At 31.8% G+C, this 71,306-nt stretch overlaps 8 protein-coding genes across 19 annotated transcripts; 5 read left to right on the forward strand and 3 right to left on the reverse strand.

The window, feature by feature from the left end:
- Positions 1-9,653: 9,653 nt before the first annotated feature.
- Positions 9,654-12,770, forward strand: LOC117205488. The gene is made up of 5 exons (XM_033443936.1): positions 9,654-9,808; positions 10,795-10,878; positions 11,001-11,355; positions 11,822-12,012; positions 12,408-12,770. The coding sequence occupies exons 2-5, from the start codon at positions 10,807-10,809 to the stop codon at positions 12,477-12,479; spliced, it is 690 nt and encodes a 229-aa protein (XP_033299827.1). The 5' UTR covers positions 9,654-9,808; positions 10,795-10,806; the 3' UTR covers positions 12,480-12,770.
- A 330-nt stretch (positions 12,771-13,100) lies between these two features.
- LOC117205487 (TATA-box-binding protein) lies at positions 13,101-14,691 on the reverse strand. Its single transcript, XM_033443935.1, has 5 exons — positions 14,495-14,691; positions 14,313-14,419; positions 13,885-14,128; positions 13,602-13,800; positions 13,101-13,516 (listed from the first exon to the last, which is right to left on the reverse strand). The coding sequence occupies exons 1-5, from the start codon at positions 14,591-14,593 to the stop codon at positions 13,440-13,442; spliced, it is 726 nt and encodes a 241-aa protein (XP_033299826.1). The 5' UTR covers positions 14,594-14,691; the 3' UTR covers positions 13,101-13,439.
- Positions 14,692-15,156: 465 nt separating this feature from the next.
- On the forward strand, positions 15,157-17,116 carry LOC117205485 (intraflagellar transport protein 52 homolog). The gene is made up of 6 exons (XM_033443932.1): positions 15,157-15,490; positions 15,576-15,793; positions 15,874-15,982; positions 16,089-16,371; positions 16,450-16,698; positions 16,772-17,116. Exons 1-6 carry the CDS (start codon positions 15,351-15,353, stop codon positions 17,039-17,041), a joined length of 1,269 nt encoding a protein of 422 aa, XP_033299823.1. The 5' UTR covers positions 15,157-15,350; the 3' UTR covers positions 17,042-17,116.
- A 1,787-nt stretch (positions 17,117-18,903) lies between these two features.
- On the forward strand, positions 18,904-20,491 carry LOC117205486 (nuclear transcription factor Y subunit gamma-like). Its single transcript, XM_033443934.1, has 5 exons — positions 18,904-19,019; positions 19,186-19,318; positions 19,395-19,862; positions 19,938-20,111; positions 20,194-20,491. The coding sequence occupies exons 1-5, from the start codon at positions 18,997-18,999 to the stop codon at positions 20,365-20,367; spliced, it is 972 nt and encodes a 323-aa protein (XP_033299825.1). The 5' UTR covers positions 18,904-18,996; the 3' UTR covers positions 20,368-20,491.
- Positions 20,492-26,840: 6,349 nt separating this feature from the next.
- LOC117205482 (eyes absent homolog 4) lies at positions 26,841-40,207 on the forward strand. 7 transcript variants are annotated; one of them, XM_033443917.1, is made up of 10 exons: positions 26,841-27,476; positions 33,112-33,203; positions 33,886-34,007; positions 35,807-35,972; positions 36,161-36,344; positions 36,421-36,556; positions 37,392-37,487; positions 38,151-38,416; positions 38,612-39,068; positions 39,249-40,207. In XM_033443917.1, exons 2-10 carry the CDS (start codon positions 33,187-33,189, stop codon positions 39,428-39,430), a joined length of 1,626 nt encoding a protein of 541 aa, XP_033299808.1. In that variant the 5' UTR covers positions 26,841-27,476; positions 33,112-33,186; the 3' UTR covers positions 39,431-40,207. The 7 variants fall into 7 exon arrangements, with proteins under 7 accessions (XP_033299808.1, XP_033299817.1, XP_033299810.1 ...); XM_033443918.1 differs by having other exon boundaries at positions 26,842-27,476; positions 37,392-37,475; XM_033443926.1 differs by lacking the exon at positions 37,392-37,487.
- Positions 40,208-41,887: 1,680 nt separating this feature from the next.
- On the reverse strand, positions 41,888-45,388 carry LOC117205481 (digestive cysteine proteinase 1). The gene is made up of 12 exons (XM_033443916.1): positions 45,174-45,388; positions 44,446-44,495; positions 44,219-44,371; positions 43,957-44,129; positions 43,779-43,883; positions 43,544-43,703; positions 43,273-43,465; positions 42,979-43,196; positions 42,788-42,888; positions 42,581-42,712; positions 42,233-42,422; positions 41,888-42,164 (listed from the first exon to the last, which is right to left on the reverse strand). The coding sequence occupies exons 2-12, from the start codon at positions 44,483-44,485 to the stop codon at positions 41,980-41,982; spliced, it is 1,650 nt and encodes a 549-aa protein (XP_033299807.1). The 5' UTR covers positions 44,486-44,495; positions 45,174-45,388; the 3' UTR covers positions 41,888-41,979.
- Positions 45,389-55,598: 10,210 nt separating this feature from the next.
- Positions 55,599-67,976, reverse strand: LOC117205516 (uncharacterized protein DDB_G0287625-like). Of its 5 annotated transcripts, none has more exons than XM_033443984.1 (10): positions 65,814-67,976; positions 61,953-62,066; positions 61,523-61,885; positions 61,035-61,304; positions 60,551-60,944; positions 59,952-60,386; positions 59,765-59,863; positions 59,488-59,689; positions 57,633-59,323; positions 55,599-57,303 (listed from the first exon to the last, which is right to left on the reverse strand). In XM_033443984.1, the coding sequence occupies exons 1-10, from the start codon at positions 66,081-66,083 to the stop codon at positions 57,239-57,241; spliced, it is 3,903 nt and encodes a 1,300-aa protein (XP_033299875.1). In that variant the 5' UTR covers positions 66,084-67,976; the 3' UTR covers positions 55,599-57,238. The 5 variants fall into 5 exon arrangements, with proteins under 5 accessions (XP_033299875.1, XP_033299876.1, XP_033299874.1 ...); XM_033443985.1 differs by lacking the exon at positions 65,814-67,976 and adding exons at positions 63,306-63,354; positions 63,900-64,098 and having other exon boundaries at positions 59,488-59,863; XM_033443983.1 differs by having other exon boundaries at positions 59,488-59,863; positions 61,035-61,301.
- Positions 67,977-68,379: 403 nt separating this feature from the next.
- LOC117205518 (CDP-diacylglycerol--inositol 3-phosphatidyltransferase) lies at positions 68,380-70,434 on the forward strand. Of its 2 annotated transcripts, none has more exons than XM_033443986.1 (5): positions 68,380-68,501; positions 68,585-68,686; positions 69,444-69,732; positions 69,804-69,967; positions 70,047-70,434. In XM_033443986.1, the coding sequence occupies exons 2-5, from the start codon at positions 68,641-68,643 to the stop codon at positions 70,199-70,201; spliced, it is 654 nt and encodes a 217-aa protein (XP_033299877.1). In that variant the 5' UTR covers positions 68,380-68,501; positions 68,585-68,640; the 3' UTR covers positions 70,202-70,434. The 2 variants fall into 2 exon arrangements, with proteins under 2 accessions (XP_033299877.1, XP_033299878.1); XM_033443987.1 differs by having other exon boundaries at positions 68,450-68,472.
- Positions 70,435-71,306: the final 872 nt, after the last annotated feature.

The raw sequence follows: 71,306 nt of genomic DNA on the forward strand, positions 1-71,306 counted from the left end.
CCAAGGAAATTCCAAATTTCGCGTATCTCAAGACAATTTCGAGCCTCAAATTTCAGAAAGGAGCCAATTTAAAAAATCCAAATTTCAGGGAAATCCCAAATTCTGACGTCAATTCCACGCATTTCAGAGGAAATTTCGAATTTTGAAGGCCGAACGAATTCGAGGACCAGCAATTTGACGCCGAACAAAGCGAAAAAAAAAACAATAAAAAAAGATTGAAAGAGCGAGTAAATCAATGTTGATCTTACGCAGTCTGCAGCCGGCATCTCTTCAGCACGTCTCCGTTACGTACAGGTCCTTTTTTAAGATGGTTTTGTTGATACCCTGCGGCCTGTGGCTGACCACCATAGCCCTGCACCATGGTACCATAACTTTGGGGCTGATTGTAGCCGGCGTGAGTGTATACTCTCACGTTCGACGTGGAATTGTATGGGCCGTGTGCGTAGTTCTGGTTCTGAACGTACGACTGGCCCGTGATGTAGGACGTCGTCAGGGAGGGTTGACTGCCTGACGAGTATATGCCGTGCATGCCGCTCCCGTGCACCTGGTTCACGTTTGCCGCATGCTGCGATGGCCTCTCCATCTTCTGCGGGAAACTGTAACAGAAGTTCGATGGTTTAGTTACAGATGAGCGAGTATTGCGGGATCTTTTGATTTTGGTAGGTCGAGTATGGCGAATATAGTTGGATGCAAATTTGTGAGCTGTAGAAATCTGTAACTTTGAATTCTACAATTACAGAACTCCAAAATTATACAACTTGTTCAGAACTCAGGAACCTCAGAACTCAGGAACCTCAGAACTCAGGAACCTCAGAACTCAGGAACCTCAGAACTCAGGAACCTCAGAACTCAGGAACCTCAGAACTCAGGAACCTCAGAACTCAGGAACCTCAGAACTCAGGAACCTCAGAACTCAGAAACCTCAGAACTCCGGAACTTCAGAACCCTGGAACTTCAGAATGGTAAACTGTAAGATTCCAGAAATTTAAGGCTCTAGAGCTCTGGAATTCTAGAACTTTAGAGAACTTAGAGATTTTAGAACCTTAGGACTCCAGAACCCTGGAACACCGGAACACTGGGAACTGTAAAACTTCAGGACCTAAAGGCTGAGTAATTTTGAAAGCGATTCTGGAAATCTGAAAGTTTAGACTCTTAGAACCCTAGAATTCTAGAACTTTAGGGCCCTGGATCTGTAGAAGCCCGGAGGTTGCGAATTTTAGGAACTTTAGAACTTCACAAGTTGACAATTTTAGAATTTTACAATTATGCAATGTAAATGAACTTTGGGCAATATTCTGATTGCGGATGATTGGTGGACCATTCAGATGGGTCGAGAGAATCGTAATAAATGTATAACAGCTCTAGCTGTTTCATTTAAATGCGAATCTTTCGATTGAAATGAATGCGTAAAATTTTTAATCGGAGAAATAAAAGTGGCGTATTCGCGAAAGCGGAACGCTTTCATCGCCGGATTCATTGTCCCACGAAAAAGAAGGAAACCGACGTAACTGTGAAATGTCGAACGGAAAGGTGATCATCCAGAAGCGACAACGTTAAACTTTGACTTTCTTTTTCACCAAAGACTCGTTTTCGTAATTATCGTATCTCGTTAATGCGAAGCTCGCATCCCTCGAACAGACGAATCCATGGAACGTGGATGTATAGCTGTCATCGTGTAACATATAATCGAGAGAAATTGATACGAGTCGTGTTTGGTGGAATTTGGCTCGATTCGCAGGTGTTATGGGCAAATTGGATGCAGGTAGAACAGTGTACGATTAGGTGCAACCAGTCGTTACGAGGATTCCAGTGATTTATCGTGCCAGTAAGACGTTTATGGTTGTGTATATCCGTATTTCTACGTGTCAGATGGTTCTATAATGCTATTATAATGCCAAATGTACTACTATCTGGCGCAATATACATTAACAAAATTTAATCGTGCAAAAGTGTATTTCGAATTTAACGTCACATCGTGTAAATTGTAAAAATGTACATAGCGTGAAATTCTCGGCGGAAATTTTCAGTTTAGTAATACACAATTAATTAAGACACCTTTTAATATTCGTATTGATGGAACACGTTCACAAAGAGACAACCTTGCGTTATAATGCGTTAAACAACATTATATTGTTTCATCCACAATGAAAATAATTATCGACGATTCATTATGACGATTCAGATTGATAGTGATCGAAAGTCTCAGAGTACAAACGACATGTAATTTTATCCGAGAAGTCTGTGACTAGTCATTAGTTGTAATAGAAAAATCTACGTAAAAATACACGTAATGGAATAATAAAATTCTCGTTACGCACGTATAATAAAATTCTCTAGATAAACGTGAATCTTAACGCTTTTCAGCATAAAAAACACGTATATAATATTTGAGATTTACGGGGAATTCTCCCTGGATCAACGACAATACCGATAAGAATGTATAATTCGTCATATTTTGATATTACGCAAATTGATAAGCGTGTTAAACTTTGAGTTTCAGAAATATCGTAACAATAAGTAGAAATCGCGAAAGGAAAACACGTGGTCGATGACGATGGAACACCAAGTCGTAACGAGGTTATCGCCAGCAATTTGCAAGTTAATCTAGCAGACTCATCTTGTTCTTAATCGCGTATATGTCAATGTGCGAGCATTGGTTTATTCAATATCCGCTCGCCATGTGATTGCCAAACGTGATTTCCGGAGTTCCCGGTCGTCCGGACAGACAGACCTACGATTTCCACTGAAATGCGTTTCTAACGTTCATGCAGCAATCGTTTATTGCAATATTCGTATAATCCTTTTTAATAAACGGAACTCCTTACGATTCTACTTTTCGTTAGAAAGTTTTTCCTAATTTATCATTTGATTTCTACGAACGATAACTGTTAAGTTGCATCTGACGATTAACACGCACGACTGCCACGCCGAAATCGCATGTTTCACTCAGGACACACCACGGCGGTATTTGTATTATTCGAAGCAGATGATGGCAAAATAATAATAAATTGACGATGTAAGACGACATTTTCCTCCAATGGATCGTTTATCTTATCGGTGGTCACCGGTGACCACCGTGGCGCTTTGCTAACAGTTGATAGCGACATATTATAACAAGGGTTCGTTTATTTCGACAAACCATTCGCATTCGTTGTTTCGTCGTAAGCAAAACGTGCAGAATATATCGTTGAAACGTGTACAAGATATTAGTAAACGGTATTTGCTCATTGTATATATATTAGGTTAAGTAAAAAGTTCTGAGCGTTTTTCGCTAGATGTCTTTAGTGAGCCATATCTCACGATGTGCACATCGCATCGAGTCATAGTATACACCGATTTCAAGGTGATATTACGCATCAAAAAGGTTCTTTGTCAGTTTTGTGTTCGGTGAAGCCAGTTGTGTGTTACAGCGTTCGAAAATGGAGATAAAAAAAGAGAAAATTCGATACATTCTTCAGTACCACTACGACCAAGGTGAAAAGGCGGAGCAGGCGGCCAAAAAAATTTGTGCTGTTTATGGACCCAGTACAGTATCGAATGCAACAGCAAAGCGGTGGTTCCAACGATTCCGTTCTGGTAATATGGACGTCGAAGATGAGGCACGCTCTGGTAGGCCAATCGTCGAAAATGTGGATAAAATCATGGAAATCGTCGAGTCGGACCGGCATGTGAGCACTTATTCCATTGCCCAGGAACTGAAGATTAGCCAGAAAACCGTTTGGAACCATTTGCATAAGGCTGGTCTCAAGAAGAAGCTCGACGTATGGGTGCCACATGAATTGACGCAAAAGAACCTTTTGGACCGAATTGATGCCTGCGATTCTTTGTTGAGACGTAACGAAATCGACCCATTTTTGAAGCGGATGGTGACTGGCGATGAAAAATGGGTCACATACGAGAACAACAGCCGAAAAAGATCGTGGTCCAATCGCGGTGGGCCGGCCCAAACGATCGCCAAGCGTGGATTAACGGCCAAGAAGGTTTTATTGTGTGTTTGGTGGGATTGGAAGGGAATCATCCATTATGAGCTGCTCCCATCGGGGCAAACACTTAATTCGGACCTCTATTGTCAACAACTGACCAGACTGAAGCAGGCGATCGACCAGAAGCGGCCAGAATTGGCCAATAGGAAAGGTGTTGTGTTCCATCAAGACAACGCCAGGCCGCACACATCTTTAACGACGCGTCAGAAGCTCCGAGAGCTTGGCTGGGAGGTTCTATCGCATCCGCCGTACAGTCCAGACCTGGCACCAAGCGATTATCACCTTTTTAAGTTTTTGCAAAATTTTCTTGATGGTACAAAACTGGCCTCAAGAGAGGCTTGTGAAAATGAGCTGGTCAAGTTTTTTACCAATAGGGACGAGGACTTCTTCAACCGCGGAATTATGAAATTGCCTTCAAAATGGACAAAAGTAATCGAACAAAACGGCGCATATTTAATCTAAATCGAATAATCTTGACTATGTTAATTTCATCGTCGAAATAAAGCGAAAAAGCGCTCAGAACTTTTTACTTCACCTAATAATATAATAGAAAAGCCTGTGGAAAAATCTTGTTCGGTAATTAGGATGGGAGAATATAATATTTAACAATCTTGCATAAAAAAATAAACAAATAAAAATAAAAATAAAGTATGAGATATGTCCACGGGTTTCTTAGTCGTCCCAAAAGCCCGAAAATTGATCAATTACAGATTCTTCAAAAGAAGGTTTATGGATAAACTAATTTCGGTCGTACGAGTTAACTTTGTTAATTTGAAACAGAGGGTCAGCTAGGAAAATCGAAGACCGAGCAAATATGCTAATGTGCTTTGGCTTAAGTGCAGCTCCGCGAGGGTCCTTTCAAACCAGGGACAGAGATGAAAGAAAGGAGGGATGCTGTTGCGGGAAAGGGCCGTGCGAACGAGCGAAAAAAACCCGGCAGCGTTTCTACTGACCTCGCTTCGAATGACAGATGCAATTACCGACAAACAGATATTGCGGGTGGAAATGCGGAGTACGTTAAATCGAAGAAGAAAACAAAGAAACGAGAGGGATAGCTTCTGAAGAAGCGCGAAGCTTTAAAAAACTTTAAAAATGAAAAACTCGAAGGAAGAGAAAAATAGAGTGGGGCGAATGTTTTGTTGATGAAAATAAAAATTAAGTGAGGAAAAGAACAGCAATGGAACGAAATTATTAATAGAAGGGAATATAAATTAGCTAAAATTAGTTAAAATTTAGTGTTTCGATAATTCAAGATTTATGAAAAGCTCGGACGAGTTACAGGCAATTTTTAGTTAAATGTCTCAATCGAGTTATGATAAAACAGATCGTTCGGATTGCGGAGAAGTAGGGCATCGAATTTCTACTAGAAAGGCATTAATTCATTTCTACTTGAATGTGGAATATGCAGAAGCAAAGATAGGAATTCCTCATGACTTTCCTTCCCTCCCCTCAATTCCTTCGTTTGTCATTCCCCTTCATTCGCGTACATTCCTTTCCTTTTCTCCTTTCTTTCCTTCATTCACAAAAAAATAAGATAAACGAACTGGTGATCCCAGGAAAGGTGAAATGTAGGCGAAACATGTGACTACGTCATCATCGTCAAAAATAAACCAACGTCATACGATATTAGACAGAACCCCTTAGAACTAAAGCTATCTTTAAACTCGCCACCTAAAACTAGAACTAAAAATCGAAGAAACTAAAAAACAGGTCAGGCTCGAAACAGAAAGTGAAATAGAACCTTCCCACGTTCCTTAGGAATAAGCACACGCAAGCACGTAGTCCGAAACGAAGAAACAACCCACATAAAACGGAGCCGAGTGCAAACCGAAAGGGAAGGAAGGAGCAAGAGTGTGAAGAAGAGGACAGGGATGGAGATTCGCGCTTCCAGGATTCAGGGTGAGATGGTTATAGCCCATTCACACAGTGGCTCCGTGGAGATCAATACTCGTGACGGCGAGACACAGCGTAACAACCCCACGCCGCCCACTCTTCGAGAATGCTACCCTCCACGCACCCGCTAGAAAAGGTTCTGGCCTATTACGACACGACTGATCAGCGTGAAATCTAAAACGACTAAATATACAGCGATCGTAAACACTCGATTGAAATGTTAAGCTGTAATTCGTTGAGAAGTATAGAAGATGACCTTTTACTACTGAAACGTCATTCCTGGACATACAGAGAAAGATTGATAAAGATATTGTGATAAATCCTAAAATTGTAGGTCTCTCGACTCGTTGTTACTCACTCTGCGTACTGAGACGTTAGCTTCGGTGCTAATGATTAGGAAATTAATGTAGGAAATAAATTAAAAGATGCAATGGTCGTTTTTTATAAAGAGTATTTCTTTATTTTGTCCAGATCGAAGGAAGGCACGTCTTATGTTTCAGATCGAACTGTTAAAGATTGACCGTTAGTAAGAAAACGTAAGGAAAGAATATCGGCGTTTACTCATTCTAAACAAATTGTTGTTATCTCATTCTCCTATTTATATTGCAACCTATGTTTACGGTAATTTATTTTCAATATGTTGAATACTTTTTGCTGTTGCATACTACACACCCGCACTCATATCTCGTAATAATCTAACACCGATTTATATAGTTTTATACGAAATTGATATGAAAAAATATTGTATGAAATATTCTAAGTATAATTAAGGTATAGGCTTTCTAGATTTATTAAAAATTGATTAATGATTATTATTACTATTATTAATAATTATTAATGAAATAGATTTATTAAAAAAGAATTAGATAAAATAATTTTCTATCGAGATTCTACTTTCTTAATTATATTCTCAAAAATATGACTATAAAAATTAGTAGGCTATTGATAACAAAGGTGTCTCAAAGTATCACGATCACTGTCTGAATAACGACACCTTCCTAGCAACGTTAGAGTGCTATGGGCCTCTAGCAAAAATAAGAATTATACATATGCGTTGTTCTAACAAGAACAGTGGTCGCTAATAACCTTGATAGTTGATGACTTTAAATAATAAAAGCAGAAGGAAACAACCAGAAACCACGCTCGTTTGAGAAAACTGGATTATTCACAGTGAACAAATCGTGAAACGATGTGTTAACACGTTACACTACCACGAAGACCGCCGATAACATGAAATAAGCAGCACGTACAGAGTTGATAATATTGTCTATACTAGCAAATATAGAAAATATTCATCGCGTCTACTTTTTACCGTTTCACAAATATTTGCAACATGAAGTATTCCACGTCATAAATGTCCAATATCATAACGCACACTTCCATTTTATTTATCAAATAAAATCTGTAACACATGTTCAAAAGTAACATGGATGGAAGCGCAACTTGTGCACGAAAGAAGACATAAAACTACCCTTTCGTGACGAAGAAATCTATATCATAGATATATATCGAGCATAATATTCGTGACGGGGAAATGGATGGAAATAAAAAGTCATCCCTTGAATTAACGCGCATCCCTCGTACGTTTTGGTCATTTAACTGCCGATAACATTTCTATTGACGTACGTGACGAGCCCCATGCGTTTTGACGCACCAGCAGGGAGACATTTGCAGAGTTATCGAACCATTCGATATCGAATCTCACGTTGAAAACACTTATTTGCGCTTTTTTATCGTTAATGTCATCGTAAAAATTGATTTTCATAAAATTTTACCTTCATAATTTAACGATGATTTAATCTATGAAATAATAAGCAAACTGCCATTCTAATTTTAACAATTCGTGATATAAAATTTTAACAATATACAATTTTGTGTAAAGAATAAGAAACGAATTTAAACTTATATTTCTTAATTTTTAAACGAGGTTACATTTTTTTGTATAATTAACTTGGATAATTTTGTTTTTGTTTAATATAAACAACGAGTGAAATAAATTTGTCAACTAGAAAGAACTGAGCGTAGGGATGACTAAAGATATAAGAAGTTGTATCTGATAATAAGATAATTCTTCGTTCATCTCCTTTATCTTCTTAGAGACAGGTAATCTTCTGTTCCTACACCTTTCCCTCCTCTGTGTAATATTTCCGACATTTTTTCCAGAACATATAATACAAAACATAATAAGTGGATTATAAGATTATTAGTAGATCGGATGACTATAAGATAAATAAAATAAAATTATATAAAGATCTTTCAATAGATAGTAAGAGTAAGATTTATGTTTTCGAAAATTATTAATATAAATTACTGTTAATTATTATTTAAAAAGAAATTTTCTTAGAGAAAAATATAGATAGAAATACATGATCATATAACATGGATAAAAGAAGTCGTTTATCAAAACCTACTTTCGAGGTATTAGTTTCCTAAATTATTGATCCAATTACTGGAGCGTGCCGCGTTTATTAAATCAAATAAGCATTAAAATATGTTATCAACTAGAAAATAAAATTTCCTCAACGTATAAAAACCAATTGACAAAGACACTTATCCAGTGATTAAAAATACATAAGAAATAGTTTTAAAATTTAGTTTTTAAAATGGAAAAATACATCAGATTCCAAATGTTCGTACGTGTAAACCTACACTAAATAATATAAGATAGAGAATAATTATAATTGTGTTTTTACAAATTTTTAATTATTTTATACTATTCTTAACTATAATTAAATTCTTCGTTCTTAATCAAATTCGACTACACGATAAAATTATACATATTGCGTTACAAGTACGCAACTATTCGCAAATTTCGTATGAACGCAAATAATTTGCGATTTATTCGTTCGCTATAACAGAATGATTTGTAGACAAGACGAGATGTTCCTCTTGCGCGAGAACATGATTCAATAGAGAAGGTAATTTTCGTTGGTGGACGCGGAAACACGGTCGCAATTCGATTTCAGAAATTGAATTGGAAGTATGCAAAGCGAGACAATTACTAATGGACGTTTATATACGACCATAATGAATGCTTGGGGTCTTTTGATCTCTGAGCCCTTGTTGATGTCGTCGTTTCCATTTTGCATTTTAGTCCTTCCATCAACTGTGTTCTATGAAAGCGTTAGCATCTGTGCAACATGGATTTCGTCTTCTCAACGTTTCTCAAAAAATTTTTCACAAACTTTCTTGTCACAGCAACGTTCTTTATTTATTTTTTCACTCGTTACTCTTCTTCCGAAAATCTTACAGAAACTTAACTAAAACATTCTCTTCGGAATAATTTTCAAAAAAAAGTTTAAAGACTAACCGAAAGGATAATAATAAAAATAAGAAGTTTTCTTTTTACAAGCCCTATACAAATTACAGCAATAGTAGAGAAAGAGTAAAAGTAGTAACGAGTCAATAAATAAAATGCAAATATCGAAGAGAATACGACAAGGCCACGACCTATAAAAATCTTCTGAACACCCACACCAAAAAGAAAATATCAAAACCCGGAGAAAAATTCCAAAAGGCTGCCAAAAATTTGCGCATTCCAGAGTCTGAAATTCCATGCGTAGCCACTTCATTCATCGAACGGCGAGAATACCTCGGTCTGGTCCAGGAATTAACATGGAGCCGGTGAGCCACAGACTCTCATCCTTAATAGCAGAAACCACGTCACGAGGCTCGGTTGTGGGCCGACCTTTGCTCGTAACACGGTTTTACGAATGTGGGTTGCAAAAGAGGATCGTAGGTGGTACAGTGGCCGATGAAACCGGGGGGAAAACGGCGTGGAAAGCGTGGATCAATACCTCGATTCCGCACGAGCACAGCGCCGCTTCCGGTTGGCAAAGATACCTGTACTCCCGAATCCGAACTCTAACACTCGCGAAATCTACTCGAGAATCTCTTCGTCGTCCCATCTTGTGATTCTTCCACGATTATTGGTAAGTTTTGTTATTCGTTACTTTGCTCAAGGAGCTTTTTTATTTATGCATTTTGAGACAACTTGGAATATTTGGACGAAAAAGCTAAGTTGAAAATCGTAATGATGGAAATTATGAGAAAGGTGGCTTATTTTCTCGAGATTGGGTGGATGTGAGTTGATGATCGATAGTGTTGTTACTTTTTATTGGATGTATTACATGTAAATGTTTTGTTGATTTTTAGAGATGAAATTATTAGGTGTGAATGAAGATTGAGGGAAAATTATTTTGTTCTTACGTAATGATATGTATAATGATTTTGGTAGGTACGTTATTGCTTTGTAATTTCTGTATTTAATTATTGTAAGAACGTACTTTGTGACAGATTCAAATCGAATAATTGTCCAACTAAACATGGTATAAAATACAAGATCAGATTTTAAAATTATTTCTTATATAACACTACTTATATGTATATACTATTAATTACATTAGAGTGATTCAGAAGTCAGGAACTAAAGTTGAAGACGTATCCTACTTATTTTTAGAAATGAAAAATGTCAGATCATTCGAATTTACTTTCTTATATTGTAATTATATACAAAATATATATATATAACTATATCTTTTTAATTATCAATACGATAAAATTTTCATCCTACCAATAAATTATTGAAAATTTCTTTTTAACAGTGTATAATTTTTTATAGATAGATCATTTTGTTTTCTAGAAAATATCAACACATCATCTATGTTTGGATACCTTTAAAACTCTTCATAAAATATTGTATGAAGGAAAGATTTTATTAGTTGCAAAAGCATATTATAAATAAACGTAAATTAAAATAAATGATTCATTAAAACTTAATTACCTATCTCCACTCAATCATTCTAAACAATTAACTACAAACTAATCTAAATATTTATTAGTATTACCTTACTTATTAATATTAACCCAAACATTTCATTCATATAGGACATTAATTGCCACTTTTTATCTATTCCAGCTATCACACAAAATGTATTGGGTCCTGTGTCTTTCCGTGGCTGTTACTGTTCAAGCATCGGTATATTTGTCTCCACCACTTAAGGTAACATCTTGCCTATAATTCTACTTATTTTTAATATACTTCCTATATCAAAGTCTTTTTACTTGATACTCCATATCTTACGCCTTTAATTTACTAATTTACTATTTATACATTAATTTTAGGAAGAGCAATTGTTAACCGATACTCTTCTCCGAGAACTGATCAATCAAATGGGAAGCGAGCTGGTGGATACAGCAGATTCTTATCTGGAGTATCAAGACAAACCGAAAGAAATTCCTATGGAATTACCTGCTGACTATGATGGTATAGACACTTTGAACCCCAATCCTAGCATTCGCGATCAGGAGTACTTGCAACATAGCACGTTATGGAGTCACCAACGTGTCAATAATAACGATAAGGTGGATGATAGACAGAGAATTAAACCTGGAAGCATAAAGAATATCAAGGATGAGAAAGAAAATGCTTTGCCTGCATATTGCACACCACCGAATCCTTGTCCGGTTGGATATACGAGTAAGTGATTGGTTTCTTCTCCAGATTGCGATAGTATAAATAATTCGTAAAAAAATGTATAACGTTTCCGAAAGTAACCGATATAATTTATTTAACATATTTGTGATTAAGCCAACTACGTCCTCTGAATCATTATCAACTCAATCGAGTTTCTTTTATATTAAAAGATCTCTTGAATTTGAGGAAATTATGAAAAATACATTATAGATAGTACATAATTTCCTGCTTTAATTTTGTACTAAAATTTTACTTAAAATATTAAAAATCTTTTTGTTTGTCAAAATAATGAGAATTGGAACATAAATATTCGAGGAGCATAGCAGTGTTAGTGAAAGTCAACGAGATTCATACTTATATTAATAGAGCTATGATTAAAAGTATTATATATTATATTTATTATAATATAATGTATATGATGTATTTTATATTAGTTAGAAAATCTAATCGGATTATGCTTATTGTTCAGGTGAAAATAATTGTATCGTGAATTTCGAAAATACAGCGGCATTCAGCCGGGATTATCAAAGCGCGCAAGATTGTATGTGTGACACGGAACACATGTTGGATTGTCCAGTTGACTCCGCAAACAGCAACAGTATGCCAAGCATGCATATCCCAAACTCTAATTTCAACCAAATCGTCGATCAGTTCCAAGCTGTAAGAGATATGTTTAATTTTTTTAAATTGAATTATCTGATCAAAGCGATAAAAGGATAATGAAAAACCCCTTAAATAGTCGCTAAACTTTTATCTCTAAGTTTTTCTTTAATCGTTAACCTTGTTTTCTCTATCTTGAATGCACCTAGAAATAATAAACTCTCGTCACAAAATTGTAAAAAGAGTGAATTTTATGTGACGTTCGGAACAGAGAAAGTAATAAATTGTAAATATATTTAAAACAAAGAATAAACAACGTTTTCTTTTTCAAATTAAACTTTTAATCTTTTAATTTGAGTTATTTTATTTAAAGTTTCATTCTTATTTTAATTTTCGGTTAATTACACACTAATGTAGGTAATAGATTTTATATAACGTTTAATATATTATTTCAGGAAGAAAATCCGTTTTTCCGAGGTGAAAAGTTGCCGATCGCGGCGAAGAAAGGTTTAAATGTCGTCTATTAAAATACCGGGTATATTCCACTGGAGACTATTAAGATGCAAGGATTGCGAAACTTAACAGTATTTTAACATATATCAAAAAACATCCTCAATCGAAAGTGTGATTCAGTAAAAGGAAAAACACAGAGAAGCATAAATGAATCTGCAGCTAGAACAGATTTTACATAATCTGGAAACCTGGTGCTAAATAAAATTACATAAATATTTTAATATTATATTACTAATTTTAATGCAGAGTAATGACTTCAAATCAGTGTATATATATTAAACAAGAGATATATTAAATATTCTAAATGTGTTATGTTTTTAAGAAATATATATATTCTGCTGCTAAAAATTAATTACTAAATTTCTATTAATCCACAAATTCTCTAGAATCTAGAATATTATTGCTGTTTCTCAAGATAATAAGTATTGGCAATTATGTTTATAAATGTTAGATAATTGATCTATCTGTAAAATATGTTTGTAATATCTTTTTTTCGATAACATACTTAACGTTTGAGCTACATCTGGTAAGGTAAGAATTTTAGAAATGTATTATGTACTTATGAGTTGTACTTTATTTTCATGGTAATGTAAAATCAGGTATTATTCCTATTATTTACAATATTCAAAAATATATACGTATTTTAAAGTGATGTATTGCATTTATTTCTACACATACAAAATATGTAAACTATGTCAAGAGCGTTAATTTAGCATATTATATATTTATATCCTATATCATTTATAGAGTTTTTATATAAATTATAAAATTAATTTACTGCACAAGATCCATTAAAATTTCTTCAATAATTGCAAACATGAAGCATCACTGCAATAAAAGTCACTACTAATATATAAGTTAAGAAGTTGATCAATTTGAATTAAATTAAATCAGTTAATGTATAGTAAATTTGAATTGTCCTCATACAAATCGTATATTAACGTAAAAAGCAGCTTAAAATATTGAAAATTCTGTTATTGCTTCCTAAAACTTTTCAGTATTGGATATATATTGTTTAGTGCATCCTGTAGTTCAACTCGATTCTTTGCTCCTAAAATGTTATTATGTGTATTTAGAATAATCTTAATAATAAAAAAAAAGAATGATTAAAAAGCAACATTTTAATTCATTCTCACCTGTTAATACAATTTTACCATTTACAAATATAAGCAATACTACTCTTGGTGATACCATTCTATATATAAGACCTGGATAAAGCTCAGGTTCATAACTAGAAAATTGACCATGTATATGATTTAAATTTTCTAGTTTAATCGGAAATTTTAAATCACATGTAGCAACTATATTTTGTATTTTAAAATTATAAAACTTGACCTGCAACAACATATAATGAAAATGAAACATTATTAATTTATCACTTTCTCGTCTATTCAGCGTACACTATATAATACTTCTTACCGTAAAACCTAGCTTTTGAATTATTCTTGCGAACTTCCTTGTGGCTAGAAAAGAGTCCTCCTCACATCTGGCTCCTGTACACACTAATTTCCCTGAATGAAAAATCAATGCAGTAGCTCTAGGATTTCTAATTCTCATGACCAAACCCGTAAATCTTGCTGGATTATATTCAGAATTTCTCGTCCTTGTATTTATATACATAAGTGGTAATTCTATGCCTAAATTGACTGTAGAAACTACATTTCTAAAAGAAAAAGAAGAAAGTTTCGCTATATATCATACATCTATTTTTAAATTTTAAATAAAATAATAATCATTTTTATTTAAGGGGCATTAAATTTATTTATCCCTTATAAAATTTATTCACACATATAAAAGATAATTTTTATGAAAATAGGAAAGATTTGTAATTCTAATAATTATATTACTGTAAGCATGGTTCTATCACTTCTTTTGTACTATTAGCTGGAGTCATTGGATTTATCAGTGATTGGGGGTTCAAATTTTGTGATGTACTTGGTCGCGGAACATTAGTCTGAAATAAAATATAAGAGTAAAAAGAAGAATATAAGAATAAGCGTACACTGTATGAACATATTTATTAATTTACCGTTTGCGGTGGACCCATCAAGTTATCCTCCCCAGCATTTTTTGCAGGGTTACCGAGTAACCTCTTTAACTCATTATCTTCTTGTACAATCGCAGTCATTTTGTGTGAGTTAACTCTTAAACGAATACAAAATGCTTACAATCATGCGAATCACCAACCATTTTGAACACTGCTCACAATTATGCTGTCACCTAAGACGCCATCTACCTTACATGTAATCAGCTGATCTTTAGATGCATTTTGTCCATTCATGAAGCTTATCGTATTTACATATGTATTACCTGAAATTACATACATACATATACAATTTGTAAAATATCTGTAAATCTGCTCGTAATTGTAAATTACAAAAAATAAATGACTCTTTTATTTTTAATTTAGATGTGTTTGAATTTTCTCCCTATTTCTCTAAATAATTTTTAATATCATTTTCAAAATTATTTTCCCTCTGAATCTAAGTCGAATAATTTTTTTATAAAATATGAAAAACTTAAAACGCTTAAACTTCCTTTTTTTTCCAAAATAATTTTACAAACATTTCCCAAATGTAATAAAAATAATTAAGATTCATTTTTTATGTTTATTGTTTAACTGTTTAATAGAATATTATGAATCATTGTAAAATCAATGTTTTTTAATATATACGGCTCTGATGTATATCTATACTGTCAACCCATTACATTTAAAAGTTTGATATGTTTCTGGTTGCCACTAACAACGAGAAAATAAGCATATATTCCTAAGTAAATCTTTGATTAATAATGCGATAAAAAGGGTAATAGGGGGTTATTAAGAATCGTTTTGAAATTTATTTATTGATACTTATTCGATTCATAATAATAAGGTGACAATCACTATGAGCTCAACTTTTGGCGGCAGTGATGGCAACAATAATTTAAATGTCATTATTTTTGATGCGTCAAAAAATGAAAGGAAAATGAACGAAGAATTTAAAATACTCCAAAGGAAGTTGAAATCAAGATGGAAATTCGTCGAGTAATGCATCACTACTTATATATTGTGGTTATACTTTAATTTAATTAAAAACAAGATACCTTTAACAATTATTGTTATTTTTCAGAAACAACGATATTTTAACAGAGGAATTGTTATCGACGTGCAAAATATTAGTATTGCCTGGTCCACAAAATAAATTTACAGAATTAGAAATAAATTCTATTAGAACGTTCTTAAATTCTGGTGGACATGTTTTAGTTATGCTTGGCGAAGGTGGTGAAAAAAAATCAAATACTAATGTAAACTTTTTATTGGAAGAATTTGGCATAATGGTGAACAATGGTATTTCATTGTAAAAGTCTTAAATGAAAGTGAAATTAAAAAAAAAATTTACATACTCTTGCTTATTGTTTAATTTTTAGATAGTGTTATACGCATGAGTTACAGTCAAACGATGCATCCAAAGGAATGTTTAATTTCTCAAGGAATGTCAAATAAATCTATATTTTTAAGAAATAGCAATGAATACATGTAAATCACATAAATACAAAATATTGCTTGATTTATTTATTTGATTTAATTGGTTTACTACACAAAAATGATAATAATAATTTATTTTTAATCTATCTTATTTCAGAGACATGAACTTTTTGTATCCATATGGTGCAACTTTAAATGTAGTACAGCCATCAATAGTTGCGTTATCAAGTGGATCACTAGCAATTCCAACAAATAGACCTATTTCTGCTTTTCATTATAATGAACACAATGGTGGAAAGTTACTTGTTTTAGGTTCTTCAAGAATGTTAACCGACACATATATTGAAAAAGAAAAAAATGATTCATTAAGACAAATGATCTTTGACTTTTTTGAATCAAAAGATATTATAATCAAAGAATCTCAAATGGATGATATAGATGTAAGTTTCTATATTATAATAGTTACTGAAATTCAAAATGATTATTTATAGTTATCAATGACAATATTATTTATGTAGTTCTGGGAATATAATTTTATACCAGATATAACACAACAAGCTGATAATCCAAAAGTATGCACTCAAGATATGGATATAATGGATAATCCTCGTGATTATACCAAATTATTTAAACATCATCTTTATTCAATAAATTTAGATATGATACCAGTTTGTATAAAGGCTTATGAAGTGCTTGGCGTAAAACATGAACCGCTTAGTCTAATTCCACCACATTTTGAGGCCCCATTACCAGCCACACAAGCTTCGGTAAAATCTATTATTGTTTATTAAAATTATTCATCTTAAGTAATAATTATGACATAAAAATTTATTTATGCAGGTATTTCCACCAAGTTTCCAAGAATTACCACCACCAGCTTTGGAATTATTTGATTTAGATGAAGCTTTCAGTTCTGATTTATTGAAATTATCACAATTAACAAATAAATATATGGCAACAAAAACTTTATCCAAAGACGTGGAATTAGATCATTACATTCGTGAATTTGGAAGTATTGTTAGAATAAGTACTTCTGACACCCACACAGCTAAAGAAGTATTAAATGCTGTTTTTCAAAGTATCTGTAGCTACAAAGCTATGCATGAATGAGAATATTAGAAAATTGTATATATTGTGTATTTCTCATCCTACTTTTATAATATAAATGTACAGATATATATACAATTGAGAGATTATTTTTTACTAATTAAAATCTTTAATTATCTTTAATTATATTTAATTCTTCCTTATCGCAAAATTTAATTTCATAAAAGTAAAAATTAGAGCAATACATATTTATTGACTTTATAGCACCTAGCCTCCAACCTAACATAAAAAAAAAAGGTATGACTGAATTTCTTGATTTAATCTTTATGATTTGACTATTTATTCATATCTAATAATCATATTACATTCCTTGTCAAAAAGATAACCCAGGTATGCTATCTTTAATTTCACAATGACATGTGTAAAGTTTTTCGTCTGTAACCTATAATATCAAAACATTATGAGGTTTAATGTGTAACAAAAAAAATTATTTTAAGAACTAAATGATAACACATGTACAATAAGAAAATAATAATCAACATAAATTGTAACTAACAACAATTACTTATCAAACATATATACTTATTTAATAATGGGTACATCCCCCTTTATTTTCTATTACTTCTATTATACGATTTGGTATCGATATATATAGTTTCTGGATATAATTTTGACTCAACGTATTTCATTCACGTACAATTGCATTTTTTAATTCTTGTACATGTTGATATTGCTTTCCATTCCCGTATACGCCGTGAACAAGTAATGTCCAGCAATTTTCAATAATATTAAAATTACCGTCGTCGAATTGCTGACATTGTCTCTTTTCTTGTGTCATAAAAATAATATTGGAACCCATCAGAACCATCCAAATTGAATCTTTTTCGTCTAAAAATAGTACCCTTCTTCATTTCTTTTTCCAATGCATTCTTTCTTTTGCAAAGCGTAAACGTTTTGCTTTGTATTTCATAGCCTCTTAATATCTTTGCAAAATAGTAGAACTCGACGAATACTTGAAACACTGGTACTAACACTAGATTTTTCCATTATTTGCTTCGTTGTTAATTGCGAGTTGGAAGCTATATGCAAAATTGCTTGCTTATCACGATCGGATAATGATGACGGCCGACCAGTACTTTTTTTTTGCCATAATCTTCAACATTTTTTAAGAAATTGTGTATTACTCTACGACTTCTTCTTATTACCTTCGATATTTTTGCTACTGATAACTGTTACTGTTTTAGTTCAAGAATTTGCCTTTTTTCAGACTCGTTTAATTTTTTCCGCGTCCCATACTTACAAATTTATATAATATTGTACTGTAATCTTTACTCGTTGATAGATCATGAACTACTGAGCAATTTCTAAACATATTAACAGAGTGTGTTATCATTTTGACCTTAGTATGGATTAGTTTTTCTTTGTTACGTACTAAACCTCATAATATTTTTAATTATTTTCAACGAACTGCATATTCTGAGCTCATAATGTTTTGATATTATACATTACAGATAAAAAAATTTACACGCCTCATTGGGAAATTAAAGATAGCATACCTGGGTTATTTTTTTGACGAGGAGTATATAACGAACTTTAAAAATAGATGAAGTTTCATATTTAAATGATTTTATCCTCATTTGTGCACAAATCTCAAAATTAAGAACTACATAACAAACAAAGTGTGTACCGACCAGACTTGAGTGAAACAGAGGATAAGCTGTGAAACAAATACATGTTGCATCCTAACACCTCGTCTAGGAATATATACATAACCATGAATCTGCACATTAGTGCCATCTGTCGTCGATATACTAAAATTCAAAGTAGAATAAAATTGATTATCACTGTATAATCGCTGACGGTATAATCACTGGTACAAATAATAATTGTCTGTAAATTTGTTAAGAATCGACAAACTGCAACATTTGTAGTTTACATAGTGGTAACCTTAGACGACAGTATGATTTTCATACTTTAAAATATTTTGTTTTATATCATTTCAACAATATTTATAGAGGATGTCGGTATTCTTTGTAAATGCGTAAGTAAAATTGTTTATTTGTATATTATTAGGTTATGTGGCTCTTTTTTGTAAGAAAAAAGTAACACATTATTTTATAAAAATATAGTGTATTGTATATTAAATATATTATAATATTGTAATATAAATGAGTGTATTACTTATTACTTTATATATGCTTATTTAGCAACCAAGATAGTGAAGTTGAAGGTGATTCAAATGGAGACTTACAAATTGCATCACCTGGTAATTCTGAGGCTCAACAGGCTTTGACTCAATTTTGGCCTAAAGTCACAGAAGAAATTAAAAAGATTACTACGGTAAATAATTTTCATTCATATATGTTATAATATCATTATTACATATTCCTATTTTTATTTACTATTGAATTCATAGATGGATCTAAAAACACAATCATTGCCATTGGCTAGGATAAAAAAGATAATGAAACTGGATGGTGATGTAAAGATGATAAGCGCTGAGGCTCCTATGTTATTCTCTAAAGCAGCGGAAATCTTTATACATGAACTAACATTAAGAGCATGGGTACATACAGAAGATAATAAAAGACGTACTCTCCAAAGAAATGATATAGCAATGGCAATAACTAAGTATGATCAATTTGATTTTCTAATTGATATAGTGCCTAGAGATGAATTGAAACAAAGTAAAGCACAAACTGAAAGTACAGTTCGAACTTCTATGAACTCAGATCAAGTACATTACTACTTTCAATTAGCACAGCAACAAGCCTCTGCCAACCAAAATGTACAAAGTAGTAACGCTACTACACAACCTATACAAATTGTACAACCTTCTACTGGACAAATACAAACAATCAACATTGGTAGTCCTGTAGAACAGGTATATATCTTTTTGTAAAATATTTTGATTTCATTAAACAAAATTATATTTATTAATCGTATACTTTAATTACAGGAAAGTACAACTGCAAGTACAGCACAAACAGTAACAGTGCAGAATCCACAACAATCATCAGGTCAACAGATTATACAATTACAGCAAGCTCAACAAACACCTACAACACAAACGGGGGGAATACAAATTGTACAACAAATTGTAACACCTAGTGGAGAAATTCAACAAATACCAGTATGTATATTTTTTAGTGACTAATACGAGTTTATTATTAATCTATATATGTTTATTTATTCAATTTCATCTATGATTTTAGATACAATTAACGCCTCAGCAACTTCAGATGATTCGTATGCAAGTACAAGGTGGAAGTAACCAACCAATCATAATTCAAACTGCTCCTATACAAGCTCAACCTCAACTGATACAGGTTGCGCAAGGTGCTCAAGCACCCGTCTTTCTACAAGCTAGCGGAACTGACAATGAGTAAATATTAATTAGTTTTAAGGAATATTTAATATTTAGTACTATATAATTCTAAACAAAGAAACCGGATGAAACAATATAAATAAGTTTGTATGGTAAGGAATAAAATCTTTTGTAAATTATTCCTAAAAAGAGCGTTTTATAACTTATTTCCTTATTAAACCGCGATATCGTAAAAACAAAATTAAATATTAACAAATTTATGAATCTATATATTTCATTTAGATGGGTTTAAAATTATAAGCTTATACCAGAAGTGTTATATGGTTTAAAACTTAGCAATTAAAGCATTTTTCGATAAAAGTGAAATTTTGTGATCATTTAACTACTTGGAGAGCTGTTTTCAAGAACGAATATATATCGCGGAGCGGTTATAAGATGCCGATCGAAGGATTGTCACTGAAGCGAAATGAAGTGAATTGAAGCGAAGTAAAGTGAAGAATAAAGATAAGCAGCCAACGTAAGATGTAATCTGATTCGTACGTCGCGTTCCTTAGCCGCTGGCTGCTTCGCATGGCTGAGCTTAGGACTGGCTGGTGCAACTTGTATTATGTTTCACGTTGCTGCGGTTCTTGTCTGGCAAGTCTTGAGCTCGGAGCCTTCAACAGTTCCGAAACGTCATATAGTTATAAATATATTGAAATTTATCCACTTGCAAATTGTGTTAAATAGTTTTTGATTGCTCAATCATACAATATAATAATCTAGGAAAATATTTCATAAATATAACGTAATTTAAAAATGTTATAAGACAAAATTTAGGAAATCGAAATTCCTTATATGTAATTAGTTATTTTTCATGATTATAATAAATATAATTCTATTAATATTAAATTGTAAAATATTAATCATTAATTCATATATCTTCGTAATTAAAAAATTAAAGACCAAATATTGGCAAAACGCATCAGAGAAATGCTTACATAGAAATTTATTATACATTTCCGAAATCATAAAAGATCATTGTTACATAAAACAAAAATATCGAACTATCATTATCAAATTATTATAGCTTGATGAATATTTCCATCGCTACGGAGAATAACGGAAGGATGATTGCCCAAGCAGGAAGACTAAGAGATGAGGAAGAGGGTAAAGAGGATGGTGGCACGTCCTGAAGTCCTTTTATTAGCACGGAACAAAGACGTGCTCCATTTAGAGACGTTGCCACCATGGTTCTGGTTGCCAGGGAAACCTCGTGCGCGCAATGTTGCAGTCTCAAACGTACTCTCCGGAGATTTTAATTCTTACTTCGAGAACGCTTCGATGGGTCCTTCCACCTCGCGATCTACGCCACTGCTTGAATACTCGGATTTCACGACATGTTTACAAAGATCCTAGAGATAAGTTGAGAATGGCCGCCGCAGCCCATGCCTCCTCCATGGGTGTAAGGTGACAGCTGCCTGCGCCTGCGTTACATGCACACAGGGTGTCCGAAAATTAGCTTGCCATCTCGTTTATGATTTATGCTCACGCTGTTAATTAAGAGCGACATTCGCAAGCGCGCTTAAAATTCGTGACTTAATCCCCGATACTGCGAATTATAGCAACACCATAACGTATTAATTAAACGTACGTATTAAATATTATACAACAAAATTTATCAATCAAATTTTTGTAAAAAATCAAATAAAACAAATAAATTATTTATGTTTGAAAAGATTTTTCAATATTGACAAAATTTTTTATTCGTTCTGCTCTTAACGAACAATTTTATTGCTATCACTAATTCTGGAATTTCTAGGACGTATAATCATAAAACTTTTGCCTTTCTAACTGGCTACTTTCGAAGTAGTAAATTATATCCGCAACATGAATTGACATTTTCGAATTGCACACCCAATATAAGCTAACATACGTTCATACATACCTACCTAGACGAATCTACCAATGTGTGTGCGCTCGAACCCCACCCCCACATACACATACACAAGAAAGAGAAAGAAATATCTCGCTTACTTAGCTGGGGCTGAACTCACCCGCAGGATCTCTACACGTGTGTGCACTTATTTTAGCAGGATCTTATCCTGAAAATGTGTCGTTCGACGAGAAACAAAAGACCACCTTTTTAAACGAAAAAAAAGGACGGCACTTTCACATTTTTTTCCAAACTAGATTTATGGCTGTTCCTTGTGTTTAATATTTCATCTAAAATGATGCACTTATACACACGTAAATATATTTTACAATCAAGATATGTATATCAAGTTTATTTTTAATTTCTTATTAGTAATGCAATTATAACAGTACTGTGTTATGACACTTGTTAGAAACTTTTTCTATAAAAAAGAAAAATTATAGTAAAGTTCAATGAACTTCAATTGCGAAACTTGTCAATAATTATTCTTTCCTCGCAATTCTTTTTTCATATGGTGTTTTAATCAACTTTGATACTACATAAAATTACAATTTTAAGTTTCTTCAATACTCAACACAACAACACAAAATTCTGGTCCAAAAATTATCACATCAACTGTAATCACAATTCTCAGAATATTCTTGTAAATTCTTATAGAAAAAGATAAAATTGGGCTCCTATATAATTATTTCAATAAAAAGAAAGTTCTTACAAAGGCGTACTCTTGTTACCGATGAAAAGACAAGAGCGATTAGGTTTTCGTCAATATGCCTGCCGAAATGGGCAATCGAGTCTTCTCCGGCGAAAGTCAGTTTGTTTCGGCATATGTACATACCTGGGCCTCGACAAAAGTAAATACTCCAACCCGTACACATGCATTTTTTCCTCGAGTGCTGGAGTCAGTGTGTACACCCTTGGGTGGTCGAACGCGCGCATTGGAGCATACTCATTTATACGTAGACAGATAGACCACAAGCCTCCCGCATACTTCAAGACTCGCACCGTACTTACTTGCACGCCGTCTTATTTATCTGTACACAAGGGTTCCTCGCGGGCGTATATGGCATCACGGTGCCATTATATCATAAACGTACTAACCCCCATACCGCCTCCTTTTTCTCTGCTGAGGCAACGACTGCCTCGACCAACCCACAGGATGTCGACGCCATGTCTCCTTTACGTGCCTCTCTTTATTACCTTCGATCTCCGTCGAACGACTCTTGGGGAAACTCGACGACATCCATTTCGCGTAACACTTCGCGAGTTATATTGCATTTGTTCCCGTGGGCCACCGTGGCGCACGGTTACGTAGCTCCTTCTCTTTCCTTTTCTTTCTTCTAAGAGATGCTGTACGACTTGATTGTTATCGGCACATAGGTACGATATATTCGACGCTGGAATTATTTTGTGAGCATAAGCTGTGGATTGGTTAACGTCAATTGAATTTAGCTTGCTGACTGTGGATTTTTATACATTTATAATGTACATGTAATATGCAAAAACAAATAAAATATTTAGAGTATACTATCTGTTATAATATTTAGTAAGTAATACAATTCTTCATTTAGATATTTCATTATTTTAATTATACTCATAAAAATATAAATTTATATGAATATACCTATAATTTATTGATTTGTAAATTTTGGGGGAAAATATTTTATAGAAGATGCTATTGTGCTTTGATTTTACTCTGATGCAATTCATAATCTATTTAACTTTTGAACTATTAAACTAACATTTAAATATCCTACGTAGAAGATTAACAATACCTATTTAGGGGAAAAAATAATTAAGCGTATATTTAAAAATGATTTCAAATAAGACGAACTTTCCATGCAAATATTCTTCGAGATGCTTAAGAAAAGTATGTCTTTGATTAACCTGAAATTTGGTAAAGATTCCTGTTATCCAGTGTACTGTAAAACAACGGTCAGATTAGACATACTTATCCGACCCTGCTGCACTTATCCGTTATTATGTAAAAATACTAATCCCCTTTGTCGTTTCTAGACGGGTCCCCCTGATCGAAATCGCTTTTGTACTTCAGTTAATCTTTTGTTTACTATTTACAGATACTATACAGCGTTGAAAAGCGTGTTCGACGCTTTTTCTGACAAATAAACGTCATGTGGAAACGAATTCACTTAATCATATTCGCCACCGTATGCACTTTGATACGAGAAATATTACGTATCAGGGATGAGAGCGAGATAATAAAGCAACCGCTGCACATTCTGCTTTATCCCGTATTCGAGCACATTCTTCTTTATCTCACATTTCATGTTACGCTACGTTCTTCAACGTTAATTTTAAGATTATTTTCTAAAGCTAACCCCAAAAATCATGATTTTGGATAATATCGAAAAGATTAAGTATCTATTCAACTCCGTTGCTAATCTCGAATTTCCATATTTCAATCTTGCTCTCACTTTAGCAAACTATGAAAATTTTCTACATTAAAAAAAGATGTATGACAAAATTGAGACGAAAAATCATGCACACTAATAACAATTTTTTCATATTATTCTCACATTTAAAATATTTTTTTAACGAATAATACAGCGAGTTTAAAATAGTAAATAATGAATAAAATAATATAATAATGAATTTCTGAAATACTTTAAATTATCGGCCTTAAATTATAAATTATAAATGTAATGTTACAGTACGTTAGGATACGTTGCATTCTGTGTGGAAAATTTGAAGAAAATGGCTTTTATTCTATAAATTGAGATGTCATGCAAAAAGCAGTTTTGAAAAATTTCACAGTAACATTATCTAAACTCTCAAGGAAATTTGAGAATCCATCTAGTTCGTATAAAACGCGCATCGGATGTAAGAGCAGGTGGTAGGAAATTAGGTTGCTACCCTTGTCTCGCATCATTCTGATTATCATAGTCAAAAATATTAGCTTCGTCTCGTGAGGGACGCTTTCATTACTTGCAACACTACACCGTGAAAATATTCACAAAGTGTTAGAATAATTAACTAGAAGCCTGATTTCCTTGCAACTTCAACATCTAAAATAGCAACATTTTGTTAAAACAAAATATTAAAAACAGAAAAAGGAATAATTCTATCAAATACACAATTCGTATAAACTAAATAATTATATTAGTTATAATAAATTACAAGTATATTTACTTAACATTCTTACGGTCATCGATAGGTTATTTCAGATCCAAGAACCAATCTTTATTTTTAATTTTCAACAAGATTAAAATTTCTGATATTCCTTAAACGCTTCGTGATTGATCATATTCCATCGATATTTTTAAAACATAAGTCTTGGATTTGCAGGTAAGACAGGCTAATTTATGGAATTATGTATATATATGCAAACCATACTTTAATGTATAAAATTCAATTAGCTATATATAAATGTCAAAAAAAGAGTTTTTAAAAGATTCATAAATTCATAGAAAATTAATTCAAGAATTTAAAAATATTTATTTCGAAACTAGTAGTAGTAGTAGTACGAGCAATAGAGACTATGCAGAAAAGTTCATAAACATCGTTTTTTTAATAAAAATTGAGAACATTGAACAAAAAATTTGGATAATCGTATTTTTTAAAAACTACGTAAACAAATGTTCAAATTTTGCTATACATATAATATAAGTGTAACTACACAAATTTAACATTTAATGACAGCTGTGAAGAAATATTCTGCACCACTTTTATCACGCCATAATCGGTAAAAAAGCAAAAATGGAAGTAGGAACATTCTTATTCCAAGAAGGCAGCGAGTATGACGTAGGGCTGCTGGACCTCCCGTCAAGAATTCTCTATCTCCGATTATAAAACAAAAGGGAAAAAAACGTACGCGTACCATGCTGTGGACGAGGTGCAAAAAAACAACGCGAACTATCATGTCGCATCACATTTCCCGACTCGTAGATTCGAAACCTGTCCCGTTCGTAAAAAAACGTTAAATCGGAAATAAGCGTGTACATCAAACATTAGTGAACAATGTGACCGCGACCAAACGCAGTCTTCGTAAAGGTCACCACTAATTGTTAACACTATAGCAACCATCTTTGGCATGTGGAAACCTCTCCGTGGATTAAAATCTCTTGCTGTGTATTAAACACGACCACCTTCGGTCGCACGTACTACGTATTCCATTGCTAATTCGTTAACCCCGTGCTGCGCATTCCTCTGCAGTTATCAGATCGTGTGCATAGACTACCTCGATTACCATTCCACGATGGGTTCCTTCCTCGGGTTGTAAACGAAAAAAAAGCAGCTCGGGTCTGTCAGTCGAGAGAGCGATTCATAAAAACGAACGGTGACAGGAGGTGACAATTATTCGAACAAGGGGGTAACCTGGCTGTGTCCGTCCTCTTCTTGCATCTGGACCCCTTCTTTGTCGTTTCTTTTCTTCGTCTGACAATCGGGTGGCCAAGCGAGTTACCATTAGCCTCTCTCATTCTAATTAACGAGCGACCTGTGCGCGTCCGACCAACGAAACGAGACAACGAATAGGAGTACCGACGGCAGGATGAAGATGGAGGATCAAACAAAGAGAGGGGATGGAGAGGGGATGAACGTGGAAGAAAGACGCCGAACGAGCCGGCCAACCACGTGACCACCGGGCGGGGGTGGCAGGCGACATTTCGCATGCTCAGAACTCCACAGGCTGCAGCATATCGCACACCGAGCCGATGCCCTTCGCAGAGAAACAATAGTGTTGACTGCGTCCGCGATACGAGGAATCCATCAAAGAGCCTCGAACGAAAACCGCGTATCGAGCCGACGTAACCTCGAAAAAGATCAATCTCTGCTATTCGCTCCGACCCATTGGCTCGAAACGTACATCTGTGCCGGATTCCATGGTTTCACCCCTCGCGCAACGAACGTATAAACCCAACCGAGAGATGTTTTCTCGCGAGATCGTCGGCCAAACTGTTTCAATTGCGTTATACTTGTAGTTTATTCCAAGGAATAATCTTTTACAGAAGATCCTTGTTGATCAAGCGGTTCTTTTACGTGTTGCTAGAAACGGTCGGTGATAGTGCATCCGTCGGTTGTCATGATGTTCTCGTGGTCGTGGAAAGTGCGAGAAAAGTGAGAAGTAGTGTGCTTAAACCCTATCAAGTGCATCGCGTACACACATTTACGTATACACGACACAAGCGAAGGGATGACGATGCTACTATCAGGAGGGAACCGAATACAGCTTCCTTGATCCACGAATATTCGCCGAGAAGCACCCTCGTTCTTGGTCCAGCTTAAACGCCGGATACAAGGTTTGAATAAACATTCGTTTGTTATATAGCTTGTTGCTTTGATTTCTTTTAACAATGATGAGCAAGTTTTTAAATTTGAAATGATAAACTAACTCGTAAACTGAAAACTCGTAAATTATATAACAATGATATTTATATCTATATATGCAATATATAACATAATAAACAAGCACAACTTCTGCGAAGTATAAATAAGTAAAATATAATAGTAAATTGTGCGCTGGGAATTACATAAAGTCAAAATTAATATCGTACATTAACTCTAAAATTATTTTTGTCTATCTATTTATATTATCTTTTCTATAAGTAAAAGAAATGTACATACATGAAATGTTTTTTCTCAACATATCGGAAGCAATAGCCAAAACAAACGAGAACAGTCAAATGACTTTGTTGATCGAGTGCCACGTGGGAAGCACAATGTATTCTGTCTGTACATATGTATGTATTCTACAATATGTATACGTTCCTTAAATTATTAGATGTACAGGAGTTACGCACGCTACGCGGATGTGCCTCTGCATATGCACACACATGTATAAACGCATCTACGGTCGCACTCACACGTGTAAATGTCATTATCAATTGAGCATGCGTAACTTATGCATCTCATTCGGCTTGTTACCAGTAATGTATTTTAATTGGTCAACCGCTGTGTAATGCCAAGTAATCCGTACTGAAAAACTGACTGAAATTTTCTCTCTATAAAAATGTTTTTTATACTAAAAACGGTCAGAAATAATTAACTAGAAAAGTTTGTGCGAGATAAATCTGCCAAAACGAACAAAACGTTTTGGAACGAGGTTGCGATTTCCATGGCCTCTGTTTTCGAGAGGCGAGGGAAAAGAGAAAGAGACGACGTAGGAAAGCCAGAGCATTCCGAACGATGGAGAAGCTTTTGTCTTGGTCCCGTAGTGTAACCATCCCTTCCTTATTTTTCTTCTTTCCTCCTTTCAAATGTAAGCTGACCGCAGCCCGTGGGACACACGAGTGTCGCGCACGAGAAACCTCCTGCTACGCATTCCTCTTCTCTATCCTTCTTTCGTTCGGTTGCGTTTCTTTGACGGCTGACGGACAGTGGCGAGGCAAGCAACTCAGCCGCGATAAACATTTCGGCACACGCTTTATTTAGATAAGTTTGGCCGCCCTTCTCAACGGTATAAATCCTTCGTGCCTTTCGGGGAAAATAAATAATAACGCAATTCCTTAACAGAGTGACAAGTACTAGGAATATGAAAGTACTTAGGAATACAATCATGGAAAAATACTGTTATATGATATCGTCTCTTTTATATAAATAGTTCGATAAATTATATCACAACTAAATGTAAATCAATCAGATAATTCCAGAGATGATGAGTCGGGCTTAAACTATAATCACTATTGTTATGTTATATTTGCTATGTTCAATTCATTGCCTTTATCCATATTAAAAAGATGCTGCAAACTATAAGAAGTGGGAAATGTATGTTAAACATATTAGAATTAAATTAAGATAAAACAACAAGTTTCAAGACATTTACGATTCGACCAGACGGACTTTTCAATTCTGACATATGTATCTATGTCTACATTAAAAAAGATATTAGAAAAATTATGATTTTCTTTCTTTTAATTGTATATTTCTTTTTATTATAATAAGAACAAATGCAATTTCTTAAGTTTCAGAGTATAATATGTATATAAATTTCTAATAGCATAGTTTCCAATATAACGATATGTGTATATGTATATTTCATTCTTAAATCAAACTTTTAAACCAGACTTTTTAAGCTTTGATAATTATCAATATTACATTAAACATAAAAACGAAATATCCATTATTAAATTTCCACATAACGTACATATAATATCGGAAATGAATTTCAATAAGTTTCCCTAGATAAAAGCAGTCCATCAAGACCAATCAAAACAACTTCCATCAAAACTTATCGAGAAAAAAGTCGTACTCTCGATTCAAACATCGAATAGTTACTATTATTCGCGCAAGTTTAAAAGTAACAATTTCACCGATCGTCGTGGTACATTGTCCAACGGGCAATTCGGGCGTAGTTCGTGCGCGTTTTCCTTTTCCACGCTTTCCGGTATCATTCAACACAAAAAGAAAAAAACAAAGCGGCGGTATACAGTGACCGTTTAATATCGCGCATACTGCCCGTTGTTTCAAACAATTAATCGGTTATTTTTTTCCCCGACTTCGGACGTTGTTCGAGGACGTACATCGTTTTCGAAAAGAAAAATTGTCCGAGTATCTGGCTGTTGTTCAAACAACGTAGCCGCGCGCTAATTGATTCATCGTCGTGTTCCAGTGAACGACGTAACTTCCAGCCGACGCAATGCGTGTCACGGGGGAACAATTGCTTTCATACCCGCGCATATATGTGTATATATACATATGTATACATATGTGTATACATACACACATAGGGGATCATATATCTCCGATGCGATTGTCTGTACTTTTCTCGAAACGATCGTTCTACTGACAATGATTTATTCAATTACAAACATCCGATAGAAAATATTTGCCCGCGAAGACTACTGCCCCCGCATTGGAGAACGCGTAATTAATCATGAGCCCTAACAATTTAAGATCCTAAAATATTAGAATCGATCTGTTTACAGAGTTATAACTTCATTTGTTCCTTATTTTTCATTCAGTGTTGATTTTCATGTAAGAATTTGTTACGAATTTAGACTTTCATAGGTAAATAAATATACTTTGCAAAGTATTTAGGTTTAAAGATTTTGGAAAGAAGATTAAAGAAATTGTCTTAAACAAGTTCTAGTTACTTTTGTTTGTGATATTTGTAGAACTGTGACCTACACGTTACCTATGTTTCTATTTATTTAAATTTATTATTTAATGTATATTGTTTTGAAAAAATATTTAATAGTAATTGTTTTATGAATGCGCAAGTTTAATGTTAAGCATTTAAAAATATTTCTTAATTTAGACTGAAAATTATTCTTCCATGATAATTACACCGCTTCATTAATATTTTCAATCAATCAATGTATTGGTTACTATTATCACCATATTACTAACTGTGAAACGACTGTTAAACTAGTCATTGAAGTCTGTAAAAATTCCACAATAGAATTATCATAATTACTTTCTCTCTTTGATTCTTCTCCTCTTTTTTGTGTGATATATTTTTTAATATTGCCATAACCCCTCTTGTCGTACGTAGTATAGGAAACCGTGTATACATTGGTACATTGTTATAGTTTGTTGAACTTTACTAACGGTAAACAGTTTTGAAATCCTGTTCCGTTTTATCGATGTCAATTTACAAATCAAAAGTTCAATGCCCTTTTATATATGTTTGAATATCATTAAAAATGCTATTGGAAGCTTAATCTACTTTGAATCTATGTTTGAATTAGAAATTACATGCATTCTAATTTGAATTGTAAGGTGTTTTTTTATTATAAAAAATGTAAGCATTTTTACTAATAAACCGAATAAAATTTGTACGTTGAGAAATAAATTCAAACAGAAAATTTGCACCTAACTTCAAAATTACTTAAAGCTATATACAGACAGTGCGAGGCAGAACGACGAGGCTGTCTCGAGTCTAGCGAACAATTGTCGGTATTTGGCGAGATCAAAGGTGCTTCGCAGCTCCTTATTCACTTCATTTTAACGTATATTGAACGATTTTGTCGGAAGCGTAGATAACTGCGATTCACCCTGCCTCGCGTATTCTGCTATCTACGTGACGACATGATACGAGGCAGCCTCGCGGATCAGCCTCGCATTGTCTGTACATAGCTTAGGATTTAATCTCATTCGCCATTTGATCTCCAGAAAACAGACTCCACCCTATGTTAAAAAACTCGTTTAAGCAACCCATAAAATAAAACACCTTGATGCAAAAACGCAACAAAGACTTCATTTCCCGCCTTCTATCTATATACGTATGTATAATGGAGAACTGTAAAGATAATTATATAAACGAGTGCAGCTTCGTTACTTCTGATAGGCCCAACACAATCATAAAGATAAGCACGTATATTGACTGAAGGTGTCATATATACAAATAAGAGTAATAAAGACATATAGCAACGTGTAACGTTGTGCGATAAAGAGCAGTATTTATATACGTACCTACTTGCCTTGCCCCTGTGCTGTTCCACTAATTATTATCTTTACAGATTTTCTAGAATAAATCAATCTAACGCAAGCTTTTGAAATGACATTCTCTAAACACAGCGCTATGAAAACAATCGACAATATTCTCCGAAATAAATTCGACGTTTAAGAAAAACATAGAGAGATTGACTAGGAGAATCGAATCGGATCTGGGTATCTATAAATAAACCAAAATTAATCTTACGGAAGCGGTGTATCGTTGCAGCGTCGGTGTGAAAGCGCCCTTATGCAAGACAGTCTCTTTTTCGCAGTATAGTGCAGCGCGAAGTATATAGTAGGCGCAGATAAGGGCGGAGCACGGACAGATATAGCAACTTGGCAACATAAAGAATACATAATGTAAAACGTCGTGAAAGGAGGTTTCATTGGCTGCTCTCGAAGGTTCCTGGTATACGCCTACCCATCTGGCCACTCCACCTCTTCGACACGCAATTGGCAGACAATAACGAAGCTGTCCGCTTCGTGCACTAACCCTTTTTGCATCAACCGGAACACCATGGAACCGGCGAATACATGATCGGTTCAGTGCTGATTTTCGGGAACTTTTTTCCTTCCTTATTTTATGATAGATAGAGAAACAATAAAATAGAATATTGGAACGCTTATTTATTTTTGAAATATTCAGACTGATAATGTAATACTAAAGAAAGGACAATTTTTAATTACTAGCAGGCTTTTTTTAGTTATTAGGTTACATGGAATGTTTATGTTTACACCTTAAACTGTTTATATCTATATACGTAAATGTCTTTTTTTCTAATACCATAAATCTTTCAAAGTAAGAATATCTTTATTGTCGTACATTTTTACAACCTTTACAGCGGTTTTATCATTTTATAGCTTCTAAAGTAGTAGATACATATTTCTCGTTTAGTTTCCGTTTTTTACTATTTTTGTGACAATTAATCATCGTTTTTTGATAAATGTAATACACAAATTTTGATTGAACACGACTTAAAATACATTCAATTCACTTTTTATTCGATTAAATTTAATCTAATACGGTTCAGATGATTCGTTTTAAAAAATTTCCATTCGAATTTAGCCCCTCGCATCAGAATCCTTTTTGGTATCGTTTTCTTGAATTTATGCTGACATATATACACTTTTTTCCTAGAATATAATTACCGGCTATCGAAGATGTGTTTATTTTTTTCTTTATTTCATGGAAGAATTATACAAAACCTACTCTATTCTAAATGAAATGATAACATCAAATTCCGGGAATTTCTTTTGATGTATTCAACTACAAGGAATTTTTTACAATTTTATCTTAAATATATATATATACACACACGTGTTAGTCTTTGTTCTTCATTATTTAAATAACTGTTTGATCAAGTAAAAGCCCAACGTGCATGTATTCATAAGTATTTTTACAAATTTATAAAATAAAAAACGTGTTTACAAATAAAAATTAAACAATTTAGATGTAAAAAGAAAAGAATTCGATCAAGGATTATTTGTGATTTCCAGGTGCCAAAACAATTGAGCTATTCTATCGACGGATTCTGTGATTAATTAACGATTCTATGATCCATCACACACTGGATGCATTACGTAATTTGGTAATTCGATAAAATCTTAAAAGCTGGTCCAAAAATAATAGTTTAATATTCCATTGCAGAAAATCTCAGACTATTCAATATTCTTCGTCTTTCATTTCAATATCAAATCAAGAGCTATTTTTGGTTATTCAATAACGCTCAGTTTTCATCCACTTACTTTCATAAACTACCACCGACACGTAGTTCCAGAAAAAAGGACTTCTATCTGTCCTACGGTACATCAAATGTTAAATGTTTATAAATTTTACGCTACAACCTTCAAAGAATGTACACTTCCGGTCATAAGTCGACCGACCGTCGCACATTTGACTGCTTTGAGTAAGATGACTGTTAGGATGTATATACTTTTGATATTACGTAATTTCAACAGTTGATGTAAATACATTTGATACTTTTGTGACTTTATTTCATAATGTAAGTTACTATACCATACTATAAAATCGTGGATATTTTAATTCCACTGAGTAACTTGTGGATAAATAATAAAATCAATTTAGAAAATCGTATCTGCATTCTAACAACTATTTTGTGCAAAATAAGCAAATGTTCGGGAACTTATGAACGGGAGCGTACAATTTACAATACATATCGAATACATCGCATTGAAACTGAATGTTACATGCATTAACTGGTATATAATACCAATTGTTAATCGCGATTTTGTTTGTCGTTTTTTCTTCAGGCGCAGTGATATGTTAACCGAGGACAATGATCCGACGAAACCAGCAGGCGTTTTAGACAATGCTGGCAACGTGTCTTCGTCGACAGAGGCCTCGGTACAGCACCCTCGAGCCGCAAACAATGGTAAATAAAGCTCCTCCATTCCGGGTCTACTTAAAAGGCTACCCTTTTAAAGGTCCGTTTAGAAACCAAATCGCCATTTTTGCCTCCCTTTTATTAATTTATTTATTCGTTTATTTGTTCTCAATTTTTCTTCTTTTTCGTCTCGTCGATGCAACATAACACATAATCGCGATAATGAAGTATCCTTGGGAAACAAAAAGTGAAAAATTTGTGTTTATAACGTTTCGCACCATGGACAATGATAGCCGAAACCGGACCTGCAATAAAACGGTTTAAATTCGACGTTTTGGAAAGGCTTCTGTCTGTATTTCCCGCTTCCCTTTTGCGTGTGCCGCCGGTCGATTGAATTAAAACGAGAAACCCGGTGGCTGGTGGTTGCGCCGCGTCATGTCACGCCACTGGATTCTTCTATTCTATAAAACACGTACACCGAAATGAACAGGTAGTTTTCATAACGGACCTCCTAGCTAATTGCTTGGGAAATTAATTACATATCGCGGTTCAAAATGAAACGAAATATCCTCTCGCCATGACGCCGGTAACATCTGTATACTTCCGGTCGCGGAAAAGCTTTCCATTGTGTTGTTTTATGTTACAAATACATGAAATACGTATTACTGAATATTATTCCGGGAAATTTAATTTAACCTGAATATGCATTTTTTTGTTTTATAACATTTTCCGAAACGATGTCCTTTCTTTATTTGGATTTAAATAGAATGTATTAATTAAACGTTTATATTGTTTATTCTTCATCCATTGTTCCAACTGTTCAAACGGAAAAATAATTTTAAATGTAAATAATGCCATCGAGAAGTTGCAAAATAGGTACACAAATTAATAATAATAAAAATAGGTACACAATAGGTATCCTTCTAGAAAGATGATAAAGATATTCCAATTAATAAATTATACGAATCACGATTAAGGATTGTGATGTTTTACTTTGTGGTTTGAACGATGGTTAAATATAAAGCCGGTTCTTTTGAAATTTTTGCATTTACAGTTCTTTAAGTGTATTTTATTCGCGTGTTATATAAGCCTTTTTGCAAGTGAGCTTTATTTATATTATATTTAGAGTTACATTTGTCACTATAATATTATTTTAATTTCCTTTTTGTGGCTTGAAGTATGGTTGACTATAAATTATGCTATTTTGTATATACAAAAAGCCGAAAGAAAGAACACGTTAAGAAAATATACCATCTTTGTTGCAATATTCTATATGTTTAAATTATAAGAATTATTACAATAAATCGTAGCTTTGTAACAATTCTAAATTTAACGAATGAAATTTATATTCTCGACTTCTATTACCACGAAATGACGGAAGTTATTCAGCAGAAAACTGAAATTCCACTTAGCAGAAAGTAGTTGCAACAGTAACAAACCTAGAAACATGTTTCTGTGAATTGTATCATTATCGATGATACAGTTATAATATACAGAACAAAGAATAATATATTAGGTTGTCCGAAAAGTTTCTTTCGTTTTATAAGGAAATAATAGACGCACAATGTTTCTCGTTTCATATTAGTTTATTGAATTATGCATGAACATAATAATAGAAATAGAACGAAATGGATCATACCTAATTCAATAAAATAATATAAAACAGAAATTGTTGTTCATCTATTATCACCTTATGAAACGAAAGAAACTTTTCGGACAACCTAATAGAACAATATATAATATTGTAAATTACATCATTGCCAATGACAGAGTTATAATATCAAATTATAACTAAAGCGTTATAACTAAAGAGATGTGAACGTGAATCATTTTGCTCATACTGGCAGAAACGGAAGTCAAGAACGAGGTGCAAGATTGTCCCGAAAACGACAGCGTGCCCAGCGGGGAATTATACATCGACGAGAATGCCGAGGAAAAGGAACAAGAATATCCGGATTCTATGGAAAAGGCGGACTACAGTTCGTTGTACGGAGCCAATCAATATTATAACAGGCACGTACTTCTCATGCTTGAATCGCATCATCATTCATCTTTGCCCTCAAACATATCTTGATTTCTAATCAATGGCTGACTATGTTCCTATATGGTATTCCAATATTAATAACAGTCACTGTATATAAATATAATATTTACAAATTAGTTTGTAAACGTTCGTTAACATGGAAACTTCGTGCTATTAGTCTGTACAACTCACCTCCCTACGGGACAACCACAGCCGGGAAAAACACCTCGGGCTTGCAAAGTTCTTATCTGACCTCATACACGACGCCCAGCTCCATGTCTCAATATTCATCTTACGCTACATACAACAGCGGCACCACGAATTTCCCCAACGTGGCTCAAAATATATCACCGTCTTCACAGGTACTAAAAAAGAAAGAAACCATTAGAATTTATTACTCTTATTATCCTCATTACCGTTTCATCTATGGTTTTTCAGAAGCTAGATTACAGCGCCTACAGTAGCAGTTTGTATGGAAATGACAGGGTACCATTACAGTATTCCGGATATTACCCCATGCATGGTTACCACACGACACCCGCTTCGTTTAACATTGGAAACCTAAATTTTGCTGGTAACGTTCCTATCGACTTCTTCTCTACCTCTACGGCATTATCAGGCACTTCCTCGTCGAGCAAAATTTTAATCACCGATGCAGCCAGAATCTTAAATATCGCTGTTGTATTGCATGAGAACTGTTGAATATCCGGTTCGCGTTACATCATACAAAGTGACTCATAGGGACTAGAATAATTATCTTCTGATTATATCGTATACTGCAGACGTGAACAAATTTAGAGATCTAAAGATTGAGTAAGGTCATTGTTTTTTTCTTCGTTTTAGGCTATTCTCTCTTCTTATATATATATATATATACTTTTGAAAATGAAACAGTTTTCGTTTTTTTAAGTATATAGAATATAACAATATTGAAAAAGGTAATGAAGAATTGGATTATTGATAAATCACCTTGTATTGTTAGGTTGCTAGTTGTATTAAATCAACATTGAAAGGACAGGACATCATTTTCATTGAATTGAATACTTGAAATACATAAAAGGAGAGTAGAGAAATTTTATAGTTCCATATAAGAGTATGTAAAATTATACCCAAACTTTTAAATGTTAAACTCTGGTTTTATCAAATTATTTCAATACAAAATATTTAATATTAGGAAATATTTTTCTTTGCATTATATGATGTTTTATTAATTTTTGTTTCTCTTTGTTTCGTTTGTTTCTTTTTCAGGTTCCAGAAATACTAAGAATTTTCTTATTAATTACTTAATATTTTTGTCCATTGATTTAAGTAGCAACGTTTTACTATGTTTTTATGTGCAAATTCTTGCGACAATTACGATTTATTTGCAATTATGATTTATCAGTAACGACTTCCCTTTTTGTAATAAGATTCGACAAAGTCTGCGCTCACGTTGGACGCAACAACTCACGATGCCAGCGATCTTACCGCACGAGAAACCGCAAACATCGAAGGTAACACGATTCGTACGTGTGATTTTTATATCTCCACTTTTTGCGTCAATATGTTCTCCTTGAGCGTGTTCCAACAGTTGTCGAATAAACAAATAAATGCTGAAAAGCGTAAAAGTGTTATATGTATACATATAGATATAGCTATAGATACGTCCTATGTCTTACAATTAAGAAAATATTTAAATTATCTGATAAAATAATCTTATTTAAAATAGAATATTACGAATATATATTTATTAATACCTTTTTTTGTTGAAATAGCATGTAAAATTCTAGTTATTCCTGAATCAGCCTCTATAAATGTTTAAATTTCTATTAATATAAGTTAATATGGCTGCTTGTTCGCTGAACACGTGGGCGGTAGCGCAATATATGTTTAATCTCCGTTAATAGCATAAGAATATACAAGATATAAAAAGAACTAAAAGATATAGGCATATATAATTTTTAGTTGTAAAATTATTGGCTTCTATCATTTTCTGTTTTGCATCCTAATTTGCTTCATAAGAAAAAGAGTTTCATATAAAAGTACTTATAAGTAACAAAATATTTTTTTTTCAGTTTTATTTCCTTACCTATTTAAATAAATCTTTTAATGAATAGCAAAAATATTTATAGCGCACTTTCTTTGTTAGGGAAGAAAATGTGCAATAACGTTTAATGAATGTGTTCCAGGAGCGACAGCGAAACCTTGCAGACGCGGAAGACGCCAGAGCGGAAGTGGAAACAGTATAGGTTCTGCGGATACGACAGAAGCCGGTCCTGACCGGATATTCATCTGGGACCTGGACGAAACCATAGTTGTATTTCACTCCTTGTTAACTGGGCAATTTGCAACGAAGCACCGTAAGGATCCGGTTCTTTTGGGCCAAGTGGCGTACAGGATGGAAGAAATGATATTCAATTTGGCTGATACTCACTTCTTTTTCAACGACGTCGAGGTGAGGAGGCAGAACCAGACTTCAGACTTCAAATACACAGGATATTCTATAGTTGAAGCACGTACAAGATTGATGCGTCTAGAAAAAGCAAAATCTCTTACTAAAATGTTATATTCTATCAGAAATTTAATTTTATACGTATTCGGATTATTACGTGTCATTAATTTTGAAACTCTATTTTTGATCTTCCTGTAGGATTGTGACCAAGTACACATCGATGATGTATCATCAGATGATAATGGGCAAGACCTGTCTTCTTACAATTTTGCTAACGATGGTTTCCAATGCGCGTCTGCGAACAACGGTATATGTTTGGCTTCCGGTGTTAGAGGTGGAGTCGATTGGATGCGAAAATTAGCCTTTCGCTATCGAAAAATTAAAGAGATCTATAATAATTATCGAAACAATGTCGGCGGTTTATTGGGTGCTGCAAAACAAGAACAATGGTTACAACTACGTTCTGAGATTGAAGTGCTCACCGATAACTGGTTAACGTCAGCTGTAAAATGTTTAAGTCTCATAAATAAAAGAAGTGACTGCATTAACATTCTGGTTACTACCACGCAATTAGTACCGGCTTTATCTAAAGTACTGCTTTTTGGGATTGGCGGAATATTTCCAATCGAAAATATTTATTCGGCCTCGAAAATCGGTAAGTTTTACAAAGGAATTTAAGTGTGCTTAATTTAAAGCCATCATTGAATCGCATAACGTTTGAAATTATTGTAATCGTCTATTAAATACCATTTGAACCGATATATACATCAAAACGCTATTAATCACAATTTATATTATAAAAGTTCTATAAGTAATATAGATTCATCATTTCTAGGAAAAGAAAGCTGCTTTGGAAGAGTAGTTGCGCGATTTGGTCGAAGATGCACATATGTGGTAATAGGTGATGACTCTGATGAAGAAACGGCAGCACGTGCCCATAATTTCCCATTTTGGAGAATAAACAGTCACTCGGACACACAGTCGTTATACAACGCCTTAGAAATGGGATTTCTTTAAGCAGAGGATACGTTTATAAAGCGAATAGGTTTACGGGGGGAAGGAAAATTTGGGAAAGTATGTCCTAGACGAGAAACATCTTACAATTAGTCATAACGGGGGCTTATACAAGATATTTCTATATTCTTTACAATCGATAATGAGAGTATAAAAAAAGACGCTTTTATCGAGTGAACCTTTTAAACATTCCTATTATTTATCGATCGTAATATGTAAATTGAGGATCGGCTGTTCCTCTAAGATCGCCATACACGATCATCGATCGTAATTTATTTGTCGATCGTCAAATGTGATCGATCGGAGCAGGGTCCACAGGTGATATACAATGAAAGTAAAAGAAAGTAATGAGACAAAAGTGAAAATTAAAGAGTTATATATAATACGAATATTTCTAATTAATTACTGCACAGTCTCGACCATATATAAAAATTAATTTGTTGCAAACTGCAAGTATGTCTCGTGTACTTAAACGTGTTGCGTTTCTTGCTCTTACAAATGTACGTATAAAAACTAAACTGGTCGAAAAGAAATTAGATTCACAAGCAGGATGCTGTTACACGTAACATTCATTAGTTAATATTTTGATCGATGTATATTTCGAAACATTACGGAAATTTTATATGAATATTGTGATACGGTTTAATCCAATTATTTAATTATAGCATGATAGCAGTAAATGTAATAAAGCATGGTCAAACGGATACTTTTTAACAGTAGTTTGTGAAAGATATAGTCACCGTTTTATTAGTTACATTATATAAAAATATTTGACTGAAATATCATGCATTCTTAACATTAATTTCTTCGTACATATTGAATATTAATAAGAATATTTAGGTACCTATGTTTTTTAATTCTTCATATCGTGGCGTGGTTTAGAAACTTCTTTTTATAATTTCAAAACCTATTCCGAATTATTTTTAATCAAAAACAGCATATTATACATTATATGCATAAAATTTCAAGGAAATTATAAATAATTTTATGAGGACACTAGATATAAGTAATATTTTCAAAATGTACGAAATTAGGTTGTATACTTACAATCTTAATTCATAAAAGAGAGAAATATGATTAGCAAATGATAACCAAAGTTTAATGCGGTTAAATAACTATAAAATTGATCTATATGTTTTTGAAATGTAGCTTATATTAATTAAAAACGCATTTCTTTGTCAAATCAATTTTAAAAATAGGTTGTTTATAAATTTATTTTCTTTCAATTAAATTTACGAGAGTAGTACCGTCATACGAAAATTATCACTTTGTAATATGATAATTGGAAGTTTTTTTTTAAATTATAATCGTATAAAAGCAAAACGTATAATTTAATCGACTGAATAGCACAAAAACTGCACAAGTTATAAAATGATTAAAAACATAATGCTGAATGCATAAATAAGTTTCTAAATAAAATTACTTTTTAGCGTATTATGCATTCTAAACTTCGGTTGAACGAAATGGTGTGACTATTAGATTTATATATATGAAACTTAAAAAGATGAAGACTATATATTAAACAATGAAATTCATTAAAAATACTTCACATTTTTTGAAATATATTTGTAACAAACGTTCAACTTTTTTATGTATTTATACTTTAAAAAATTAATTTTTTCAGACAAATGTATTTTTGTGTTAAATCAATATTGTATTACACCGATCACATGATAAATGTGGATCTGTGTGTTAAAATAGATTGACGAATATAGAAAATATGGAATAATATTATTATATAAAAGTTTACATATGATCGGAGAATTACGAGATATAAATTTTTTATTTCAAATACTTTCATTTTAATTTGTGTAACATTTCTTTTAGTTGTATATTCGATTTTATATTGAATGCACAGTGATGTAACTATTTCAGTATCTGTATAATTTTACAACGATTTAAAAAATTGTATTACGCAAACTGTGCCTACTGAAATTACATATATTTTTGTAAGTAATTGTTATTATAATTCCAGCATCAGGCTTTCCAATACATAAGCAATAGTTTAATATCAATGTTATAGAGTTATCTATGTATAGCAATGCCTATTTTCTGTGTTGAAATAAGAACGTGACATTGTTTAATTCTGTAGCTGTTTATGTTCGTTTATGCTTTTTATACCGAGCAAATGATATTGCTTTGCGAATCGGCAAATCGCAATTACTACGTAATTTGTTTTTACATTGTATAGAATTTTAGTCGAAAACTTATGACATTTGTGTGTCTTTTGTTATACAAATATTTTTAGTAATAATAACAAAGAGAACAAAAATTATAAGGCCGCTTTTAAATACTAAAGATTTTCAATAAAAGTCATTTTGTTTATGTTTACACAAAGCTAATTTTCTTAAATTCTATAATTACATATTATTTATTTAACCCAAAAGATGTAGTCTTAACAATTTATTTTTCTTTAGGTATACAGTTTATATTTAAGAATATTAAGAAAGCAAAATTTTATCGTTAAAAAAGAATGTATATTTTCGATTTTCAACAATCTCTTTTCTTACATATTCATATTAAAAAAATAAAGATAGTGTTACTTATTTTTCTTACATAGTAACATATGTTGGAGCTGTTAATACACCACAGTTATTTTTTTCCTGAGACATAAGAATGTAACCATCATTGCCCCAGTAATTTGACCATGAATTTTTGACCAACCAATAATCCTTTCCATTTAAGCTGCCATAACCTACAGCTAAAACTGCATGATCCAGACTCTCTTCCGTATTACCTATGAACGAGATGTTATTTATTTTTAGAAAAACAGGTGCCTGTTCAGAAAATGTTGCATTTACTTACCACAAGACTCATCGTAATATACGCCATGGGAGTAGAATGAAAATGTTTTATGGGATGCGTCAATTGCGACTGAAATTGGACCATGCTTAGCAATGGCAACTTTTAGAGCATTAGCATCGCCCGATGTAACATTTACATAGCCAGTAATTTTGGCTGTCAGTGTAGCATTATTTATGTGACAGTAACCGTCCTAAACAAAAAAATAATTGAAAGCAATTTTTAAAATTAATTTTTAATTTACTAATAAATATGGTATTCCACTGAAACGATTAAAAAATTAATTTTTATCACGCATATACTCATATGAATATTGTCTATGAAATATTTGCAATCTAATAATTTACTCACTTGACCAAGGTAACCACCATAATCATCTTCAGTAGGCAAACCTCCATGCTTCATAATCCATTGATATGATCTGAAATCTTCACCACCATCACAACCATTATTTCCATAGCCCCATGAACAATCAATAAGCGCCTATAATTATGAAAAATCATAATAAAGTATTCTGTTACTTATAATATTCGTTTAGTTGTATTTAAACTATTTTACCTGTTGAGACAAACGCACTAATTTACCGTACTTCATATAGTACGCGCCTTCAACAGCACCAGTTGTACCAAAACTCCAGCAAGATCCACAAACAGATTGATCTATTTAATTAAGAAAATTCTTTGTTAGTTTGGAATATTGAAAAATTTTTATTGAAATGTTTTTTATAATTAAAAAAGAAAGATACACGCCTTTAACAGGAGTAACAGCACCATAGAGCCTCCAATCTAAACTATCTGGGACTTCGGTTACTTCTTTTTCAACATTGTGTGGGAAAGGTTGTCCTCCATTGTAATGTGCAGTGTATTGTTTGCCACGTAAAGCTTTTAATTCTAACTCAGTACGATCTACCAAATGATTAACACTCAATTGGTAGCCTTTATTAGCTCGGTTGGTCGAATGAATAAATCTATAAGAAATTTATATCAGTTATTGATTATGAACATTCATATTAGTTGTGTACATTGTACAAATATACGATATACCTTAAATTTTGCCTAAATACTTCTTTACGCATCAATTGATCTACATGATTTACATATTCCTTGTTATGAGTTTTTTTGAAATCTTCAAATGCTTCATTTACATGAGTGTCATAATTGTGAACAAACTCACGCATAGGATTAAATGTGTATACATGTTTGTCTCCAGGTCCGGGAAAACCAACACATGTCATATCTATTTATGATACACGTTTTATAGTTGAAATATATTCAAATAAAATTTATGTTAATAAATGAAAAGAATTCTAATTACTTGTTGTAACTTCAAACACTTCTGAACTAGGTTTTTCAGAAGAGTACCAATCATAATCCAGATAGTAATGATCATAGTGAGAGCCCAAAAGACTATTGAATCCTTTCATCTCATACCTTACAGGAATTGGTTCTTTTAAACCAGGTACACGTGGAGATTTCTATAATTAATTTTAGAATAATTTGATATAATGATGTTTATTAAACTGACAAAAATTATGTAGAGTCACAATTACCTTATATCTTATCCAAAAAGTATATTTGTTTAATTTTCCATCAATTTCCTGTTCCAATCTCCATTTTTCACATAATAAACCATTAATCACTTCTTCTCCAATACACTAGATAAAATTTAACTTTATATTAGTAATTAAATTTAAATCGTTGGGGAAAAATGGGAAAATATTATTTTACCTCCATTTCAGTTGTGTCTGGAATAATAGCTTGAGGTTCAACCTTAATTTCTTTAGTACCATTTACTTCAAGACATGTTTCCTCATTCAGGACAGATTCTGTAGTTATTGGGGCAATTTTTATGCTTTTTCCATATGATCCTTTGTGTGATAATTGGAAAGTCTTGACCATTCCTAGTTACATCAAATTTAATTTATTTTCTTTTTAAAGAAAAAATTTTTGTATTAATTTTCAGATTTATATTAATTTATACTTAAATTACCTCCATAGTAATCGATTCTACTAGATCCACTTTTGCCATCATACCATGCATAGAATGGTTCTCGGATTTCAGCATATGGAATATATAAAGTTCCTTTTAATGTGTAAGTATTGCTAAATGTTGGAGACTTCACAGCCTCGATGCAAGAGATACCTAATAAAAAAATAAAATCAATGTACTTCTATAATAAAAACTAAATGGAAAAATATTAACAATCATTATCTTACCTATCGCTATCAATGTAAAAACGATTGTAAAAGTACCCATTTTTGTACTTCTGTAAGATAATATCGTTAGATTAGATATATTTCTAATTGACATTACAGATACCATTATGGCCCAAAGTAAATATGAGATACTATCAATTAATAGATTAATTAATTTATCAGTTGATTAAATTAATTATATTATAAATCACAATGACTTAATTACAAGAGCTATATCAAAATTATCAAATTTATCAAGCACTTCCTGATTCTTATAAAACAATTTCAGTAAATATACTTTATAATTCAAAATATAAGAAAAATAATTACAAACGATAGAGAGCATAAAAAAGCTATCTATAATAATTTAAATTACAATATAATATTGCAAAACTGTATTTTTATAAATATTTAATATTTAAATTCAAAGTTTATCAATAAAACGATATGTAATTTTAAATATTTGTAAATTTATTATTGAATAAAATTGAAGAATTAAGTATTAATTAAAAAATGAATAAAACGAAAAAAGAGACTTAACTAGTAGACTGCGGATTTTTATGCATTTATAGAAAATTTAAGCCTGCAATACACATGATATATAAAAATGTACAAAATATCCAAAGCAGAGTATTTGTCATAATATATAATAATTGCTACTGCAGTACTATTTAGAAAAATGTGAATTTGCATAAAGATGCGCGGTCTATTACGTCGAAAGAAGGTCTAACGAATTGCATTATACTTACAATGTGCAGTAGTTCACAATAGATCTTCCGAATATTTCAGATCAATCAAAATAGTGAACAGTAACAAGAGCCTAATAGCAAAATGTTTTGTAAACTGCTTTTCATAATATGTACTAACATTCACTTCAAAATTGTTGCACGTAAATACGAACACTACCCGTGACCGTCCAACTTATATAGAAGACGATCATGAACTGATAGGGACGTTACACGCCACCGTTACCACTACTACCACCACCACCACTGAAATGGGATATGGTGTGATATTTTCTAATTTGTCGGGATGTGTATTTCTGTAAATACATTTATGAATTGTTCAAGAAATATGCGACTTATACAGTACCGCTTTACTTAAACGAAGACTAAATTAATAACTATTTTAATGTATCTCATAGAAATATTAGTGTTTATAAGTAAGAGAATGTTTTACCTTATAGATCATTTAAGAATGTATTAATACTGCGTCCTCAGCAAATAATAACTTGCAATGTTTGCAATACTGATTGCAATATGCGCAATTTCTTGATCTGATATTTTTATAATGTGAATAAATTTTTAATTTCCTTTTACGATGGTGTATAAGAAATTTTAAAAGTTTATTCTAACAAATAAACTTTGAAATATTGTTATACTTCATGTATAGTTAAGATTCTATAAAATTGTATTTCAAACACTTAGATCAGTAATGATCTAGCAATTACTTTCAGCTTATTATACTTTAACTTTTATCATTCTTACTTACTCATATCGTATAGGACTGTTAAATAATATAATATTTCATATTAAATGATATCTATATACATATGTTAATAATTATTCAAGTAGCTTAAATTGCGGAGCGATTATGGTTTGTATTAATATCTAAATTAATAGATTGTAATCAAAGCTAGTAAAAATAATTAATGATCATATTTGTCGATACGAAAGTAATTTATTAAATACGATAAGGCGAGTAATCAAATTTTAATCTTGATTTTGATCTTTTTATGCAGAGCAAAAAGGAAATATGAAATGCTGTAAAAAATATTTTTGGGGAAACGATGATATAAAAAAATAGTTACACCATGAAATTGCAACATTTGCGTTTATTATCCTGTTTAAATTACCTCTAGAATGAGTCAGTTTTACAGCCCGAGAATTACCGCTAGGAACTTGAAAAAACGTAATTATGTAACAGGAAATAAGGCCACAATATGTCTTAAGCATTTTCTTAATAACCATTGAATAGGTATTGAATATAAAATTAAACAATTAAATAATTAAATCATTTTTAAATTTGTAAAGCTTTTTAGTACTAATAAGATAACAATGTATCATGGAAAAAAAATAAAACAAACAGAAAATTGTTTTTATGTATTCGAAATTATTAAAAAATATGAAAATTATTCACATAGGAATTTGGATCGATTTGCATAATTATAATATTTTCAACAATTTTTATGAACTATAATATTTTTAGAACATGCAATTTAGTATTTGCGCAGAATGCATGTATTTCAATCGTTTTTGTAATAAGATATTTTTATGATTTAGAAGAATAAGATAAATCGTGCTATTAATATTAGAATATAATATTACCAAAAGCAGATGTTTGTGTTAAAATCTCCTAAACAATAGTAACAACTGGCAATTGTTACTATTTTTACTTTTCAGAATATAGATATTATCGAAAGACAGAGGAAAAATGATACTTATACATATGTTTGAAAGAACTTTAAAGTGTCTCCAAGCGAATCGATATAATCAGTATGATGTATTTCGTTATTATTAATTGTCTGTAGAACAAGGATGTTATGATCGCGGCGATAAAAGATTGGAAAATGAATAATTCTACAAATGAACAATTTATTGAAACGATATCGAAAAGCGCTACAAGATAAGGCTATTTGAGTTACACGCGTATACACCACACTTGAAGAGAGGAAGAGCAACGCTCATTCCTGAATTAAGCAGCATATAGATGGGAAACTCGCTAGCTGCCATAACGCAGTCACACTTGCACGTATCTCTCACATTGGACACTCAAATGCAAAATGCTTAAATCATCGATAGAAATCAACTCTCTCGTAAAGAGTCGTATTTGTAATATTTTACGAAACAAGATGTTTAAAACCTTTTATTATATTAACTGTTTGAGTCTGATCGCGCTGTTTAGATTTTGTGTCGAGAAGTCCCAGTACATTTGAACGCTACGGATGACTGATGGTATTTTGTATTTCACTATTATCTTCTCAATAATTTTTGTTGAAAAAACTTGAAATATTTATAAACTAATAGTACGCATATATAATAATATAGATGTATTTGATAAAGTAAAAAATATGACGAGCGCTATTGCGCCGCTTGTTTCTCTTCGTAATCGATTAAGACAAGCGCTATCGCACTGTTCGAGATTTTTCGACCTTGTTTTTTCAATGATCTCTGGGACTCAAACGGTTAAAAAAAATATAATTTATATAGTTGATTAGATTTAAAATAGAAAAGATAGTGGCAGAAATATCTTTTTTTAAATACATGTTAAAAAATATAATTGTTGTAATGTGTTATAATTCCTCATACTAATCTATTTAGAAAAGATGTATCACACGAAGATGGAACATTAATTTTGCTAAAGTAACTTATATCAGAATTCAAGCTGTAACTATATTATTACATCTTTGTATTTGACACACTGGATTATTATTTTCTACTTCAATGTAAAAAGTAATTCCTGTCGAAGTTGCTGTCATTTGATGAAGGTTAATTACTTGAGTTTCTGGTATTTTAGTATAAGTTATGTTTAAAGCATATTTACCTGTTTCCGATATTCTTCTTCGATGTCTAATCTCGTTGATGTTGCAAATTATTTGAACTATGTTTGGTCATTGTTCTTACGATTTTAGTCAGATTTCGTAACAAGATAAAGAAAGCAGACTTACAATATCGTTGTATCCAAATAAATGAAAAATATGTTTGCTTTTTTTGCACCGATTACTTAATCACTATACTTGATTTTTTAGAAAGAAATAAAAATATAGGATTGCAAAATTTGCTGTTGTTAATTATCACAAATTTTGCAGTTCTTTACTCTTATATTCTTTTCCTTTGATTAAAGTTTTTACTATCAAAAACTACTTCGCTTTTAAAACTAAAATTAAATAAAATTTTTGTTATAACGATATTAAATAATATTTATGCTATAAATCAAATAAATTATTTTTGGAAGGAATATCTTTAAATTAATTTCTGGTAACTCACTTTTCTTTTATTGAAAAACGTTGCCATTTACGATTGATTCTTGAATCTAAAGAGTTTCTCAAATTTTTATATTTCAAATTACTGTTAACGTACACAAGAGTTATTAATCTTTAGTTGTTTTGACTGACGGTGAAGGATTGCGAATGTTATATTATTTCAGGATGAAAGATGTTATATCTGACTTCTAGACTGTTCTGTTCACTAACAAATTTGAAAATAAGTACAACGGAATTTGTGGCTAACGATACTATTAGTTATTATTACACTAAAGAAGATTCTATTTTACAATGTAAATCAGGATTTAATTAATCTCTGATTAAAAATCTCAATTTTTTATATAAAAGATACAAGAATTTTTATAATTAATTTTGAATAATTCAATAATAATTTTTTTTGGGATTAAATATGATCGAGGCTATAATATTCGACTCATTAAAAGAACAAAAAAAAAAAAGAAAAAACAAAATGAATAAGATTAGAATTAAAATCAAGTTTTTAAATAAAATGCTGAGCGTGCATGACAATAAGGGGCTAATAACAAAAACAAGTGATGTTCTCAACAATTTGTAGCGCAAGTGATATCATTTAATGCCAAGCAATCAAATAACATTGACATCAGATAATTGAAGGCATGGCAAAAAATTATTTTAACAACTATATTCGTTCGTGTCCTCGAATTTCGTGTTCGCAAAAGACGCTGTGAAAAGCTTTTAGACATAAACTTTTGCATCCTTTCCATGTTTTTCAACACAAATCAATTTCATACGGTACAAAGTATACTCTAGCTCGGAATTCATACGCTCAAAATTTCATTTAATAAGAAGACTCGTTTACATCAATTTTTCCAATACTGAATCCCTACGAGAACATATTTCTCTATAAAAGAAAGAAAAGGGAAAAATTCTTGTTTATCTAAAAACTTTACAAGCGGTCTCACTTGTTTTTTGTCTTCCTTCAAGTTTCGCAGCACGCTTTTATTTTACATTTATTATCAATCAACATTGAAAAGAATCGATTTCGCGATTGTGCTCTTTCTTCTTCTTCTTCTTCTTCTCCTCTTCCTTCCTCCTTTCTTCTTTTACCCCTGCTATATGTTCGTTCGTCGGCATTTGCTTTCTTTTCTCTAACGATATCCTTTATTGTCGCTATTTTAGCAAAAAGAAAGAAAACAAAGAAGTAACGTTGACATTGCTCGACAGACGTAATCGATATATAATTTCGTTAGGAAACACTGTGCTTCCGTCTACGCTATTTCGTTTTACAAAATAAATAATGCTTAATTCGTAAGATCAGTATTTCTACGTGTGTAGTAACTAGAAAAATAGTTCTGTTTCCAGACGATCCGCGGATCCTCTGATTTTTCCTTGTCTCCCGGTAAAATAATATCCGAGTGTTATTTTGGAATTTCGATGAAATGCGCGCGAGAACTTGAAAAAATCAACTATTATCAGATTATTTTTCGTAGTAGTAGTAGTAGTAGTAGTAATAATAATAATAATAATAATAATAATAATAATAATAATGACAATGATAATAATCGTTTGTCGTACAAATGATAGAAACGTTCTTCTACACGCTAATACTCATATGTATGTATGTATATATATATATGTGTGTGTGTGTGTATGTGTATATATGCAGATTCTTGTATGTATATGTACATATATATATATTTATATATAACATTTTAATGACGATCAACAAAATTTACCAGTGAACCTTTACGCAGAACAGCTGAAAATTCTTCTTTAAACGGAGGCAGAGAAAATTCGTACTCATTGGTCGTACACAGTGCAATAAATACAAATTTCCGAACGCTATTTTCTTTCTCTCCTCTTTGTTTTTTTCCTTTTAAATATAATATACAACAAGGTAACAGTATTTAGACAGGTCGTCGAACCGAAGAAGTTGCATTCAGTGCATGTTGGGTGCAACCAATGTAAAAACGCAAGTAGTTTTATTACATTCGACAAACGAAAATAATAATATAATATAATATAATAATAATAATAATAATAATAATAATAACGAAACTACATGTAACACAGTGAATTTGAAAAGCGCACGGTATTTCAGGTGAGATCGAGATAAATAGTGCACGTTTGATCGCGTGACATCGTGAAAAAGAGAAAAAAAGAAAAGAAATATATATATATACTGTTGAAAACGAAAACGAATTGAACAATTCGATCGATCAAAATTGGGGAACTAAAGCAGAAAAGAATAAAATAAAATAAAGCAAATATAGCAAAATAAATAAAAACTGGCAGAATACGATATAAATGGCTAGTAAATAAAGTATCCTCTTTGTAATTCCTTATTACTTTTGCAAGAGAAAAACCTTGAAAATAAATTCATTTTTTCTTTTCTTTTCTTTTTTTTTTTTTTTTTTTGTAAATCAATATTTTATAAATCAAACGGAGGCGTTAAAGAGTCTTCCTCCTGAAAACGATACCAAGGAATGTTGAATATTTCTGAGATTGCTTTGCTTCTCCTTCCTTCCCCTTTCTTTTTACACTTCTTTTTTCTGTTATTTTTATTAAGTAACTAATCATAGGAGCCAGACGAGAAAAACGTCGATTTCTGAAATTCTCTAGTCAAACATATATAAAAGTGGCGCAATGACGTGATACAGGTAGGATCGTCAGTAATGCACACATCGAGATGTTCGAAGAAAAATAAAGTTAAATAATTTCTAAACCCTCGATACTTAAAAATACTTGCTTAATATTTTAACGTTATTCTTTTCCAAATATACTCGCGTATGTGCATTCGTATGCCTCTAACAATGCTGCATTCAGCAATCTTCCATCATATATGGACTTATTTTCACTTCTGATCCTCCTCTGACAACCACAGAATACGCGTTCCTCGTAAGTAAGCAAGGAAAAAGCGCAAGTTTACATAACAATCGTATAAGAAGTAAAAAAGAAAGATAGAAAGCTGTGCGAGAAATGAGAGGAGTCATCGCGAAAGCATAACGAGAAAGCGTAACAGAATCAATGAAAAAGTAGATAACATGCAAGAAATATGTAGTCACGCTCAAAACTCTCGTTGTTTTCTTATCCCATGATTTTCGTTAAATCGAAACGTATATTTCTCTCGTGTATTCTCGATGCACTTGTTGAAATCTACATGTATGTTTTTTTATTATTTTCTTATCTTTTTTGCGTTTTTTTATTTGATATATTTAGACTTTCACGGTTATGAATGAAATAAACGCGTTACTAGCGCTTTAATCGTTTACAAATTAAACGCAGGAGACGGTGGTTGGTTGTTTCTCACATTTCGCATGATCGCTTCTTTTTCATACAACATATATCTATTTATATATATATATATGTATATCGAAGGATATCTCATAGAAATTTCCACGTTCAAATTCTACGATTTGTATGTGTATTTCTCTCTTTCTGTGTGAATCTACACGCACGCAACTAAGGAAGAGGAAAACAAAATAAAAAAAAGAAACAGGAAAAGAAAGAAGAAAAAAACGAAGAAATAGAGATATTATATCACAGTATCGTACGCAAAGCTTGTATGAAATCGCAGATAGAACAGCATAAAGGCCAAATGGCGACACTATACGCGTTTTTCTCGTTATCTTTTTTTTTTCTCTCGGTGTGAATAATTATTTGGGAGGACATTATTTCTTTTTTCGCTCTCATGTGTAGAAGCATATTGAAATACACACTATTTCTCATTTTCTCTTTCCCTCGCACATCTGCACTTTTTCTCTTCTGCATTCTCCCTTTTTTTCACTCTCTTTCTCGCGCTCGCTCTCACTTCCACTGCATATTTTCTTCGTTTACACTCCATGGCAAATGACTCTTTACATCCATGGTCCATGATAGCTTTGCATGAATTTGAAGTTCTCAGTATCGTTAATAACAAAATAGTAAGCAACGACCGCTGTATTTACGCATCCTGAGAATAAATCGGGGTTTTCTTTTTCTCTTTTCAATTCCACTTTTTCGACTGATTCTTTCTCTTAACATGACACAAGACACGCGTCTTTCACAATTTTTCTCTGTTACATTCGCAAAATGAATTCCATTTCCGTTTCTTTCGTTACTCTCTTCGTTCTCAGTCCGTTTTACTCTCATCGTGCCAGATTTAAACGATTTATCATCTGAATACGTATCATCGGCGAAATACAGTATGCAAGTAATATTCGAAAATATTTCACTGATTTTTTTTATCGGTTTTTTTTTGTATTTTGGCTTTTCAGCTGACAAGAGAAAAGAAAACAACAGTTACCTGATTATTTATGCGTATATCACAATGCTTATCTATGCTCTAAATAGATTAATCGCTAAGCAAACGGCAGATAATACAATACGGCGTTAATGTAAAAAAGGAAAATTATATATATATATAATTATATTGAATATATATAATTATATATGTAGATATATATATATATGTCATTTTTATATATACATATATAAACATCACTATAGAACATGTTCTGTTATAGAACGTGTGTTGTATTCAAATATCAATTTTTAATTTTCTCACTGAGTACTTCTTAATTGACATCTTGCCAATTCCACGACGCGAAAAAGAAAGACATAAAAAAATAAAGGAACTCGAATATTACTTTATACTGTGTTTTTATACCCACAAAAGGGAAATCCTTTGGCAACATACTTAAACGTTGGCAACAACATCCTCTCTCCAGTGCTGTTCTTTTTTTTTTCTTTTGTTTCGTTTCAGCTGGACAGCACAGCCTTTACCATACACGCAAAATATTCTCTGTTTATTCCTTTTATACACGCATAAGCACTCGCAAATAGCTTCTGTGATTCTCCGTATAATCGTTATCGATAATCAGCAAGTACAATTAATAGTTAATCGAATAGCTTCATCGTAATCATTAGCAATAATTAATAATAGTTATTAATATACGTATATACAGTACAGAAAAACTGCTTTACACTGAATAACAAATTGTACAGTGATACAAGGCTAACATTGAGATCTCTTCTTTTCTTTTCTCTTGCTTTCTCTTTCACGCTGTCTCTTTCTCTCTCTCTCTCTCTCTCTCACTCTCGATCAATTATTAACCTTTATCTGCTTCTTCTTTTTACTTGTTTGAACACTATCAACATGCCCGCGCTGATAATGAAGTTTCATCTCGAGCAGATGTAACCCACGAATACATAAACATTTCTGGAAACTTTCTGTAACCGGAAGCGCATTTGAAAGTTCAACATTCGTGTCGAAGGAAATCGATTACCTTGAAATTATAATATCTCCAAAAATGTTTCGATTATTCGTCGTGATCGTAATGTAATCACGTTACTTCTGGATACACACAATTGTTTCGGCCTATGAGAACAGCTCTAGCGGAATTACATAGACGGTACTGTCGAAACTTGGCGAAGCAACCAAACTTACAAATAAAATCATTGGAAAATCCCTTTCACATGCACAGTTTCACAAGAATAAATTGGTACACATGCGTTTATACGAACATAACAATTCAAGACGGGAAATAACATCAACTATTTCTGTGTTTTTTTTGTTATTTTTTTTTCTTTTTTTCCATTCGTTAAATTAATTTTACATCTTAGCGACGTTTCAACAGTTTCAACCGAATCTATATCACTGATATAATATAGGCTGAGAACGAGATGTGCAAGAGTAATGCGCTTGATTTTGGAACTTCATTACGTCCAATTAGGATTTTGTGCCCTTTTCGCAGACGAAACACGTACATATTTGCGTTACAGCACAGGCTATTAGTTCATGGATAAATGCAATTAGCCTGTTATTGAACGAAATAAGCAAGCTTTTTTTCCTTTTCATTAATGTTTAAAACGCTTAAATAAGTGAAAACAGAAGAATCATACACTTTACCTGTTTCGTCGATCACTATTAATTTGGTACTTATAAATTCAACAAAGAATATAATATGATACATTATCACCTTGCACGTTGATATTTATACATCTTCGTCTATCTTTTTCTTTTTTGTCATTCGTTATAACACAATTAGTTAAACCGTGTATTCGGTACATAATATCGTTTCGCGGCATAGCTGCCATTCTGCAACGCATACACAATTTATGGTCCTATTTCTCTTCAAGTACTTCTGTGCTAATCTCTGTGAAGCTTAACAGTCTTGGCCATTTGAACCGGTCAATGGCACAGGCTGATACTGCACTCTACTAACTTTAAGGCGATGAAGCACCTGACTTTTGAGTAGTTTCTTGCACGCCGGATAGAAATACCCCGAAGAAACATCATCCACTTAAAGTAAGGATAAAACTATTACCACCTAATCATAATGTGATGTAATGTAATAGGTCTTTCGATTAAAAATGAATTGGTCATAGTACAGTTGAATATAATGATTTATCTAGGCATTCAGAAGTGACTGATCCGTTGCACTAGAAATTTTTCTGCATTTATGAGAGAGAAAAAAAATGAGATATATTGATTTTTATACTGTAAAATGATTGATGATGACGATAAAATGATTCGACTAAAATTCATTGTGAAACTAAATCATAATGCTTTATCGTATGCTTTAGTATTGGTATATTATACTATCAAAAAAGAAAGTATATCAAGCATATCAATGATAACACCCATTGAATGATGTTTTCTTTGAAGTATATTCCAACATGCATTAGTGGTTTTTATATATGTTAAATACTTTTAACTTATTACTCATTCTTGAAAACTGTACCCCCAGCTGTACTGTACTGTTATATTGCGGAACAAAATGAAAAATTTTAACAGAGCTTATATTTTCTGTTTCCATGCATAATTTTGAGGGTAAAAAAAAAGACAACAACAAAAATCGCCAATTTTAATTTGTTAATTAGGATTAATTTCTGATTAATGATAATGTTAATAATAATAATAATAATAATAATTAATAATAATAATAATAATCTATACAGACAAACACGCTTCCATTCTTTTATATGAAACTTATCTGCAATAATTGATTAGCTTTATCTTTATCTTCGAAAATGATAAGTTTCCACACAATTTATTAATTGGTTATATTTTTGGCTCTAAATACGCGACACTTGCATTCGAATTGAAAATTATGTTTCGTTATATTGATTATCTATCAAAAAGTAAAATATGTTGGAGGTAGGCTTCCTACATAACGAATAGAATCGTTGTGAAAGGAATTGTATTAAGTCCATTTTTCCCGTTTATCTCTTTTTTTTTTTTTTTTTTGATTAACTACTCATATAAGCTTTTTTTCTTACTGTAGATCGATAACAACCACAAAGTGTATTAATTACTTTCTTTTTTACCATATTCAGAGGATAACATAATACGATGAAAAATTTTAAAAGAATTCAAAATACAAGTATTCAAAACTAAATTGGACATTAGCTAGTAGAATATTTACATGCACTATACGCATTCACTCCGTCATACTTTATGATCACAAGCAAGTAGTTTATTATAATTATTATTACCAATAATTAATAGTTAATTATTCATTAAATAAGCAAGTTTGTGTAAAAATTTAGCGTTTTTTGTTTTGTTTTTTTTTCATTTCGACACATTCGCACTCTTCTCACTGTCTCTATCCAATTCAGGACCTTGAGCACAGCATTGCAAAAAAAGTCAGTTTTCATTGTTCTCTCTCTCTCTCTTTTCCTTCTTTCAAATTTCTTAAACTATTATCTATTGCGGCTGTAAAAGTAACCACTCCATAAACTTGTAAGTCAATCACACTACTTTTTTTTAAATATTTTACACGTGTTCAAAAACACACATTCACCATTTTTCATTACACTTCACACATCTTTATAGCTTTCTTTACTTTTCTTTAAAGGTTCGTCTTAAATAAAGTACATGTAATCTAGCAACCATTATTTTTACGTTTAACCTTCCTTGAAAACGTTTTCCTTGAAGACTCACTGATGGTTGCAGTAATTCTTGTTTTCAAGGTGTTGTTTCAAGATCATCTCTGCTCGTAATTACATCAAATAATTATTAGTAGTTTAGCAATATTTTCGACGGATGATCTCAATTTGGTATAATTAACATAACAGGCTGCTTTCAACTATTTTTAAACTTTATTACAATGGTCTACGATGTATTTTTTATTTCTTAAAGGCATCAGCATAAACCACCATGTCACAGCACATACAGTTTTTGAATAAACTTGCTTCATCATAATCTTGTTTCAGTTAATTTTTAAACTCCTTAAATAGTTTTTATATTTTTGTTTCAAAGTTGTAACACTTTCGTAGCTGATCCGAAAGGCATTTTACTTTTTGTCGTTTTTTCCCCTCAAAAATTATGAGGCATTTTAAGACTACATGAATTTTCACATTTTACAAGAAAATTGTTTATGTTTTGAAAGAGCGAAGTATGTTTTATGCATCACGAACTTATAATTTTCAGTCAAATATTGTATCAGATGTCAATACTGAAACTTAAATATTGTGTTATAACCTTTTCAAAGGTATTTTGCAACTCATTAATGTATGTACAATCAGAACATACACAATTTATAAGTCTTGTTTTTTTCCAGTGATTGATTATTATGTACATTAGTTTTAGAGGCACACCTTGCGCCAGTTGGCTTTACAGAATTATCACTGATGATTTGACTCAAAAATTAGTATAACGTTTATTGGCGATCGAAACTGATAGTTTCTGCGACTTGTTTGATACAGGTTCGATCAATTTGCTTGTATTTAGATATATATTTGGTCTTGCATAGTTAGCAGACTCCTCTGGCTGTTTACAGTTTTATAACGGATAACTTGCAATAGAGGTAATTTTGCAGTACAAAAACATTATTGTTGTTATTTACCCCATATTTCTTAGTGCCCATTTCACTGACCACTGTAGAACTGTATACGACCGCTTACTGGCATTTCCCTCATAACAGCGTCCCATGCTATATTAATGAAGAGAAACAAATGAAAGAATTACGAACTTTTAGATACCATACTGAATGCTAAATAGCGCGTGTATCTCCAATTTCATATCAAAAAATGCTATTAACTGCAGTAAATCAACTATATAAATATTTCAAACATAATTACATTGATCGGCACTTCCGCAAATTCTTACGATTGCCTTCAGCACTCAAGCAATTAACAATAGTTCAAAGATTAATTTATAGAATTCGATATCTTTTTTTAAAATATTACTGATACCGCATTATTTGATCTTTTATTAAAAAATTGGAGGCAATGTAAAGTCATAAAAGAAAAATATACTTACCTAAGCCAACGAACGAGACGATTTTATCATGATTGTACGTTTGTATATTAACATCTTCTTCAGGAGCTACATAGAGCATAGAAAAATCTTCTTTTGGTTGATGGTGATACTTTTCCATTATTCCTGGTGGAGGTGTGGGTGGTGGTGGCAAACACGTAGGAGGAGGGAATCTTGGAGGATAACCCATGCACGGTAATCGCTGTACCATCACTGGATGCAGAGGTTGTTGAGTTACATGCGTATTTGGAGGTTGCATGAAATTAGGCGTAAATTTATCACATCTCATGTGTTTGTCAAATATTGGAGGATATCTATCGAAATTAGAAGGTGGTTTGTTTATGAGTGGTGGAGCAGAAGGAAATACAGAACTAACGCTTGAAGTCTCTTCGGTTGTCGAATCTTCCGACAATAAAAGTTGTTCGTTAATTTCAAATCCAAACCTAAGTTCCGTAGGTAACTCGCTGTTCTTGGTAATATCTGCTGCAGTTTCATCTAGTAATATAACTGCAGGTCTTGAAGTTTTTTGTTTATTGGATGTTTGTAATTCTGCTTTCTGTGTTTGATCTTTATCCGAACTGGAACTTTGTTGTTTCGTTTTCTTACATTCGGAATCTTCTTGTTGTTCTTGTTTCGAACTTACAGAGTATACATTTCCCGATTTAACCGTTTCATGCTTCTGTTCTTTTAAGATCTTTGTTGATTTTTCAGTTTTTGTCAACTTGATTGCTTCTGATTCAATATTTTGCAGTTCTTGCATTCCTTTCGGAGTATTTGTAGTATTAGCTTTTTGCGATTCAACTTCATCATTTGAAACAATCGCTGGATTATTTTTATTTTCACAGTGCGTATTAGAATTTTCAGTATTTTGTGATTTTTTTGCATTTTCATCATGAAAAGTATATCCAACTTTCTTGAAATGTTGATCTTCATGTGATACTTGATTTTGTATATTTTGATTATTTTGAACGTAACTTCCTCCTCCTCTGCGTGTTCGTGGATTATTACACCTTGCATTTACAACAGTGTCTTTATTATTGACACTGTTGCAGTTAGGATTGTTGTTATCAGAATCGGGATTACAATTGGTTACAGTATTATTAAGTTTTGATGGCACTGCATTCGTTACTGAAGTCTCGTTTGATGTTGTGATATGATTATTACAGTTCACGGCTTTTGGTTCTTGTTGTGTTAAATTTTGACGCATTTTTTCAATATCTTGTACATATTTAATAACCTGGATATTTTTATTAATAGCTTCTTCTTGAGCCTCTGCCTTGTTTCTCTCCGTTGAATTTTTCATTTTCGTCAAAGTCGGTGATGGTGGTTTTTCGAAACTTAGATTCAAAAGATGATTCGAATGGGTGAAGCTATGTTGCCTTGTTTTTCTATCCGAGTGTTGTAATTCATCTAAACTAGGATAATAATCTTGAGGAATCTTGTCTGGTTCTGAAGGTGTTTTGGGTGGCACACTAGGCCACGAAGATGTACTTAACATGTTTGGAACTATTGCAGACATATTTAACACTGAATTGTGAGTCATATTAATAGTTGCCATACGAGCTATGTCCGCGTAACTTGCTTGCGGCGTTCCGCCCGATGAGGTAGCTATTTTTGATAAATTATGTTTGGACGTATTTGATGTAACTGGTAATGAATGGACAGAATCAGAATCGCTACTGTCTGATTTATCACTGCAAATAATAATTACTTTAATTAGCTAAAATGTCTTCAATAGTGTAAGTTATATAAACTATATGAATAAAATACTTGATTTTTTTTATAAATTTATCCTCTTATAGATATCTTTCAAAGTAACATATATGGAAGAAATTAAAAAGGAAGTTGTATTAATTACCTTGGTGGCATACTACTTGCTGATTTTCTTCGAAGTTCAGGAGAAAGTGGTGTTCTATATTCATTAGAAAATCCTCTGGAATTTTGGAGATAAGATCCTGACGTTGTTAAATTCTGTGCTCTACTGCCACTGGAACTTCTTCTCTGTTTTTTACTTTTCTTCTTTTTCGTAACTACCAGGAATTCTGTTTCATGTTCAGGCTCTGGATTGATTTTTTTATTGGAGTTTCGACGACTAGCATAATCATCTCCGGTATCATTGCAATATATAGACTGACCTTCTTCCGTTCCCCAAGATCGTCTATCGCCACGACTATCGATAGCTGCGTCCCCTGTGCTTCTTTGTTTCGCACGGCGTAATGCAACATTGATCGTGCCTATTCAAGCGATACAAACAAACTTCATAAACTTTTTGCGTTGTTTTATAATTACTTAAATAACAAGCTCTTATAATCAATTACTTACCATGTTGACTTGATATACTACTGGCACCACTAGAACTGACGCTTTTCTCCGTTGTGAGGTCTTCGAGTTTAGTCTTAGATATTTCTTCGAGGGAATTAGACTTCTGTAATTTGGCAGGTAACTGTTCCCTTTTATTATCTTTCTCTCTACTTCTTGGCTTTGCACCTGAACTAGTTTTTACTCTTACCGGATTACTTGGTTTTCCTTTTTTACTTTTAGATTCTTTATTTTCAATAAAATTAATTAAACTGTCGATATCTTCATTGCGATGTCCTTCAACATTTTCAGCACTGTATACAATAACATTAGGTTCTTGAGTGTGCTTTCTTCTAGGTTTTTTCCGTTCCCCATTATAGTTTTGTACTGGATTCCCATTTTCATCCAAGGACTTCTTTTCTCCAGATCCGGTAGTATGCGCTGTATACCTCGAGCCTTCTGTGCAAAATTTATATATTTCAATTTGTTATAAATTGAAAGCTTTTATAAATGTCAATACCACAAAAATGTAATATTTAAAAATTATTAATGATATCTAAGTATTTGCAATGTATGATAATTTTATGATAAATAATATTTTATAATTTTGGTATATCACCTACCCATTGTAATATTTTGTGTTTGTAAGGATGCAGACATCATGGAGCACAAACTTGGAATTACTTTACCCTGACTAGCACTAGAACTATTTGCAGTTCCACCAATACCACATTTCACACTATTGAAAGTTTGAAAAGAAAGGGCTCCAGTTACTTCTGTACCATTAACAGATATTTTTGATTTATCTTGCTTCCCACTATGTTCACGGAGAGAGAAATCTATTGTAGTGTCCACAGGAGTTTGAGCTATATCGAAAGGAGTGCGCGATATATATTGAGGTCTACGTGGTTCAATAATTTTCATTTCAATTCCTTCATCATCTTCCGTATCTAAGGAGTGAGGTCTCTGAACCCCACTTATAGTAGATCCCACATTTCTTTCACTAATAGTACCCACCTAAAATAATTAATACAAAGATAAATAAATATAAATAAATAAAACGCACTAAATATATACAATTATTGTATTAATAATATACGAATTTACCTCAGCATCACCTAAATCAATGACCATGTAATCTGATTTATACTCTGGTGGTGGATTATCTGATTCAAGCATTTCATTTGTCCCGTATTTTCCTTTGTTACCTCTTTTCTCACGCACTTCAACTTCACTTTCGCACAAATCCCTTTTGGTATCCTTTTTATCTTTTTCCTTTTCTTCCTTTTTTGTACTACTATATGATGGTTTATCTAAAGATCTGGATTTTTCTTTGTTAGTCCAATCGTATGCTCCTCTTTCTTCACAGAAACCCTTCTTAAAAGGCAGAAAAGGAAAGTATATATTTAATTAAGTAACAACTCAATGTTGTGTTTACATAATATGTTACATAAAACTCACAGCTATATTGTTTTTTACAAATAATTATTTTAAATAAAATTAATGAAAAAATATAGGAAAATTAATTCATAATCACAAATAATCAATTTAATCCAACAATTTTTATAAGCAGTTTTCAATAAATATATATATACCTTTTTGTCAAATAATAAGTCTAAATTAGCCAATGAAGCAAGACTGTGTGATGCATTAACATTCGAAGGTAACGAACCACCTTCTCTTTGTCTTGCAGATACACTAGGTCCTGTATATTTTTTATTCTTTCTTCTATTTCCTCCGTAGGTATGGCTAGATCCAGATGACAAATAAGCAAAACTACTATCAAACTCTGAAGCAATAGGTTGTGCTAAATTTTGCAATGACCCTCCATGTGTCAACCTTTCAGATACAGAGTCTCTTTTATGCCTCCTACGATTTGTCCCAGGTAAGCAACGTGAATTGGTTATTATCCTACGACCTTCTTCGGTTTCATCTGCTTCTGCTTCTTGAAGTAGTTCCTAAAATGAATATCATTAAATATGAAAATCATTTTATTTCAAGAAATAAAAATATAGCTATGCTTACTTTAAAAAGGCTTGATTTTCCTTCACGATCTTTGGGACATTTATAAGTTATAGCTTCATCCAATAGTGCACGTAATTCACCTTCATTTAATGCAGACAAAGTAGCTGGTTCTTCCTAAAAGATGCAATTAAAAGAAAAATTTTAAAGTTAGTTGTATATTATGAGTACATGTAATAATACCATCATTATACTTTGTATATAGAATTTAAATGAAAGATATCCTTGTAAGAAATTCATAAATAATAAATTAAATATAAATATAAGATGCAACAGAACAGATACAAGTAGATACGCATATCATCATATCAAAACATATTTTTCTTGATCAAGAACTATTATATAAGTTAAAATGAATTTTTGAACAGATTTTCTTTTATAGTATAGAAATGACATTAATTTTTTAAAAATAAGTATATAAATTAATAAATTTTGTATCCAATTTAGTTAAAATATACATATTATAAAATATATAATGTTTGGGAACACTTTGTTTGTAACCTATACATGGTCTAGGAACATATTTGGCAATGTAGATTCAAATATGGAAAGTATGCCAAGAGTTCAATCCAAACTTTAAGCGTAAACCATAAGCGGCAATATATCCAAAGATGTACTAAGAAACTACAGAATATTCTAAATATCTATGACTTGCATAGATTATTTTATTACATTGTGCATTACTGTTATATTATATTATCCACTTTCTGTTGAAACCTAATTTATTACTTTAATTATAACTACGAAATATATAACAATTACGTAGATCAATCTATATTTAATTTAGTGTTTGTAAATAAAAATGTCTATAATTTTATTGTGTTACAATTAATAAATGTTGTATAAAAAAATGCATGTTATTTTACAGTATTTGTATTATTATGTGTTATATCGAACACCATAGTATAAACTAGACCACAAGGCAGATAAGTATAGATAGATTCCAAGAGTGAATTTAAGGTTTCACTTATTGGATTTTATGAAGAAATATACAGACCACATAGAAAAAAGTATATTAGTATAAATGATGTACACTAATGTCACATTTAACAGTACAATCTACACACATCATATACGTACATTACTTTCACTATGTTAATCATATGTATCATAAATCTTATTTCTAATAAACTCTTAAATGTATGGATCATTTATTTATTTATAATCACTAAAACTTTTAATATTTTCGTTAATACATAAGAGCAATACGTTTACTTTTTCTCCTTCCATTTTAAAATGCTTTTAAAATGTTAACCAATCAAAGCATGTAACATTATTATACTAAAATGTACATAACTGTTTATATAACAGGAAAAAAATTATAAATTTATATAATCTTTGATTTGATTTACTTACGAAATGCTGCATAAATAATATCATCAGCGAAATATTTTTCACCTGTAGGCTATAAACAAAGTAAAAAATATTGCAAAGAAACGATACATGATGTGTCATTTATTTTTCGTGGTAATTTGACCAACATTACCCTGCGGTAACCTGACTAGCTTCATTCAAAGCAAAATATCTTATCAGAATGGCTGCCCACGTAAAAAAAAAGAAAGGAAAAACTGACTGCAGTCTTTTTTTCTGTATTTGAAACAATACACAGATATCGTCGAAAAGACAAATCGTTTAGTAACAAACTTTCATCAAAAACAAAGAAAGTTAAAAATGATTACGATTCCTCCCAGAATATGCCGTTTTTACAAAGATAACAAAACCTTTGCGAACTTATTGACCGTGAATCGTCATAACACACAATGAAATACTTTGTACGTTTTAGCAGCTAGGTTAATAATAAACTCTTATCATTATTAGCAGAAAAAAAGAGGGTAAAAAAAGGAGAAAATGTTATCATTCGTTTCGCACTATTGGGTAATATCCCACGAAAAAAAAGGAAAAAAAAGAGAAAGAACAGATACGTGGTTTCGTGTACGAAACAATACAAACCAATCGTCTTTGAAGATTTCAGAAAGCACTGTTAATGAATACTCGTAAGTCCTTGGAAATGCGAAAAGGATAGCCAATAGCGAGTTTACCTTCGGTCGTAAATTAAAATAGGACACACACCAGGAATTGAAGTTTTGGGCTTGTCCAGAGATCGATAGGGGGTCGCGATTAGCTAATTGAGACACGAGATACCGGGGTGACTTACAGACGAAGGAAAAATCTGCTGGGCAGTGCCGGCACGGAATTTATATTTTTAGAGGGCACCTGGGTCGGCTGCAGTCGTCTCTGCTCCGTCGAACTGCAGTCCCAGCAGTATAACCACCGTTACGTAGAGACCTCGCGCATTTGAGTATACGATAAACCGTAGCCGACGATATGCTATCACTGTTCACAAGAAATATTTATCGGCAGTATCAAAAATACAGTACCGATTTTAAATGCTATTGTGACGAGCGGGCGCGGCGCGCTCTTCTCACCATGGCCGCCGCCATTACACTGAGAACACGGCCATTCCAGGATCGTAACAAGCAAGGGCCCTTTCGTACACCTATCCGTTATTCTTTGTAAATCTATGTATATATACCGTGTACTGTATGCTTAAAAGAGTTGCATGAATTTACATAAAATAATTTATATAAAATTTAAAAAATATATAAAATTTTAAAAAATATAGTATACAAAATTATATTAAATTATATATAGACTGATTTATATAGACAGATATGACTGATATAGACAGATTTATATATTTTATGCAGTTTCATATTTTTTTATTAACATAATTGAAAAAATAGAACCTACATAAAAATTTCTTTCTCCCACTAAATGTTATAACAAGTATCTCACTTTAAATATTTTTTATATTTTTGCATATCATGTGCATTTTATACATTTTTGCACCTCCAAATATCCCATAAATGCATGAATATCTGTAGTCTAGTTATATAATAAAATTAAATTTATATAATAATATAAAATTTACACGATAATATACACATATTCCTTTTCCATTATGCAAATACATATGATAAATATACATGAGTAAATATGTAAATATAAATATATGCACTACTATTGAACATTATAAAAACATACATATTATTTTATTTTTAAAGTTATATCTCATTTTATGAACTAAATTGCATAAAAATTAGTGATATGATTTCAATCATATATTATCTTTTTTTATCCATACATGATTTAGTAAAGTCTTTAATGCAACTCTTTTGATGATAAAATAACAAATATGTTTGCTTAAAATATAAACAAACTATAAAGTTTAATCATGATATCATCAATAATGTAATTTATGTCGTTCATATTTTAGGAACACATAGTTGTACATAATTATTTATACATAAATAGTCATACTATTATCAATTTGATTATATTTTTCATATTAATATACTATTTTCTTGTCATAAGATATGGAACATATTTTGTAAAACTTATGAATTTTTTATAGTGTTATACCATAATAATTAATTACAGATACTTCGTAAGCAATTATTGATTACAAACTTTTATATAAGTTGTCCATTGATAACTTTTAATTAAAGTAATTATATCAAATATTTAATTAATTTGAATTAAATGTATAAAGATTAATATGATTTAGAAATTATAAGATTTAATTTAAAAAATCAACTGTTATAAATACTATGTAGTCATTATAATAAGCAATGAATAACTTGCTGGAAGGTTTATATTATTTCTAGTTTGTATATATAAAATAATACTAGAAGTCAAATTTTAAACAAAATATTTTATACTATTTAAATTTAAAATACATTTTTATATATGTATGTGCTACATATTTATTTCTCATACAAATAACTAAAATGATATTATAGTATTACTCATTTCATTAATATGCATCTTGAACAATTTTGGAATCCTTGTATTTTAACTCACCTGCTTACTGTCAGAGGTAATACAAGCCGGTGCACTTGGAGTTGTTGAATCTGAATTAGTGTCAATGTTCGTCGAAACACATTCTGTATTCGTACCCTGGTTACTAACAGTTTCAACACCTACCACTGAATTCTCTATATTATTTCTTTCATTAGAGGTCTCACTATTATTATTTTCAGCAGCTTTGTCAGGTGCTACTGGTTCTTGACGATGTTCTGGCCCTGGGGCCATTTTGATCGAAATTGACAGTGTTGTGTCCACTGCACTCATAGTTTCATCATTTTTCTTTGGTGTTGTTAAGGTCTGAGGACCCGTTTCGTTTGATCACAGACGGCAATTTGAGATTCTCGCATGTCGTATTAGTTAAATTTTTTTCTTGATTTCAGTATTTAGTTTATGAAACTATCACGTCCATGTAAATGAAAGCATTTTACACTATGCCGATGTCACATTAGGTTAAATAATTAATTTAACCATTCCAAATTCAACACTTTTAATTGGATTCAAAAACAATACACGAATAAACAACAATAATTATTTGTGTTCAGATTGTGAGATTCAATTGATGACTTTTCCAATGTGCTCGACTTTACGCGCGTACCATGCGCGCTAGGAAATTGACAAAAATGGCACCGTCCACCATCCAGTGTCGTGACCGTCGATCAATTAGGGAACTGTTGTCTTTCAATTTTTCCTTTATTGCTCTGATATATTTTCAATTAACTCGTATATATTTTCTGTGGATTTACGTTAAATATTAAAAGTATAACTTCCTTCTCGTATTTTAATATCAACGGTTTTATCGTCGTTGAGGTTATTTCAAATCTACTTATCAGTTTCAACTACAGCTGTCGCTTGGTAGAATACGTTATATATGTTCTAACAAAACACGTACTATGTTTGCTGTACGAACTGATAGATAAATATTTATTTTATGTTTAAATCATATATTTATCAAAGAAAGAAATACAAAAGAATGAAAAATTCTTCTTGCACGTTGTTTTAATATTGATATATTCATTTGGAATTACTTGTTTCCTTTCCATAAGTAATAAAACATAAAAAATATAAAATTTGCGATATTACCGCCTTTCTCTGATAACAAATAAACTTTCGGTTAGAATTGAAAGTATATTTAAATTACTTAATTCATGCTATAATTATAACAGCAGATGTATATACGTTAGAACGTAAAATATACAATAAAATGAATGGAATGCTTTCTGTGGCACTTATTAGAATTTCACTCGCTGAATAAAAAATAATAATTATTTTTCAATGACATGCCAAATCAGTTCTTGGTGAATTTACAATTGTCTCGAAAGGCGTCAAAGAAAGTCCAATTTTGGAGTTACAAAATGAGGTTGATAATCGTCGTAGTTCGAGGTACTCATAAATTCAAAATGGCCGCTGACGATATTAAAATGCACATTTTTCTTTCAAGTATATGTTGCTTGCAAATCTTTTTTTATGCGAAATGCAATGTTACTGGTAACGTTGTTGCAACCGTGTATGGATGGAAGACGCGAAAATGTATTTGTCCAAAACGACGACACTGTTCCTAGCATCGCTTGTACACATACCAACAAGTATATAGTTTGTACTTGCTATTATTTCGTCGTGCATAAGTCTTGGAAGACACTGAAAAATCACTTTTGAGACATCTCACTGACAACTAAGGAAACTTTGTACAGAGTCACAAGTACCTGATCGGATCATTGAAGCGTATTTCAAAATCGTCGGCGAATTATCGATCGCATAATGTTACTTCTGGCTTATGCACTTTTCCGACGATGGCACTAAAGCGGTACGACAACGATATTTTCTATCGAAAACACTCGATTCTAAAGTAAACCAGAGAATCTCATTAACGAGATTTATTTAAAATACAACATTAATTGTATTCTAGTAAATGGAAAGTAGTCCACTCGAAACTTCATTGCACGATATCCAAAATCCAACCGTACGGTTAATCAGTTTTGCCACTAAAACATTTCACTTGTCTTCACTATCGTTCGATCGATATTATTCTTAGTTAATCACGTTAGGAAAAAAGTGAAGGAAAACTGACGTAAACCTGTACCGACAGTTTTCTCGCGACACAATAAACGATCGCTTTTGCGCAGAGAAACGGCGGACCAGCCGTTTAGCCTCCGAAAATGTCGTCTGGCTTCAGGAGCGTAACTATGTGTCAAGATATCTTTTTTGTAATTAACTTTTTACATTTCTGAGGTAGATTCTATTAAAATGGTATAAAAATAAATTATCTAATATAAATTATTATTCCTTTAAAAGACGATATATTAAGCAATAGTTCACATTTGTTTTAATCTTTGCAATCTAATTGCAATAAAGAAAATTTTGGAACAAAATATAATATTTTTTCTCTAAATGTTGTAGGATTAAATAAGGATCGCATTTTATAAAAGTTGTGTTTTTTTGTTTTGTAATGTAATAAAGTCATATAAATACGGGTGAAAATATTAATAGATACAATACTGTTACTTGTGTGACTGCTATATACGTCATCGGGGATCGATATATCTCGAATCTCGAACCATAATACGATACGATTGTCGATTTTACTAATTCATTGACGTTATAGCTTCTCCTTAATATTCCTTTTTAGAGTAATTCGGATTAAGTTGAAGACGACACGGTGCGTATAAGTAGTGCGATAATTGCAAAGTGCGTAATTCATATAAGCGTAAGAGAGATTTTATTTAATATAGGCGAGCGTGGATAACATAAATTTCTACATTCGATTACAGATAACAGGTTCCGTTATTATTTTCCAAAACAGTGTGGGATAATCAGAAGCGGTAAAATGACGGAATCTGAGAATATTTTCTTATTTGTGCCCAACATTATTGGTAAATAAAGGTCCACAATCTAGCGTCCTTATGACAATTTGTGTCTATAATTTTAAATTTTTTGTAGACAAAAATATTGTGTGAATATTTTTGAAAATCAAAATAACTAAAAAAAAAAAAGATTAAAACAATATTGATAGTATAACGATAGTTTATGTATAATTTATTATCTAATATTAAACAAAAAAGAATAGATTGAAAATTTAAAAAAAGAATCATACAAAACAGATATTTTTAAATATACAAGTAATATAACACTAAAATTGTATTTTTTTATTCTTATTGATTTTAAACAATAAAATGATTAATTGAACAGAATTTATTTATAATATATTTATACATGCATATTATTTTATAATGTTTGAATTCGTTTGCTACATTAATGAAATAGAATGATAGCTATGTAATGTATATTCATATATGTTTATCATTTCTGATGAATGGTTATGAAGATTAGCTATCTTTGATACATGCATTACAAATTTAAAAAACTTCTTATTGCTTGCAGTTTAATTGGGAATATGATAAGAAAAAGATCAAAAGCATTGCACTTTATAGACTTCCTATATTGATTCATAGTAATTCAAAGAGAGTAGTTTTTTATATAACCTTTCATTATATATTTCAAATAAAAACATTAGAATTTTATATGTGTATCAATACTATTGAAATTCTAATAAGTTAAAAAAGATATAGAAGTAATATAATTAAGGACAGTAATAATAAATAATGTATATATATATGTATGTATTAACAGGCTATGGCAGAGTGATTTTGGCTATCATATCTTTTTATTTTATGAGAACTAATTATGTTATTGCATCATGGTGTTACATCATTAGTGCACTATTAGATGCAGTGGATGGTCATGCAGCAAGATATTTCAATCAAAGTACCAAATTTGGTGGTATGTTAGATCAGTTAACTGATCGTGTTGGTACCATGTGTCTTTTAGCTACATTGTGTATGTTTTATCCATCATACTCATTCTGGTTTCAATTAAGCATGGCCATTGACATTAGTTGCCATTGGATATATTTGCATACGTAAGGATAAACTTCATTCAAATGTATTATTATATCACTATACAAAAATATAAGAAAATATAATATTATAGATCACTTTTGCAAGGAAAAACAAGTCATAAATTTATTGATATGTCTGAAAATGCGATTATGAGTGTGTATTATACAAATCGTATAGTCCTATTTATTATGTGTGCTGGTAATGAAGCCTATTATGCTGCGCTATATCTCCTTTACTTTACAGAAGGACCTACTTGTAAGTTATTATTTCTTTATGTATATATTTTATTAACACTGTTATAATGAATACTACAAAATGTATGTTCTTATTTCAGTTCTCGGTATAAGTTTATTTAGATTGGTAATGTATCTTTCTGCACCAATAGCATTTGTTAAAACCTGTATCTCATTGTTACATGGATACGTAGCCTGTATTAATTTAAGCATTATTGATCTGAAGGAAAGACAAGAGCGTTTAAAAGTGAATTAAGTTATTGCATTTATTAAGTATTTAGCCAAAATAAAGATGATTCATCTTCCTAAGTTACATAAATATTTATATTATATTTTTATCAATTTATGCAACTGAATGTGCCACATTTGGAATTAAAATCCATGAACTATTTTAACATTAAGTAGATAAATGGTGCTAGTCATTGTTGAATTTCTATTTTAATAACAAGCATATTGTGAGCATTATATATATGTTATACTTCAGTACAGTTAACCTTTTAAAATATTTAAACAAATATCAATTCAGTAGATCTCATTATATTCTTGTATTTAATAAATGATTTTATATTTTCAAACGATACATAAAACTTAATGATTTTTTTGAAAATTTTTTTGTAGAATAGTATTAAGAGAAGATTAATAAATATACTAGATGTTATTGGGTTTCAAATATTTTAATGTAATATATTAAAAGTATATTTAATATATATTATAATTTCATATTTGTATATCATTTTATACATCGTAGTGTTACATTTTTGCTGTACTTCATAGTTTATTGTATATTGATGTATCCTAATCTGATATATAAATCTGATGCAAAAGATGTATAAAATTTAAAGAAAATATTTAATAAATACTTTTGCCCCTTATATAATATTAATATTATCTTTATTGTAGCATAATTGTTAATACAAAATATTATAAGCATATCATATCGATATTATATGTGACTAAAGAACATATATAATGGATCGTATCAGTTTAACATACATAAAAATTAATTATCATTAGATATTTATTGCTACGTATAAACATTTTTTCATCACATGCGTCAATTCATCTGTTGCTATAAAGATTTTTACTCACTATAAACATCCTCAAATATTTTTTGAGATTTAGAAAAGACGATTATTTATCACGTTCAAGAATTCATATAAAAGCGATAGGGTATAAAATAAAATAAAAAGTAATATAGAAATTTCTATAATATTGCATCAATCTATGTAATCTACTATATCTACAACAAAATTTATAAAAAGTGAAGCAATACAATATGCAATGTAAATATCATTTGTTGAATGGGATATTTATAACATAGCTATTATTACTATCAGGACGTTCTGCTAAATCATTATAAA

The sequence above is a fragment of the Bombus bifarius genome, unplaced genomic scaffold (genome assembly GCF_011952205.1).
Source record: "Bombus bifarius isolate JDL3187 unplaced genomic scaffold, Bbif_JDL3187 scf7180000007991, whole genome shotgun sequence".
NCBI classification, from domain to species: Eukaryota; Metazoa; Arthropoda; class Insecta; order Hymenoptera; family Apidae; genus Bombus; species Bombus bifarius.

What these genes read in the sequence shown, in the direction of transcription:
- LOC117205481 (XM_033443916.1), bottom strand. Translation starts at nt 44,485, where the DNA reads ATGGGTACTTTTACAATCGTTTTTACATTGATAGCGATAG. An exon ending in CTTTTTGGATAAGATATAAG is followed by an intron (nt 43,704 to 43,778) that starts GTAATTGTGACT and finishes AATTAATTATAG; the next exon opens with AAATCTCCACGTGTACCTGG. An exon ending in TGCTGTTACTCCTGTTAAAG is followed by an intron (nt 42,889 to 42,978) that starts GCGTGTATCTTT and finishes TTAATTAAATAG; the next exon opens with ATCAATCTGTTTGTGGATCT.
- LOC117205482 (XM_033443917.1), top strand. An exon ending in ATATATCACCGTCTTCACAG is followed by an intron (nt 36,345 to 36,420) that starts GTACTAAAAAAG and finishes ATGGTTTTTCAG; the next exon opens with AAGCTAGATTACAGCGCCTA. An exon ending in TTATTCGGCCTCGAAAATCG is followed by an intron (nt 39,069 to 39,248) that starts GTAAGTTTTACA and finishes CATCATTTCTAG; the next exon opens with GAAAAGAAAGCTGCTTTGGA.
- LOC117205485 (XM_033443932.1), top strand. Translation starts at nt 15,351, where the DNA reads ATGAGCTCAACTTTTGGCGGCAGTGATGGCAACAATAATTTAAATGTC. An exon ending in TGGCATAATGGTGAACAATG is followed by an intron (nt 15,794 to 15,873) that starts GTATTTCATTGT and finishes TTTAATTTTTAG; the next exon opens with ATAGTGTTATACGCATGAGT. An exon ending in TACCAGCCACACAAGCTTCG is followed by an intron (nt 16,699 to 16,771) that starts GTAAAATCTATT and finishes TTATTTATGCAG; the next exon opens with GTATTTCCACCAAGTTTCCA.
- LOC117205486 (XM_033443934.1), top strand. Translation starts at nt 18,997, where the DNA reads ATGTCGGTATTCTTTGTAAATGC. An exon ending in TCGGTATTCTTTGTAAATGC is followed by an intron (nt 19,020 to 19,185) that starts GTAAGTAAAATT and finishes ATGCTTATTTAG; the next exon opens with CAACCAAGATAGTGAAGTTG. An exon ending in GAGAAATTCAACAAATACCA is followed by an intron (nt 20,112 to 20,193) that starts GTATGTATATTT and finishes CTATGATTTTAG; the next exon opens with ATACAATTAACGCCTCAGCA.
- LOC117205516 (XM_033443981.1), bottom strand. Translation starts at nt 66,083, where the DNA reads ATGAGTGCAGTGGACACAACACTGTCAATTTCGATCAAAATGGCCCCA. An exon ending in GAAAATCAAGCCTTTTTAAA is followed by an intron (nt 61,886 to 61,952) that starts GTAAGCATAGCT and finishes TATTCATTTTAG; the next exon opens with GAACTACTTCAAGAAGCAGA. An exon ending in CGTCTCGTTCGTTGGCTTAG is followed by an intron (nt 57,304 to 57,632) that starts GTAAGTATATTT and finishes TCATTAATATAG; the next exon opens with CATGGGACGCTGTTATGAGG.
- LOC117205487 (XM_033443935.1), bottom strand. Translation starts at nt 14,593, where the DNA reads ATGACTGCGATTGTACAAGAAGATAATGAGTTAAAGAGGTTACTCGGT. An exon ending in TTCAAAAGCTAGGTTTTACG is followed by an intron (nt 13,801 to 13,884) that starts GTAAGAAGTATT and finishes ATGTTGTTGCAG; the next exon opens with GTCAAGTTTTATAATTTTAA. An exon ending in TGGTAAAATTGTATTAACAG is followed by an intron (nt 13,517 to 13,601) that starts GTGAGAATGAAT and finishes ATAACATTTTAG; the next exon opens with GAGCAAAGAATCGAGTTGAA.
- LOC117205518 (XM_033443986.1), top strand. Translation starts at nt 68,641, where the DNA reads ATGACGGAATCTGAGAATATTTTCTTATTTGTGCCCAACATTATTG. An exon ending in CATTGGATATATTTGCATAC is followed by an intron (nt 69,733 to 69,803) that starts GTAAGGATAAAC and finishes ATAATATTATAG; the next exon opens with ATCACTTTTGCAAGGAAAAA. An exon ending in CTTTACAGAAGGACCTACTT is followed by an intron (nt 69,968 to 70,046) that starts GTAAGTTATTAT and finishes TTCTTATTTCAG; the next exon opens with TTCTCGGTATAAGTTTATTT.
- LOC117205488 (XM_033443936.1), top strand. Translation starts at nt 10,807, where the DNA reads ATGTATTGGGTCCTGTGTCTTTCCGTGGCTGTTACTGTTCAAGCATCG. An exon ending in ATTTGTCTCCACCACTTAAG is followed by an intron (nt 10,879 to 11,000) that starts GTAACATCTTGC and finishes CATTAATTTTAG; the next exon opens with GAAGAGCAATTGTTAACCGA. An exon ending in TCGTCGATCAGTTCCAAGCT is followed by an intron (nt 12,013 to 12,407) that starts GTAAGAGATATG and finishes ATATTATTTCAG; the next exon opens with GAAGAAAATCCGTTTTTCCG.